General features: G+C 32.2%; 1 protein-coding gene across 1 annotated transcript; it reads left to right on the top strand.

The window, feature by feature from the left end:
* Positions 1 to 28,528: 28,528 nt before the first annotated feature.
* On the top strand, positions 28,529 to 54,897 carry LOC149561551 (homeobox protein rough sheath 1-like). Its single transcript, XM_089825182.1, has 5 exons — positions 28,529 to 30,352; positions 31,461 to 31,577; positions 31,690 to 31,813; positions 54,156 to 54,412; positions 54,574 to 54,897. Exons 1-5 carry the CDS (start codon positions 29,645 to 29,647, stop codon positions 54,751 to 54,753), a joined length of 1,386 nt encoding a protein of 461 aa, XP_089681308.1. The 5' UTR covers positions 28,529 to 29,644; the 3' UTR covers positions 54,754 to 54,897.
* Positions 54,898 to 72,089: the final 17,192 nt, after the last annotated feature.

A 72,089-nucleotide genomic window follows, 5' to 3' on the forward strand; every position in this document is an offset into this window, starting at 1 on the left:
AATAAGGAAAATTACATGACATCTCTTTTGAGTATGTTGTACGAAAAAAATTATATTGCATGTTGAACGCTAGCATATTTGGCATGTATGTAAACTACATAACTGATAACAACATTCAAATTTAGTTCATACATAGTTGAAGAGATGGTTGAAGCACGTGAATCCCTTTTTTTTTTAGATTAATGCAAAAATAGGTTTTGAGGGGACCTAAAACCCCTTACAAAAATATAAGATATATGAGAAGTATCACTAGTTTTTACAAGGACTTGAAACCTGAAGTTCACAACAAAGCATCAAACACCCAGGTTTTACAGGGACTTGAAATTAGAATTTAAACAAAGTACTAAACTAGGTTTTACAAGGACCTAGAACCTAGAGTTAAAACTGTGAAAAGCTAGAACAACAAAAAACTAGGAACCAGAACCAACAAATCGACCAGAGACCATACACCTACAAACCAGACCAACAACTAAATTAGCTCTTTAATGACCTTTACTAATTCCTTGCCAACTTCCATTGTACTATGAAGGATTTCTTTCGCAGCAAAACTAAGAGCCTCAACAGCCACCTTCTTAGTACTTTGTCTTGTTCTTTTGCTTAGCCCACCAGGAACCTTTGCCACCATAGCCTCAAGGGACAAAATCTCCTCATTGCTCTTTTTCCCTAAACTAGCAGCCGCGGTACATAAGCTGCAAGTCACCATCTCCATTTTTTTCCCACTGTATTTGACTAGCTGTCGAAGTTCCATTTCATATTCTTTCAGTTTCTTAGGTATATTTCCAACTTGATTTTCTAGTTGGGTTCTCTTAGTTCTTTCTTCTTCCAGATCTTTATGCATGTTGCCCATTTTCTTCTTTAGTAAAATTATTTCATTATAGAGCTAGGAATCTACTTGGATGGAAGCATACGCTTTCAACTTAGCTTTATGAAGGAAAGATAGGTTGACCAAGTTAGTTTCATCACTGATCTCATCACTAGACTTTTTACCGAAATCATTGGTAATTTCTTGGTTTTCCTTGAGATGGATTTGATTCTTAGAATTTTTTCCCTTTTGTTCCATTATCTCCTTATGATTCTCTTTATTCAAGCATTGGTCTTTAATGACAAGGTCTTTGCCTTCATCATTTTTCTTAGTTTTTATATCCTTCAGATTTTTAACATCAGAAACATCCTTTTTTGTGTGTGTAGGCTAATCACTCTAGTTCCCCTCATTTTGCTAACAAGCTATAAAGATAGATTTTGACTCTGCATTCCTATCTTTACTACTCTCACCCTCATACTTAACTGCAAAAACACCCCTACTTCCAGAGTGACCATCCTAATTAGAGCTCAAGTCCCACATTTCTGTATTATCCTCTTCATCTCCAGTTTGCTCATACTCTGTATTTTCCTCAATAATTTTCTTCTTTTTCTTCCTCTTTATCTCCTTCTTAGAACCCTTGCTATCACTAAACCCTCCTCATTTTCAACCTTAATTTTCTTAGCACTCATTTTTTGATGAGGCTCACTACCAAGAGATTTATGCTTCTTCTCTGTAATAGGAGAGGGTTTAACTGCATTATTTTTACAATAATTTTTAATTAATAAAATAAGCCCCTCATGGAGAACTGGTTTAGATTCCTTCTTCCTATGGGCCTGAATACTATGAAGCAAAGAGAACTTCAAATAAAAAGGGAAAGACATCCTATCTTTATACCGGAAATGGTTTAAAAATAAGAAACTAAATTTATGTATCATAATGCAAGACAAGACATCTTGCCATATAGCCTTGAGTTGGTCCAAGTCACAGAAATCTCCATTCTTCACTAGCCTTTTATCCTCATCATCAGTTTTCACGAAACCCATTTGTTATTATTGAAATGACATTTCTATTTGAGATGAAGCTTCACGTAGCATGAATAATATAGGGGAGAGCAAGAAAATAATTATCACATCCAAATAAATGTATTTGCATTCAAAATGTAGTAGAATGGGTGACACATATAGTAATTCTACATAATTCCTAAATGGAATATGCAACTTTGGGCTCTAGTATACAAACATTATTTATAGGACAACAAGATTAACAATGTTAGTAACTCTAGTTTTATAGACTTGTTTTTTGAAAGCTATTGATTTTTTTAGTCATAAACTATTTGTGGAAGATACAAAAATATTTTTATAACTAGAAATAAACACCAGGTAAAGGGCTAACAACATTTGGACAAAAATACCATTTTTCAAGGAGCATATCTCCCATAAATAGTTGATTGACTAACCAATAATTAACTAAATTATGTTTAAAATAAATAAATAATTATTATTATTATTATTATTTATCGGTAAATGGCCAAGGCCTTGAGTATATTTATTGATTTAAACGAGTAAGCTATAATAGCAATTCTCTATTCAAACGGGCATTGGTAGGAAAGAACAGAGAAGAAAACCTCCAATCTAGCCTGGGACAAATGTCCTATATATTACATTATAAAAGGGGCATACCCCAATCAAAATTACATCATATTTTATTGTAATAATTGAAAGATTATAGAATTGGTCAATACACTTGTCAGCGATATGTGCCTGAATTAATTGGAGCCAATCTTGCCATAGTGCTATACATTCCTTTCGAACTAAGCAAGGCACTTATCCCTTCTTCTTAGCTTAGAAATCAATCAAGGTTAGAAGAAAACTACAAACATTTGAATAAGTTAAAGAGAGCCTTGGATATACATCACATTCTGATCTATCTGCATTAGATAAAATAGTTCCTCTAGCATAAAGGATAACAATGAACTTTAATAACTTGTTCAAAAACCAACACCCTAGTAATTGACCGATAGTCTAAATTTAATAAATAAATTTAGAAACCTTCTTCCAAAGTTGTTACTTATGCAAACATAACCCTGAGGGGCTACCAAACAAAACAAAATTAAGATGAAAATTCACAAACAATCAATATACAACGAGTTCCAACTCAACATCTCCTAGGAACTAAGCTGAAATGTGATAGCTTAGAAACCTTACTCCAATTCCTTAATATAGGAAAGAATCCTGAGAAACTAACATACTCCTCAAGATAAGAATGGAAGTACACACACAAGCAAGAGGCAAAGAGCCCTAAACCTAAAACTTATGATAGAACAACATGAGTACATAATATTAATTGAAATACATTAGCAATCTATTCAAAGCTCAACTAAATGCTACCTCATTAGACAAAGGGAAAATAGAAAAATAACTCCTAAGTATAAAAAATATATCAAATCAAAATATCTAGTAAAGTCGTGATCTCTAGATGGGAGTTTAATATCAACCTAACTGAACGATTTACATGAACACAAACATCATCTGACAAAAAATGAGAGCGCCATCACATATAAATTGATATAATTTTCTAACTCAGCAAAACTTGAATAAGGCTAAGCATCTTTATCAACTTTAAGCAACATACACCAGAAAAATATATTTAAGGCTACTGCTCTAAATCTGCAAATAATGCCAAACAAGAACCATTGTCTAATTCACTTCAAAGCAACATAGAAATAAATGCTAAGAAGACATCTTAGCTAAACAATGCTCCAAATAATTGACAATTAAGCCTTAGACATTAATCCTCCTCATCCAATAACCCCACTACACTATGGGCATAAACATAAAAGGAAGCAGGAAGATTATTCATCGAACCTAACCTAAAAATTATACAGACTCAAATCTAACTGAAAATAATACGAGCTAACCATGCAAATAAAAGGAATCATTACTACATAATAGTCGAAACCAAACATAATCTTATAATTTGAAACAAACCATATTAGGTATTATGCTACTTTAACCGATATGCATAAAAGATTTACAGTAATTTATCCTTATCCAGAGTATTCAAAACCTCCTCATCTTAGCATAAATACACCCAAATGTACATGACACTAAAAAATAAGCCAATATATAACATAGATAATTCAAACCAAATAGATATAGACTCTAACTTCATTACAAGATTTGAAATAAAAACAACCCTAACTTTAAAAAACCTAACTTGGCCTAAAATACTTAAAAGCAAGGACAATTGCTGAGACATAATGACATGAAAACAAAATACATCTAGCCCAAGAGCTCTGATTCTGAAGCAAGTGCTACATGTACTAGTTGCCAAAAGCAAACCTAAGCAAGATCCCCTCCTTACCGCACCAACCCTTACTTTTTCCAGTAAATCATAATGACTTCCACCACATCATTAGGATTTTTAGCCTTGAAGAAAGGAGGAAACTCGAAAGTGGATTTCTCCCTACTAGTTTTTTCAATATTGGGAGTGCAAAAATCCAATTGTTCTAGGTAATCAAAAACCACACCAGGGTGGATGTAAGCCTTGTGCAGATTAAGATAATTTACTATCCACCCATGACCCACCGTAGTTGTGATTTTCCTCCAGCCCATAAGAAAATGAAAAAAAGATTTCATCTTGGGCCATTGCATGTTGAAGGCAACCCTATCCCTGATAATTAGGGCTGGGCATCTAGGAATGTTAACAATAATAAGGCTCCCCAAGGGATGATCCATGTACATATCTAGGAGAGGTAAACACATTTCTTCATCCAAACCCATAATTGCTTCCTCAATGCCTCTGCACCAGGTTGAGTCAAAGATATTAAGACATAACTGTATCATAACCCATTTTTTAAAACAAACCTTCACCATGCATCCTATAAAAATGCCTATAACATCATATTTAGTCCTCCACAAAAAATCATATTTAAAGTTACCTTCTCCAATTGCCCTACTAACTACAATTCTAGTCATACCATTCACTGCCCTGAGGACTCTATTCCACCTTTTTGGTTTAACGTTTCCACGAAATACCATAGTGCGAACTTCAAAAGTGTGAAAAACACATATGTTAGTATCCATTTTCAAATTCTACAAACCCTTCCTAATAGTGACCGAGAGTTGTAATAAAAGGCCTCTTACCAATATCTGACTAATCACGAAACTTCTAGATAGCCTAGACTAACAGGTGAGTTGTCTGTCACCAAGCCATAATTAATGGACAAGCTTTCAACCATGGGCTTAGTTAATAATCACTCAGCCCCAAACTTAGGCATTTAAATTATCAAGCACAAAGTGTTGTCCACCTTAAAGATTAATGACGTCATTCCATAATCCCTAAAACCAATCTAGAATATCCCATGCCAATAATATATCGCTCAATATCTGACATACTTCTTTTATAATTTGGTGTGTAGTATAAAATATAAGGAATAATATCCCTTGGTCTAACTAACCATATGATTAATTTGATATAATACCTAATACAAACCTAATATGTAAGACCAAGAATAGTTAAAAGAAATAAATGATTTATCAAAATAAAATCAAAGAAATGATAATACATTAAATCCCTTTACAAAATTCTAGGAAATTAGTGCCACATGCCCCTACATTGGCTAAGGAATCTGCCTTATTATTACCTTCTCTGTAAATATGGCATATCCTAGTTTCCTCAAACTTATCAAGCATATGAATGACTTCTTCTAATTTCGAATTGAGAATCCAATTAGGGGTTGATATGTTCCTAATAGCATTTAAAACAATTTGAGAATCACCCTCAATTATGAGTTTAGATATACCTAATTGATGACATATTCTTAGTCCTTCTTCCAAAGTTGCGAACTCAACCATATTGTTAGTAGTTAGGGTAATGGACAAAGCTCTTTTGGCCAACCACCTTCCTGAATCATTATTGATGATACATATGATGCCTGCAACCCCTAGATTGCCTCTAGCTACTTCGTTGAAATTAAGCTTCACCCAGCCCTTCATGGGGGGAGACCATTTACAATTTCTCCTTGCCTCCTTATTGCTCTTAGTGTAAACAAGCAAAGGATTGATCATATTGGGCCATGTTTTTTTGACTAAACCATCGCAAAATGAAAAGGAGCCTTCTTCCTTACTAGATTTCCTAATATGGAAATTAATGTTTTCCATTATGCTTGCTTCGATTTTCAAAATAAGCACATCTACTTTCATTTCACTATCACAAAAAATCCTTTTGTTCCATTCTTTCCATATTTCCCACATGAGTATAGAGGGACAAATATTCCAAAGCTTACTATAGACACCCTTACAAAGATGAGAGGGTCATCCAATAAGAAAATTTGTAAGATTTTCATAAAAAGGAGAATGCCAACCTAATTTTTGAATGAGCCATTCCTAACATTCTCAAGAATAAGGGCATTTATAGAGGAGATGGTCAAAATCTTTGCCGTTATGCTTACAAAGAACACATCTTGACGGTCTTGCAGGACCAATTTTATTGAGCTTGTCTACCGTCAAAATCCTATTTTGAAAAGTTAACCATAAGAAAATGCTAGCTTTTGGTAGACATGCTAGATCCTAACATAGATTAAGAGGGATTTCCACTCCTTCCCATCTTTTAGAATTTATCAGAGCTTTATATCCATTTTTAACGCTACATTTGCCATCATTTGATGCTACCCAAATCAATTTATCCTTCCTCTCCATTTATTTGACTTTCCTTATAGAGATAATATTTTTATAAGCCTTAATCTCCACAAGATCTAGATCTACATCTTCTAGGGATTTCCAGATGCATGACGATTGATCTCCCATGTTAGACTTCATTTTGTATTTACTAACTTTCCTCCCCCAATTATTGATAAGTTTTTCTTTGAGATTGATTGGAACAAGATTGTTGTCTATTGGAGGATGTCCATCCCATGAATCTTCCCAAAAGAGAGCATCATCACCCTTTCTGACATCCCAAGTAAGATATTTGTTGACAAGATGACAACACTTAATCATGAAATTCCAGCTTTCAGATCCCTTCGGAAGAGTCTTCATCCTAAAAATTGAACAAGGATCTTTTGTAATAAGATACTTATTATGCAAAACCTTGGCCCATTTTTTCTCTCTTTCCAAATATAAATGCCAAATCAATTGGCCCCTAACACTTCATTTTGCCAAGGAAGGTTATTGATGCCTAACCCATCAAACTCCTTGGGTTTACAAATATTATCCCATTTAATGAGTGCCAATTTTTTGGTTTCCTCATAGTCGTTCCATAGGAAATTTCTAATTTTGACCTCGAGCTTTTGAAGGAGATGTTTAGGAAGAGGAAGACAAGAGAATGAATTAGTCAAAAGGGCAGATAGGACTGATCTTATCTTAGTGCTCTTACCAGCTTTCGTGAGTCATTTATCTTTCTAGCTTCCGATCCTAGCATCCATTTTTTCCAATGTGTTATGCCAAACCTTACCTAATTTAACACTCTTTTATAACTCTATACCAAGATACTTACATGGGAACAAACCTTTTTTGTATCCCATTATTTGACAAATTTGATTTTCCACCTTAGTATCTGTGTTGATGAAAAATATTTCCGATTTGGCATAATTTACTTTTTGTCTAGAGGCTTTCATATATCGCTCAATGATTACCTTTAAATTAATTGCCTCCTTTTGAGAGCTCTCTCCTGGCAAGATCATGTCATGTGCATATTGTTGGTGAGTAATGTTAAGAATATTTCTAGTAACAATGACACCTTTAGTTTCTTTATTGTTATATGCTTTCGTTATAGCTCTCCCAAAGGCTTCTACCACAATGATATATAAAAATGGGGATAACGGATCTCCTTGTCTTATTCCCCTAGAAATCTCAAAAAAACCTTCAAGTGACCCATTAATAAGTACCAAAATCTTGGTGGTCGAGATGCATTTAAAAATAAGATTGATCTCTATTGGCAGGAGAAACCAAAAGCTTCTAAGATTTTGCAAAGAAAATGCCAATCTACCATATTAGAGGCTTTCTGAATATCTAATTTCATAAACATACATGCCTCTTTATTTTTAATGGCCAAATGAATTGCCTCCTGAATGATTATGATGCCATCCAAGATGGATCTACCCAAGACAAAACCTTTTTATTCCTTAGAGATAATTTTTGGTAGAATTAATTTAAGTCTATTAGGTAAAATTTTAGAGAAGATTTTATAAATAGTATTACATAATGCGATAGACCTAAAATCTTCTGGATTCTCAGGCTCTGGCTTCTTGGGAATCAAGGTCAGAAAGGAATGATTAATTTCTGATAGTAGAGAACCACCTCACCTAGAAGCTTTAATCGCCTCCCAGAGATCTTTACCAATAATATCCCAACATTTTTGATAAAAAAAGGCCTGAAATCCATCTAGACTAGGAGATTTCTCAGGATTCATGTTAAATACAACCTTCCATACTTCTTCTAATGAGATTAGATTGTTTAAAACTTTATTATCTTCTAGGGTGACCAATTTAGGGATATCTTTAAGCAATTCGTCTTGTTCTATTCTATTCGACCCATCAAGATTATTTAATATTTTTTGAAAATGATCCAAGAAAATATCTGCAATTTTGCTAGGTTTATCAGCCGTTATACCCTTATGGTTTCTGATACTAGTTATAGTGCTTTTAGCTCTATTATAGAGAGTTGAATTATGGAAGTATTTAGTGTTTCGATCTCCTTCCTCTAACCACCTTTCTCGAGATTTTTGTCTCCAAAAAAATTCTTCCTTGGTCAAAATTTCTTCTTGTAGTCAACAATTCTTTTTCTAACTTATAACTATCATTATTCATGTCATATTTGATAACTTCTAAATTTAATTCTTTTAATTTATCTTTGACTTCTAATTTTTCTTTGAAAATATTGTTAAAATGATCTTTATTCCATCTTAGAATTTTTTCTTTGAGCATCTTTATCTTAGATACGAAAATTTAAAAAATTGATCCTTCAAAATCACCTTGTGACCACCATTCTTTAATGTTACTTAGAAAGCTCAAGTTCAAAAACCACATTTTTTCACATTTAAAAGAATTTCTAGTGGGTTTATTGGGTTCATTAAGTTCCAATCTTACTAGGAAATGATCAGAACCAACAATAGAAAGTATTGAGGACTAAATACTAAGATTATTAACTTCTAAATCTCCTTTGATAAAAAAATCTATCTAATTTTTTTGCAATATATGCAAAATCCTTCCATTTATTGTTCCATGTATGCATCCCATTGCTACATGGAATATCAATTAAGTTATGACATTCACACCATTCTTTAAAATCCTTCATGGATTAGAAAATCTGTTGAACACCCCCAATTTTTTCATTCAAATTTAATATGGTGTTAAAGTCTCCTCCTAGAATTATTGGAATGTTTTTTAAATTTTCCTTGTAATGGTTGATTTCTTTCCAAACCAATTTTTTCTCTATGTTGATAACTGGTTTGTAAATATTAAACAACATAAACTTGATATTTGATTTAACACTGTTATCTAGACCACTAATCCAATTTTTTTTTGATGTTAATATGTCTAACGACATTTTCCTATTATTCCATATGAACCCTAAGCCCCTTGATGCTCCTATGGATTCATGCATAAAACAACTCCAGTTACCTAGCTTTTTACGTAAACTAATTCCTTCTTTCTTATTCAACTTAGTTTCTTGTAAAAGTATGATATTTGATTCAAACTTATTTAAATTTTGTTTTAAAATTCTTTTCTTGTTAAGGGCATTTAGGCCCCTAACATTCCAAGTAGTAATCTTCATGGATCCGTGGGAAGGCTCTTCCCCTTCCCTTTGTTGAAAAGTTGACTAATTTTTTGCTATTCCCAAGCTTTACCATTTGCTTCTTTGAGTTCCTTGAGTGATTTTCTGCCTCTTTTTGCTGTCATCTTGCCATAATTAGGGAATTTAACTCCTTCAAGATTCTTTACTATACCTAGCTAGTCCAAGTTTTCCTGTGCACTCTTAACAATTTCAGCTTTATTACTCTCCTCAATCTCCTTTTCATCTATTTCCAACTCTTGAAGTAATTGCTCTACTAAGCATTGATGTACCTTAGTTGTTTCATCTTCATCTTCATAACTTCTATTATCTTTCAGTGAATTCTTGGATATCTTGTCTTCTTCTTCAAATGTAGATAAGTCCCTTTTGAGATATGAAAAGGTGTAATTGTCCCCTCCTAGCTGTAAAACTTTCTGCAAAAGTTCTTCTTTTTGAGCCATGTTATCACTATCTTCATTGTCAACATCAAATACCCAACTTAGTTCTTCAGATAGTTTCTCTATGTAATATTTCTCCTCCTTTTTAAGAAAATCTGTTTCTAATTCTTCTTTCTTATCCACTTTCTAGTTTGAGAAATCTTGAAAGTCTTGGATAGGAATATCTTTTGACTTGCATGCTTTTGACACAATTGTTCTAACCCTGTTTTCTGAATATTCTCTTTTTGGAGAAGGAATCTGCCAAAATTTGGTCAGCCACTTTGGGGACTCTTTGTTTGGAATTGCCTTTGCCTAAGATGGTTCAACTCATTGTTGCTTAGAATATCAGTCATCTGTTCCACTTCCTTTCTTTGCTGAAACATCAAATAAGAGTGCTTGTTCCAAGTCATCCAAACTCCTTAGTGAATTAACTATTGTCTTATTACCTTCCAAATTGGGTACTAGTTGCTTCTTTGATTCCTTATCTACCCTAATGACTTCTTTCTTTTTCTTAGCTCTCCTTTCTTTCTTTCTATGTTTTCTATTATCAACAATTATACTCTGTAACTTTGGTCTGCAATTAGCTTTAGGTGACTCTTCCATGAATCCAAAGTTGTCCTGTTTGAGCAATTTCAAAGGGGAAAAAATCTTGCTCATGTCTTTTGAATTGATCATGTCTAGCTGATTACTCCCATTTTTATACTTAAGAAAAGTGTTAAATATGTCCTATTGTCCTCCATTCTTTTGGCATGAGTGGTTGTTACCCTTTCTTACTTCTATTTTTGAAATATCTGATAAATCTTTTATTTTTATTAATGTATTTTCCTCATATTCATGCTCTTCCTGCAACATTCTTAGGTGCCTCATTCTGATCATGGAAATAGAAATATTCAGATTTGAAGTTCTAGACAACATTTTGAAGGATAACTTCCTCTCATCATCAAGCCTGATTATCTCTGTGATCTTGCCCTCATATTTCTAAAAATTTAAATTGTATGTTGATCTATTTGTGATTAACTTTATTGGTTTAAGATTTGTACCATTAGCTTTGCATTTGATAAGAATTTTAACATTATTGCGCCTTTCGAAAGATGCATCCAAACCAAACAGCTCACCTAATGATCTATCAATTCTTTTAATAATTCCTATTTGATTTAGCTCTGGAGGGATTGAATCAATAACAAATAATGTTGGAATATTTAAATATAAAGAATCCTCTCTACAATTAGGAATCCAATCAAAGAACTTCATCACATGACCGTTAAACATACAATTAGAAACCTTGATAAATTCATTTTTCACATCCTCATCACATCAATGAATAAAGATTAATTTATTAGAGTAATACGAAATACTTACCTGGAAGCCACAAAAGTCCTCCAACCAGTCAATCAAATTGTGTAACTCTACTTTAGGGTTGTTCCAAAAGGCAGAGAAACCAACCTCTTGACATTCTTGCTAGCATTCTTCACTTTCTTGATTGTTGATAATGAGAACCTTGTCTTCATGATCTGTTGGGGATGGATGAGTATCCTGAAGAAGCTCAAAAAATGAAAAATGAATGGAGGGCTCCCTACAATGTGGAGGGATGTAAATGGAGGGAGAATGTAGAGGAGGGGAGACCTACAAAAAAATTGGGGGATCTACAGATGGGAAGAAAACGAAACCCTTTTGCCTCAAATAAATATGATTAAGATTTTGTCATGCATATTTCATGGAATTGAAAACAAAAATTTTCTTATCTAAACTAGATGTGGAATAAATCACAGACGATGCTTTGTTTCGAGGTTCAACAAGGTAATAAAAGGAATCCCACTTAGGGCAATGATTCGAATAATTGCCGCCCTTCTCATTCTACAAATCTGCAAGAGGGACAAAAATGTTAGAAGTTTTGACCTTTGATTTGCTCGCATATTTGTAGTCATTCACTCGTTTATGCACATTAGAGCTTCTTAGACACGAAAGCCCTTGTTTATTTGTTTTTGAAAATTTGTGTGGATGGTGTTTAACATAATTCACACAAATCTCACTTTTTGCATTTTTTGTTTTATTAGCTCTACTCACCATTTTTTGAGCTTTCATTAATAAATAATATTATATTAAACTAAATCTTATGTATTAATTTAATACACAATAAATTATATTAAGTTATAATTTTTAGTTAAATAATTTTTGAAGTTGTTTTGTATAAACATTTATTTTATATGAAGTTATTGTTATGTGCCTATGACTAGTCGGCCTTCCTAGTTAGGTGTTAAGTATCCTTGTTGTGTTAGAGGTCACCAAAAGCTACTAGGATCATCATAAGGACTCTATTTGTTTTATCATGCAAGATTACTTTTTATGTTGTATTTTTTTTACCTTCTTGATGTGTTTTAGTAACCTTAATGGCAACATTAGGGTTTAGGTCCATCCTAGGGGTATAGGTTTGAGGAAGTTTCCTAAACCTATGTTAGGGGTGCCTTGATGTTCATTTTGTAGCCAATAATCATAAATGGTAGTCTAAGTATGGTAAATTAAGTGCTCTATGTGAGTAGATCACTATGGACCTGCTAGAACCCAAAGTGGTTGCTAGGTAACCCCTTGTGGTAGGGGACCAAGGCTCATATGGATCACTAGGCTAGATCCTACAAGTGAGTTTGTAAGTAAGTGGAAACAATAATAAAAATAACTTAAAAATGGAGGTTTGGGAATAAAATATATCAAACAAGACAAAAAGGATGCTCTTAAGGTTGTGAATGTCTTGATGGAGTACTAAAGTCATGTGCAATCCTCTAGAGAAGGCCTAAATGTGTCATGGTGGCCATGATTGTTAGGTTGGATCCTAACACAAAGGCCTATGTGATGACACTCACTTATTTAGTACTCTAGATTCTTACTCTTTGATAGAATATTGCCTATGGTAGTTTTTTTGTATTTTATAATATCTCTTCCATCCTTATGTGTGTTGTGAAGGGTACCTTCATGGCCTTAGATTTTCTTAGAGCTTGTTTGAGTCTTGGTTCTATCTCCTAACATAGGGGAGTGGACCAATTATGGTTACACGTGGTTGGGTGGTGAAAAATTATCAAGGTATTATTTGTGGTTCATGGATGCCTTGTTTATAAGTAGTTGAAGATCTTTTCCATCATATCTTTCATCATGTTGAACACATATGTATCAAATCTTTGTAAGCCAAAAAGGCAGTGATTATGTAAATATATTTGATGAAAAAAAATGTAAATTGGGAAGGGTAGTTTTAGGAATATATTTGAAAAGGAATACATTTATTATGTAAATGCAAGATGTATAGAAATTCATGGATGTATTCTCTCTACCCCTTCCCTGTAATAATATGAGCAATGTAAATGCAAAAGTATAATTATGTTTTAAAATGACAAGAAGATGTTATTGTGAATTTGTAAGTACAATTGAGATGTAAAGTAGTATCTATTTAAGTTTTAGATATGTTTTAACTAAGGAAAATGTTGTTGAAATCTCTTATACCCTACCCTCTTATGAAATGTTAAGTAGATATTGAAAATAATTAGCACATAGATATTGGAAAGAGATTCTTATGTTAATGGAGTTTGGTTTAATAGCTTAACTTGTACATTTCAATAATGGTAATGTTAAATAAGTAGTAATTAAGAAGACTAGATTAACATCAAGGAACATGAAGGGACTTAATGTAAACCTAGAATTAAGAAAACAATGGGAATTAAATCAATTCAAAAAAAAATAGTCACGTTATTTGGCAATTATTGACCTAGTCCTTCTAGCTTCCCTAGCAAGGTGTGGCATTGGGTTTTTCCATTATGAGGGTTTTACCAAGGTATATCTTATCATATCTTGTGGCTTGTCTATTTGATCTTCACATATTGGGAATTTTATAAGCTTATAATTCCTAATAAATATAATGAGCAATCATATAGAAAATAACTATGATAATTATTAACCAATGCCTATATATAGATAGGGAACTAATATTATCACTGGACTCAATCAATTAGTTTATACCAGTTGAAAAATCTAAATTTCTAAAGTTTGTAAAAGTTTAATATTTATATTTATTTTATTTTCACTAATTTATTTTTTCTCATTGGTTAGTACTCATTTTGCTAGGGTTTAAAATATTTTTTCAGCTCAAAAATAAAAATAAAAATAAAAGATATAGATAAATACCATGACAAGTATTAATGAGCATTAAATGTCATGACATGCACAACACCACAAGCAATTTTTTAAAAAACCACGATAGGTAACATCCCAAATTGTCATACACTTGCATATTGTACAATCACCCTAAAACATAATGCAATGTCCTTTTCCTAAGATAATCTAAAACTATTATTATTTTGAACTTTGTTTTATTTCTAATTGTATTATATTTTAATTTCAAACTTTTTTATATTCCATTTTTACATAGGAATGAAAATATTATGTTAGAGATTATTTTTTAATTTTAAAAGAATTTATTTTTTCTAAATTTTTATTTAGTATTTTTTTAACTATGAGTAACTATTATTAACTTTTTACTAATATTATATATTTAATTTTTTTTTAAATTCATTATAATAATCATTATAACATTTAAAATATAATTTATTAAGTTTAGAATTATATTAGCAAAATGTTACTTTATAACTTTAAAATAAGTAATAAATTTAAAGTTATATTTTTAACAATAGATATATATCTATTTTCTAGAAATAAATTTTAAATGTATCAAAAAATTTTATATGATGATATATTTGTGATATGAATTTTATCAAAACTTAAAAAAATTAAATTAATAAATGATATTATTAAAATTTAATTTTATTGATAGATATATTATTTTATTATTTCATTTGTAAAATATATTATGTAAATTATATGAACATTTGATTAAGATTAAAATGAATTCAAAATAAACAAAAGCATATAAGATACATAAATTTCCATCATTATTCAATAGTCATATAAAATTAACAATCTGATATTTAAAAATATACTTTAATTTTTATTTCTTATTGTTGTCAAGTATTATTAATTTTTTGCAATAGGAAACTAGAGCTCTTGTTTTGCCTATATTTAATATTACATTTATTAAAAAAATATAAAATATTTTATCCATTTATGTATTTACCTACTTCGGTTATATTTGGTATATGCATCTAATAGTTTATTTTTGTGCACTCAAAGAATTATTTAAAAAACTTAGAACCTAATGTAAACACTTCAAAAAAATAAAAACATAGATACTGTTGGTTTCACTCCTACACTTTGATGTGCCCTATAACTATCTAGGCATAGTACATGAGTTATGAGAAGATAAACTTCTCACTTTTACCTTTCCCATATTCTCTTAAATAAACTTATATATAGGGAACGACCATGTAGGAAATAACTATGTATTAATCATGGATCTAATATCAACAATTATATTAATGTTAGAATTGCCCAATATAAGTCTACAATTCAAATCTAAATCTTTATTAATTGTGGTAGATCATTGAATGAGATCAAAAGAGAAATGTTGACATGTTATTTCAAAATTCTTGCCTATGATAAAGTGGATTGGAGATTCTTATGTAAAACACTTGAAGCTTTTGGGTTCTCTCGACAATGGGTCAACTTAATTTATAATTGCATTTCGACACCAAAAGTTTCTCTTCTCATAAATATCCCACCCTTGAAGGCTTTTTACAATATCTAGAGATATCAGACAAGGGGATCCTATATCACCTTTTCTCTTCATTATTATGATAGAATCTTTTGGAAGAGCTATAACAGAAACTCAAACTAAAAGAAAAATTAGAGGAATCACAGTAACTGAGGAGGTCCCTAAAATAACACATCAACAATTTGCAAATGATACAATTCTACCAGGAGAAAGCACTTTGGAAGAAGCTCAAAATTTCAAGCAAATAATAAATAATTATATGGAAGCATCAGGTCAAAAAGTAAATGCTAACAAATTAGAGATTTTCTTTATTAATACCAAAGAGGAAGTGGAGAGAGAAATTTGTACAATAATAGAATTCAGAAAAAGGAACCTTTCCATGCAAATACCTTGGTATTCAACTTCAAAAAGGCAATAGAGAAAGTAAAACTTGGAATACAATTTTTTAAAAAATGGATTGAAAAATGAGAAATTGGAAAGGGAAATGGTTAACTAAAGCTAGTAGAATGACTATGATCAAAGCAGTACTATTTGCCATCCCCATATATCATATGTCATATCTTCCCTTACCCAAAAGTGTAAAAAAGAAATTAGACTCTAAACTTTAAACTTTTTCTAGCAAGGAACTAGAGATAAGAAAAAACAAGCTTCGATAAAATAGAAAAAAAAAATACACCTAAAGAATTTGGAGGTCCAAGCATAATTAATTTAAATTGGCAAAATGAGACGCTAGGGGCAAAACTTGTTTGGAGAATACTTAAAGAACATAAAAGTAAATAGGCCGAATTCTATATCATAAATATTTAAACAATAATAATCCTTTGTCTTTGTTCAAAGCTAAAAATCGTCCAAAAGGTTCAAGAATTTGGAACTTTATGTTGAATTGTCACACATTAATAGTTAATAACTTAACTTGGGATCGGTTTAGGGAAGGATGCTTTATTTTGGGAAGATTCATGGGATGGGCTCCCATCTCCAGATAGTGTAAATCTACGTGCATATATTAAAAACACTCTTTAGCTTTGTGGGGTAAGAATATAAGTGATTATAAAATTAAAATTAATAGTAATCAGTATGGAGGATGGCAATGGAAATCCCTACATGACACTCCACTTTCATCACAAGAAAAGTACATGTTTAATCAATTTTTAAAAAGTAGGTAGAAAAATCATAAATATATGAAAAATAAATTAATTTGGGGAGCCTCAAAAGACAAAAATTATAAAGTCAAACTAGGGTATGAAAAGATAATCAATTCTGAACAATGGGATAAGATTGGTAACCCTCTAAACCTATGTTAGGATTTGACATGTCTTATGAAAGCAGGTATCTTCCTTTGGGTGAATCTACAAAAGAAAATTCTAACAATAGATAGGTTCACCAAGATGGGTTCTGAAGGATCATCTAGATGTCCACTTTGCAAAAAAGAATTTGAAACATCTGAACACTTGCTTATGGTTGTCCCTTTGCTAAGAATTGCTGGTATTGGTTATGTGAGAAATTAAATTGGCAAACTGCGATCCTTGATAACCTATTGAATTTTTGAAGAGTTGGTTGAAACATGGTTATTCTTTAAAGGTTTATAGTAATTTATGGAAAACATCCCCTTTCATACTCTTATGAGAATTATGGAAAGAAAATAATAGAAGAGTTTTTTGTAATGAAAAGATGGATCTAACATCCTTTTTTAATAAATTGGAGGCTTGTATTATTGATGTGGCTAACAATAATCTTAGAAACTCATATAAGGAGGAAGGTTCCTTTACAAATTGAGATGCAGATATGCCTATACATTGGCTTAAACTAATTAACCCACCAATGATATACACAAAATCCAACAAGATTGCTAGGAAAGAATGTACATGGGAACCTCCTCTTACAGGATGGTCAAAGTTAAATTTTGATGGGGCCTCTAGAGGTAATTCAGGTCCAACGAGCTTATGCTATATTATTTGTTCAAATAACTGATCATGCCTAACTAAAGATGCCAAACTTTTACGAGTATTGTCTAACAACTTAGTCAAATTAGAGGCCTTGATAGAAGGCTTAACTCTAAGAAGAGAAATGTAGTAACAAATTAGTTATCGAAGAAGACTCACAAATGATCCTAAATGTGTTAAGAAAAAGAAATACGCTAAACTGGATCCTTAATTCTAAACTTGAATATGCTCTAGCCATCGTTGATCAATTCAAAGAAACAATCATAAAACATATTTATAGGGAAGGCAATAGAGAAGCGGATAGTCTTGCTAAAAAATAAGTAGATGGAGAAGAGGATTTAATAAGATAAGCTAATCTAACAAGTATAAGATAAACATTTGTTCTTGAAGCAAAATTGGTTTATAACTTTTACTATCAAAATAAATATGTTAAATTTAGCTTATATTATGGATGTTTAATGTTAATAAGTGACATGTTTTTGGTTATTCAAAACTTTTCTTTATATACTGTTTGATTTTTAAATTAAAGTTAATAAGAGATAAGTTTAATTTTTTCTTCTGAAGCTTACTTCTTATCGTTCTAACAACTTGATCGTAGCCAACTTTAATTTTTAGGTTATATCCACAAGTAAGTATCAATGGCAATGTTATAAATTCATAAATTAAAAACATGTGCTAAAATTGGATAAATTACTCTAAGATATTTATGTTAGGGCTACACCAAAGATACCTATCCATCTCTAATCTTTGGTGCCCAATTGAGATGGTTTTCTAAATCGAAACACAATCTTGGATCTCATGGCCTTTTACTTATCAAAAAAATAAATATTGTGTTAGAAATTATTTTTTAATTTTAAAAGAATTTATCTCTTCTAAATTTTTATTTTATATCTTTTTTACTAATGATTAACTATTATTAACTTTTATTAATGTTATATATTTAAGTTTTAAAAAAAAATTTAAATAATCGAGAGAACAAAAAAAAAAGGTACAGTATCAAAAGAGGTGGGGAGGGGGGAGGCGAGCCTCAACAACCAAGTTCAAAGTCCAACTGTCAACCAAAATCAGCCAACTAACACATTAAGTAGCAGTTCTAACGAGATTACAAAAAGAGGAGACAGATAAGCTATTCCAAAACATCATCATGATCATCGAACCAAGCTGTCCATCCTAGCTCTCCTTCCATCCACATGACTTTCTTCTGCTCGAGAAGGTGAGCAAAGAAGTCAAGTCTATTAGAAAAGGGGCCTCTGTTCTCACGTATTTCCTTGAGCAGCTTCTTAAGAGCTTTTCCAAAAGCAGTCTGGTTATCAAGAATGTTGGCCAATTCCAGCTCATGCTTCATCTCATAAATGAACATCGTAGTGAGCCCATCATGGAGGAATCTTTTTAGCTTGTCCATCTCAAGCTTCATAATGCAGCAAATATGTGAGACAATCTTAAAACGAATGAGTTTCAAATGATACAAAGTAAGGGATCTACCAAGATCTTGAAATTTGTCCTCATTTCTACATTTCCAAATAAACCAAAGAATATGAGAGGATAGAATGTTCCAAAAAAACTTAGCATCTTTTTTAAGACTAGATATGTTGCCAAGAATGGTATCTAAAACAGGAACATGATCAACTATAGAAATTCCAAAAAACTTCCATATAATCCTAGCAAATTGACAAGTAAAAAATATATGCCTTAAATTTTTAGGAACCCGGCAAATAGTACAAAGTTCAGTATCACCAACATGATTTTTAAAAGGAAGTCTATCAAGAAGAAGCTGCCATTTAAAATGTAAGATTTTGGGGGGAATATGTGATTTCCAAAAATCTGTCAAAATTTTTTGCCATTCAAGAGAGTTCAAGTTCATATACCAAGTGGTATTAAGGTGAGAAATAACAGAGTTGTCTTTATTGAGCACCTTATATATATCTTTAGCTTTAATTTTATGTAGGAGAGATCCATCATCCCAACAAAATTCAGAAATCTATGAGAGTCCACATCACACCTGCAGGGAAGATTAAGATTGCGACAGGCATTGGCAACCATATTATACGTACGTTTATGGGAGATAGGAAGATCAAACTTGATTCTAATATCCTACCAACTAACAAGGTTATCATTCTCCAAAATGTTAATAAAACTCTGGATACCAAGGCTATTCCAAAATTTCGCAGAGCAACCTTGAGTCATGGCAAGAGGCTTACCATTATGTTGCAGATTCCACCATATAGAACGCTCACCATGAATAGAGTTATTGCTAGCAAAGTTGGAATTATAGATGAAACCCCTCACAAGCTCCCAAGCTTTCTAGATAGACTTGAAAACTAGGGAACCTTGGACAGAGACAGGGAAGGACCCAGCAACCAGAGACAGGGAAGGAAGATTTTTCCAATGTTTGGCCTGCTTAGGATAACCAGACTAAATGTTGTTTCTAAGAAGAATCTTCTAGGGTTCTTGACCATCAAGAGCCTGAAAAATCCACTTAGCAGCAAGGGAAATTCCTTGGATCCTAAGGTCTATTAGGCCTAATCCACCAGAGTTCTTGGAAACATGATACCAACTCCATTTAACATTATGTTTCTTCCTATGACCTTTGCCATCAAACCATAAGAATCTCCTAATGGCTTTTTGAATATCAAACACTTGGTAGTTGCTAAACATCTAGACAAAGGAGTAGTATATACTATAGGATAACAAGATTTTCTGACACACTTGCACTCTACAAGCAAGCAACAACACCCTATTATCCCACTTGTAGAGCTTCTTAACAATTTTATCCTTAATCCAAATCCACATGTCTTTGAGAGATGGGGAGATAGAAAAAGGAACCCCCAAATATCTGACAATCTTATTAGGTCCACCCCATGAGTATCCAAACTGGAGAAACCAATCAGGAGGCTCCTCTTTCCAACCAAGCATAATAGATTTGGATTTGGAAATGCGAGCTCCATAAATGGTCTCAAAAAAATCAAGTTTAAGATTAAGATGTTGAACTTTACTACAAGATAGTTCAAGGAAAGGTGAAGTATCATCTGCAAATTAGATATTAAGAAGCTCAGAATTATCAGGGAGAGAAATCCCATTAACTTTGGGAGAAATAGTGTTATTTATGAGGATATAGTACAAGGCATCATAAGCGATGACAAAAAGAGCAGGAGCAAGGGGACATCCCTGTCGAATGGACCAGGATAGAGGTATAGGATTAGATAGGAAACCATTGATTTCAATTCGAGAAGATGAATCCTTAAGCAAGACTTGAATATACTGAACAAATTCATCAGGGAATCCAAATGCCTGAAGAATAGAAAAGATAAATTCCCATTCAACATGGTCATAGGCTTTCTCAAAATTAAAAAGAAACATAGTAGAGTTCTGATGCGAAGTCTTAGCCCAATCCATTGACTCCCAACTGGTGACAAGATTCTCCAAAATATAGCGACCCTTAATAAATCCTATTTGATAGGACATATGAACTTAGGAAGAACATTAACAAGCCAAGAAGCCAAGGCTTTGGCCAAAATTTTATATGAAACATTAAGCAAAGTAATTGGGCGCCAATTCTTGATAAGGGACTTATCTCCATCCTTAGGGATAAGTTTGATAATCCCCATATTGATAGAATTTCCAAGTGTGCCACAATCATAGGCTTCTAAATATAAGTCAAATAAGTCCTTGACAATCCAATCAATATTTGATTTGTAAAATTCAGCAAGGAGAGCATTAGGCCCAGGTGCTTTATCTTTTTTTAGAGCAGATATAGCATTAGAGATCTCTTGAACCGAGATCCTAGCCCTAAGGATGGAGGCAACATCCTCAAAAATTTTCTTGGGAATAAGCTTCTAACATCTACTTCCAAGCTCTTTGGCATTACTGCTATCCTCAGAATTGAATAAGGCTTTGTAGAACTTCTTGAATGCAACAACAATGTCATTAATATCACTGAGCTCCTTCTTATCAACCACAATTCTATCAATTTTCTCCTCACTCTGCTTTTGTTTAAGGTAATTAAAGAAGAATTTAGAACCCTTATCCCCATATTTCAACCATTGTTGACAGCTTCTAACAGAGGCTCCAATGGTTTTACTATGTTGATGTTTCCTCAGTGTATCTCTGGTAGCCAAGACACGTTCAACATGAGGAATGGAAGTGAGATTAGCTTGCATATCTATTTTAGCAAGATGAAGGCATTCATTTAATACATTTTCCACTCTTCTATAGTTTTTTGCCTTCCTTTGGCCAAGGGTTTGGAAAATTTTCCTCCACGAGTAGACATTTCTATTCCACCTATCAACCTGAGAGGAGAAATTATTAGCAAGATTAAAAAACCTAACCATCTTAACAACAACACAAGAGTCCTGGTCATTAAGCAATGAAGTATTAAGGATAATTTTTTCATTATGATGAATGCAAGGACCAAGAGAGTTTCTAATGTTAATGAGAGCATTTATAGGGAGATGATCCAAAAGAGTACAGGAAGAGGCAAAAATAGGGGAATACTGTTGGTTAGGAGAGAATGAAAAAAAGTTAGAGTTCACATAAAATCTATCAAGCCTAGAGTAAATCCTCTTAAACCCTTGTTGAAAATTACACCATGTGTACCAAAGGCCAGAGGTATCCCTTTTATGCCCTTCCATAGGATCAAACAAATTAAATTTATGTTTACAATGATCCCAATGTAACTTCTCTTGATGTTTCCAGGCAAAAGGAAGACCAGCAAACTTATCATCTTGATTCTTGACCATGTTAAAGTCTCTGGCAAGGATCCAGGGAATGTCAGGAAGATTATACAACCAATTCCATAAAGTGATCCTATCCTTAACCTCATTAGGGGCGTAAATAGAACAGACACCAAAGGATGAACCTTTAAAATCAATAACAACCCAAGTTGCTCGATTACACGGGGAGTAGCCAGCTGAGTTAATATTTTTTTCCCAGTAGAGATTGATGAATAAAGCAGCACCACCTTTCCCTTTAGGATGATTGGTGAAAATTTTAATAGCATCCCTCTAGATAAAGTTCTGAGAGGAACTAAGAAGAAAGTTAATAGCTTTAAGCTCTTGCATCATAAAAAAATCTATGTTTTTATGCCCCAAAAGAAATCTCTTAATGATAGATTTCCTATCAAGAGACTCAAGGCCTCTTATATTCCAAGATATGCACTTCATGATGAAGAATGCAATGAAGGGTCAGTAAGAGGAGCCGATATCTCCCCACTCTTCTTTTTATTTTTAGAGCCTAAGGGCCTACCTTTTTTCTTAGAGCCAGTAGATCCTGTGAGGGAATCATCCTCTTTCTCACCATTCAATGGCTGGGTAAAGTTAGGCTGGGGGCCAATTAAGTCAAAATCCCCAATAGCATGAGATCCATCCAGGGTCTGGATCATTATGCAATCAGAATGTCCAAGGTTCCCATTAAACTTAGCACCAACCTAATTCGAAGACTTAGTATTATCAGGACCTTTGTTAGCAAGTATGACTTCAATGAAGCAACCATCATCCAATTCGTTAAGGGTAGAGATGGGAGGGCTGATGTTGTTATCACAAGAAGGGGGGACTACATTCAGGTTAGGACAACTACCCAAGTCTGTAGTGACCTTGCTCGTGATAGCATCACCAGACCTACCATGAATTAAGCTCTAGCCTTCTGAAATATTCTTACTGGAGATCATACTATCAACAGGGGGTCCATCTTCAATCAACAAAGTAGGAGAAGCCAAAGCAGCAAAGGGGTTAGTTTTAAGGGTAGCATAGAACTGATCAATGGCCAATTGTTGAGCATTCTTTTTCTTAGGTTTCTTGTTTTTAATAGCTTGAAAACCCTCATTATACCTCAAAGTGTTTCTTTAGTAAGAGATGGCAGAGTATTGAATCTTACTGGGTTGATTAACTATAGAGTTATTAGTGCTGGGTTTATCATCACCTTTTCCAATGAGAGGACCAGAAAGTTTATCAACATTACCATTAGGATTCGAGGTAGAGGGAATAATAGTCAGTTCTTTGTTATTATGGATGCTACTCTCAATGTCCCCTTGAGTTGATTTTGTCTTCTTCTTATTAATAATTGGGTTGTTCTTTCGAATATGTCCTTTTTTACATAAATAGCAGGCATTAAGACCCCCGAGGATTTCAATAAGGAAGGTAATAGTTTCTCCATGAATTTTCAAGGTGAGTTTATGAGGGATATCAATTCTTGGTTCTAGAGAGACTAAAAACCTAGCATCCAGATTAGACACAAGCCTAGAGGTTTCATCAATTCTGATAATGGATCCAAATGGTGCAAGCAATTGAGCAAGAAATTTCCATAAGAAAGGAGGAAACTCCATATAATAATCCATCTAGGTGAAGACAATGCCAAAACTTCTTCACAAACCGCATCGTGTGACCAAGCCAAAGCCCTAAAGGAGGTTTTACCAACATTCCAATACTGTCGCTTTAGGGCTTCAGTCTGAGCCTCATGATTGCCAAAGAAAATAATAAAAGCCCTTTCTGGACCTATCTATAGAAAGAGATTTTAAGCCCTAATTTCAAATTCCACAAATTATGAAACCAATCATCAAGAAACTTCCTAGGAGGGCATTTTTCAACGTCTACGCAAGCAAAAAAAAATTGCAGTGTCACAGAGCTAAGACTTCTCCATTGCAATTTCTTTAAGTATAGTGTCATTAGGAGAGACAACAAATTCAGTCAAGATGTTGGGAGAGTCCTTATCTTCATCGAACAATCTCTTGCCTCCAACCACCTACACAAATCTCAGATCAATGGAGACCCCATGATTGCTGGGTGCCACTGTTTCAGCAAAGGACTTCTTTGGAGGTAAGGTTGAAGGGTTAGGGTTAGGTTTAGCAGTCGAAGGTGTTGTGATAGAACCAGAGGGCAAGGTAGAAGCATTAGAGGCCAAGGGCAAAGTATAAGATAGAGGCGATACATATTTAAGTTTTTTAAAGTTTATAATAATAATAATAATACTTAAAATTTAATATGTAATTTATTGATTTTAGAATTATATTATCAAAATGCTATTATTTAACTTTAAAAATACATAATAAATTTGAAATTATATATTTTTAATATTTTTAACAATAGATATATACCTAATTTTTTAATATATAATTTTAAAATGTATCAATCAATATTATATGATGATATATAGTCTAATTAAATGATTTGTGATATGTATTTTATGAAAATTTTAAAAATTTAAATTAACAAATCATATTATTAAAATTTAATTTCATTAATAAATATACTATTTCATTATTTCATTTGTAAAATGTATTATGTAAATTATTTGAACATTTGATTAAGATTGAAAAATGAAATCAAAATAAAGGAAAGCTTATAACATATATAAATTTTCATCATTATTCATTAGTCATATAAAATTAACAATATGATATTTAAAAATATACTTTAATTTTTGTTTCTTGTTGTTGTCAAGTATTATTAATTTTTTGCAATAGGCAAGTATAGCTCTTGTTTTACATACATTTAATATTGCATTTATTAAAAAAATATTAAATATTTTGTCCATTTATGTATTTACCTATTTCGATTATATTTGGTATATGCATCTAATAGTTTGCTTTTGTGCACTCAAAGAATTATTAAAAAAACTAAACATAATGTAAACACTTCAAAGAAATAAAAACATAGACAGGGTTGGTTTCACTCCTACATTTTGATGTGCCCTATAACTATCTAAACATAACACGAGTTATGAGAAGATAAACTTCTCATTTTTACCTTTCCCATATTCTCTTAAATGAACTTACATATAGGGAGCAACCTTGTAGGAAATAAGTACGTATTAATTATGGATCTAATATCAATGATTATATTAATGTCACAACTGCACAATATAAGCCTACTATTTGAATCTAGATATTTTTTTAATTGTGGTAGATCACTGAATTGAGATAAACACTAACACATTATTTCAAAATCCTTGCACTTCTACTTCTATACAATTCATCAATCAAAGTAATCTCATTAAAATATGCCTCCAATGGTAATATGAGGTATTAGAATGAAGTGAGCAAGTGTGGAAAAATCCTTAACAAAAAGTTGACAACCATTGACAAGTTTTTGCATGAAGAATATAAAATGTGCTACTATATGTACTCAAATATATCCACTTAAAAGACATTAATATATAAAATGTCCATCTAACCTAAAAAGATAAAATGCTTATTAATCTATTACCACATTTTTTATTTTAAATAATAATAAATAAATATCCTTAAGATATAAAAAGATAACATGATATCTACCCTGTAGATCACAAAGTTAACATTAATATCATAAAACACATTTTCTTAAGACATTAAAAAACAAGATGCCTATCTAACCAATATATCATAAAGTTAACGTAAATGTCTTAAAATAAACAATCTTAACACATTATAAGATAAAATGCCTATCTAACCTATAGATCACAAAGTTAGGTTAAACACCTTAAAACAAACATTCTTAATATATTAAAAGATAAGATGCAGATCTAACCTATAGAACACAAAGTAAATACTAACAACTTATAATAAACATTGTAAAGCCATTAAAAAATATGATGCCTATCTAATTTATATATCACAAAGTTAACATAAGCACCTTAAAACAAACATTCTTAAAACATGAAAACATAGGATACCTCTTTAATTTGTATACAACAAAATTAATATAAACACCTTAAACTAAATATTATTAAGATATTAAAAACTTCATATGGCAAAGTTACCAATAGAAAAAACCCTTAAAACAAACACTTTTAACACATTAAAATGTAAGATACCTGTCTAACTTATATATATATATATATAAAAGAAAGAGTTAACATAAACACCTTAAAACAAACATTCTTCAACATTTTCTATATAAATATGTTTATGGTATCTTATACTAGTTTAATACAATTAAACATATCACTTAATTATAATAGAAAATTGACAAGACATATTTTTTTCCTAGGGTTAGGTAGTATTGAATTGTTCCCCTATAACCATCATATGGCCCATACACATAAAGTGGAGTGATTATAAAATTTGAAAAGGGATTCTTGTCAAATTTGTTTAGAGATGAATGGTGGCCCTAGAGGCCCGTCCTTGGTCTCCCCTTTGATCATCAAGAATCTTTTGCATTTCATATTCCAATCCATATCTCTATTGGTACTAAAGTTGTTGGAATACAAGGCAATCAATTGCTCATGTTTGTGTCTTGCTTCATCCCCAAAAATGAGAAACAACAAAAATAAAAGTAAATTTGATTTCACCATCCAATGTAACAATTGCTATAATAATAATTAATGGCCATTTATGTTACCTCCGAAAAGGAACTAAGGGGGGCATCTCGCGCAAGTAAAAAAGGAGCGTGTGGAACAAGGAAGTATAATAAAAGGGCAAAAAACTCACATTGTAGTTAGTTGGAAAAAGAGAAAAACATTTATCCTAGGAGGCATGTTATGAAATATATTTACAAAATAGAAGGGTCATCCATAGGGAGGCAACCATAGATTCTCCTAAAGAAACGTGCTTGATATGGAGTAGTGCGGGGCCCTCTTGTTGGGTAGTCATATGACTGACCATTTCCTCAACCAATTGTTTACATAATACTATCCACCCTCCCACACATTAAACCATTCCTTAATTTTTCCACTAAACCTTTTCTATTGATTGTACAATGTTGCTTAGTACATCAATAGTGGACTTTTCTTTCTATTTTAGTTGTAAAATATTACGGATATGATTTAGGCTTCATTCTAATTTTGTGAGGTTTCACATGCATTTTGGGAAATGAAGAGATTGTGTTTCATTTGTTGTTGTGTAACATCTTTTTTATGTGTCTCTTTTAGTGATTTGTTTATTTTAAACTTTACATATAAATAATATAAAAGATAAAAGAGAAATTTAAAATAATTTTACAAAAGGTAATCTCAGTCCTTATAAAAAGAGTTAAAAGAGTGTAAATATCAATGTAAAGCCTTAAAAACAATCTTAACCCTTATTTCAAAATAGAATGTGAAAATATTAACATCAATCATTACAATTTGATTTCTAATAATTTTTTATAAAATATTTCCAAATAAAAATTATTTTATTAGACATGATTCAAATTTAATAAAGTCTATAAATATTAATAATAACAAATAGAAGTTCAAAGAATGTAGACATCTTATTGGAAACTAAAACCGTTTGAATATAACACTCAATTTTAAATCCATAGCTTGAACACAAAACTATATGTATGACCATTACACTAGAGCCCCATTATTGGGATTTTTGTCCTCTTATAATGAACTTTGACATCACTTTTACTTTACACATTAAATATTGTAAATAATCAACATAAAAAATAGAGGAGAATAATTTTATAATGAGTAAAATAATACCCAAAAATGACATGCAATAGAAATCTGAGAACCCTCTACAAATTCTTAAGCACGATAAGAACAACTTTAGTAAACCTGATTTAACATGATAAAAAAGCATCCCCAAATAAAAAAATTAACATGCAAGAAAAAAGCGTTGTCAACAACAAATCAAAATTAACATGCAAGAAAAGCGTCGACAAATTTCATTGGAGAGGTTTGCCGGTGACACGCTTGAAGGAAACCGGTTGGGCCTTTCCGTCGGCAGCTTGGCCCGGCAGTCAGTACTGCCTAGGGCCGGTTTCCCTGCCATCTCTGTCAGCTGCACGTGACCACACCCCTTGTAGGAAATATTTTGTTGACCACGGTTCGTTTACCATACGATCTTTTTCCCTCTTGTTTTTTTGGTTTCTAGGCGTTTCTTTTAACCTAATCCACATACCTAGGGCATTAGGGGGGGAGCCTAAAACAAAAACAAAAACAAATGGTTTAACTCTATACACATCCCTTAGGTGTCTAGTGTTATCTATCTATGGCCCTAGGACTGCCATGCATACGTGGGCAGAAATGAATGAAGCGTATTGTATGATCTGACCACTTTTAATGAGAGCATGTTGGAATGGATATAGAGCTTTTAATGAATGCCTCCCTGCCTCACCTATTCTATGTCCTAGGCAAGGAAGGAGAAAATTTGAGCAACATTCCACAGGCTCATCTTGTACTTTGGATTGGAACCAGGATCTACCAAGGCTCCTTAGATCTCCTCCCTCATACTCCATACGCAACACCGTACTAGACTACTTATTGATGGTACTTTGCATGCAAGATCTAGACAAGTATTTTGCTTTCACAGGGGAAAACGTTTGGAGAATTTTAGCAGCATGAGGAAATGGAATGAGCTCACATGCTGTGATTGAAGAATGGGTGTACGTTTTTGGGGCGGAGGATGGAAGTGAATAGTGGGTTTTGGGGATTGGGAAGGCAAGTGAGGTTGAGGAGGGAAGAATTGCTGGCAAGGCAGTGGAAACTTATTGGTATTGAATGAAGTGGGTCTTTGGAATTCAGAATGGATGTGAAATGGGAATGGAAGATTCATTTCTAGAGCATTGGAAAACTATCATTGAGAGAGAAAGAACTGAAGTGGGTTTTTGAAGAATTAGGAAGCGAAGGATCATTGAAAACCTATTGGTATTGAGTAAGAGAAAACTGAAGTGGGTCTTTAGAATTGGGAAGGGAATAATCATTAGTAAACTGCTAGTATTGAACAAGAAAGAGAGAGAACTGAAGTGGGTATTTGGAATTGGAGTTGAAAGTGAAACGGGGAGGGGAGAATCATTGGTAGAACATTGATTAACTATTAGGATTGAGTAAGCAAGAAGAACTGAAGTGGGTTCTTGGAATTGGGAGTGGAAGTGGCATGCGGAGAGAAGGATCTTTGGTAGAACAATGAAAAGCTATTGGGATTGAGTAGAGAACAACTGAAGTGGGTTTTTTTGGAGTTGAGAATGTAAGTGAAATGAGGAGGGAAGAATTATTGGTAGAAGATTGATAAACTATTAGGATTGAGTAATAAAGAACTATATGGACTCTTGGGAATTGGTTTTAGGCTGGTTTTGCTTATGGATTGTTGTGAATTGTGTTCAATGGCTGTGGTGTGGTGATGTGTGAGGATCAGGATTGGGGTTTTGGCAGCTATGGAGGAGATGAATATGAACATTAATCAAAGTGGTGGTTTTTATGGCATGGAGTATGGAGATTTGAGAGTGGGTGGTTCTATGATGGCCCTAATGACTGAGCAAGAACAAGATCAGCAGAATGGGGAAAGTATTATGAGTGTGCCACTTCCTCTCCATCCTAGCTCGGCCTTTTCATCCTATAACAACAACAATGGGCATGGTGGTCATGTTGAAGCTCTACTTTCAGCCGGAGCCATATTTAATGGTGCAGTGGATCATCATCATCATCATTCCAAGCATCTTGTCGGTGGTCACTTCCAAACTGAACAGTTGGTGATGAGTGAACAGCCCACGGTCTTTTCAGATTCGTCCTTGTCCTCCGTCAAAATGGAGATGCACTCAAACAACTTGGAATTGCATAGAAAAACTAGAGCCACCGCTTCCTCCGCCGCCGCCGCCGGAGGTGGTGGAGGGGGGAGAAGACTGTGCTGGCCGGAGCCTTCATTAGTTGTCAGAGCTCTCTCTCATTATCATCACCAACAACATCAACATCAACAACAACATCAGCAGAGCAAAGAATCCATTGTGAGTTCCATGGAGGAAGAGAGTGAATCTCCTACTTATGATAATAGTAACCCTAAGGAATCCATGGATGCAATCAAGGCCACAATAGCTGCCCATCCTCACTATCCTCGCTTGTTGGCAGCTTACATGGAGTGTCACAAGGTAAAGAAAGGGAAGAAACTAATAGTTGGTTTGGTTATATCTATCAGATTCTGCACAAATGAAAAGGAAACTTTAGCTGGTCTGATCTTTTCTATATCTCTTGGTGTCTTTTATATTAGACTTTTGAAAATAGATGTACTAGTTATGTCCATCGATCTGATACATGGAGTATCACAAGGTGAAGTAAGGGAAGAAACTAATAGTTGGTTTTGTTCTATCTATTGGGTTGTGCACAAAAGAAACGAAGAAACTTAAGCTGGTTTGATTATATCCATCTGATTATGATATCTCTTGGTGTCTTTTATATAGCTTTTTGAAGAATAGATATACTAGTTATGTCCATTTATCTGATACATGGATTGTCACAAGGTAAAGTAAGGGAAGACACTAATAGTTGGTTTGGGTATATATTAGATTCTGCACAAACGAAAAGGAAGAAACTCATTGTGGTTTGGTTATATCTATGTGATTATGATATCTTTAGAATATATAGTTGTATCCATCTGATTTTGCCCAAGAGAAAAGAGGAGGGAACTTCATAGTTTGGTATAATATGCATCTGATTATGCACTAGCGAGAGTTCTCTAACAATGAGATTGATTCTTAGAGGCTCTATACTGTTGTAAATCATACAATCTTCACACTACATGAGGACATACAGTAGATTATGCTGCTGAGCTTCATACGGAACCTTATAAATTTGTTAAGGTGAATGAACTAGATCATCACCATCACATATTGCAACATATAGAAGATGCAAACACATGAATTACTATTATCCTCAGTCCATTACTATTCACTTGGTTCATCCCATTGCTTGATAAAAAATAGTTTTACACCCATCTTTCTGATTCTGCCAAAAAGGAAAATCGGAACTTCATAGTTTGGTTCTATGAATCTGATATTGCACTATGAGTGTTCTCGACAATGGGACAGATTTTTGAGAGAGTTTATACTGTTGTTAGTCATCTAATTTCGCCAATCCACGAGAACATATAGTAGATTACACTGTTGAGCTTCATGCTGAGACTTATAAGTTGCCCCCTTTCAATTCTTGTTTAGTGTCACCATGATTGCAATGTCTTGAGCTTTGTGTTTTTTATTTCAGAGTGGAGCTTCTCCTGAATTGGTGGCACTGCTGGATGAGATGATTGAGGGAAACTTGCAAGGGAAAAGGTCTACAACTATGAGTATAGGAGCAGATCCCGAGCTAGATCAATTCATGGTGATTTTTAAAGAGTTTTTTTTGAGTAGTTGTATTGCCGAAGCAAGTGGAAATGAAATTGAAGAAATAGAGAACCCCATTTTCTTAGCCTCCAACTTTTCTTGTTTAACAGGAAGCCTACTGCAAAACGTTGGGGATACACCGGGTAGAACTCTCAAAGACTTGCAAAGAAGCCATGGTGTTTATAAACAATATGGAAAGTCAACTCAATTCATTAGGCATTACTTTTCCTCCAGGTATGCCTTCCTCTTCCTTCCTTTGCTTAAATGAATGAACAAGTGCAAGTATTTTAATGCCTCAGGTCAGGTCAAGCAGTCTGCAATCTTAATGCATCTCATAGTTCTTTTGGATGTCAGATTTTCTACCATGAAGTAATCAACAACTTCGTTTTGTGCACCCAAATAATTCATTTAGACTGCACACCTGCAGGTTATTTTAAAATAGTTCAATACAGAATGCAGAATCTCTTCTATTATTCTTACAACTACCACATTTTGATCAATCCGTGACAAAATCATACGAAAACAATATTTTAACACAAACATTATTGCACAATCCACTTTCAAATGGATTCATTACTAGGCATGGCCATTAACCCATCATGCAAAAGGACGAACTTCTACAGGAAATATTAAAATGAAAAAGTAAAGCAATAGGATAGCCACTAGCCATGCTGCTACTGTATAAAAAAGCTTTCCCAAATCCCTGTTGCCTGTAGAAACTTGTGATACCAGCAGCATTTACTAATTTATTTTAATATACCTTGAATCCGTCTTTCACTATAGTCTTTTAGGTTCCTTCTCTGAACTGTGTAGATTTTGCCATCATACCAAAAGCACGTACTGATGATAGAGAGGGGTCTCTTCTGAAATTGTGTAGATTTTGCCATCACACTAAAAGCACGTACTGATGATAGAGAGGGGTCTCTTCTGAAATTGTGTAGATTTTGCCATCACACTAAAAGCACGTACTGATGATAGAGAGGGGTCTCTTCTGAAATTGTGTAGATTTTGCCATCACACCAAAAGTACCTACTGATGATAGAGAGGGGTCTAATCCAAAATCGTGTAGATTTTGCCATCACACCAAAAGCACGTACTGATGATAGAGGGGGTCTCATTTGAAATAATATAGGCACTATGCCAACAAACTGTAAACCCCATAAGAATATGTCAGAAATTATTTATCCATTATACTAATATGAGAATCCTCTCCAACTACCAATTTCGTTTGAGCTGCTTGTGGAGCCCAAAGATATCTTTGGCTAAGGTATTACAAAATTTTGTTGTTGCCATGATGTACAACAGGCTGAAAATGATTTTTTCTAGTGAACAAGAACAAGATGCGTTGGTTAACAGATTTTCTGTGGGTTCATTTGAACATAAGATCAAAATCTACATTAGTAATAAAATCGAAGTGGGATTTGAAAGGTGGAGACCACAGTGATTATCTTAAGCTACAAGTAAAAGAATAAATAGACTATCAAATTAGTCATCAATTACCATATTTACTCACTGTTGCATGAACCTAAAGTATTGTTTCCACTTCCTAGTCATGAAATCCCTAATGCTAGATGGGTTTGAGCTGAATCAGATCTTATGATCGAAACAATGACCAACAAGTCATTCTGCAGAAACGGTTATCCAGTGCATATATATATATATTATGTATGTACATATATATATATATGTATATATATATATGCATACCAACAAGTCGAACTGAAACAGATCCTATGATCGAAACAATGACCAACAAGTCATTCTGCAGAAATGGTTATCCAATGCATATATATATATATATATAAAGATAGTCACTTCCATTCGGCAAATTAGATAAAGAAAGATCTAACTGCTGTGGCATTGCTTTTTATTATGAATATTCCCAGCGTTTGTTAGAAGATGCTGTTTCAGTAGCTCTCTTCCTGAGGATGAGGCTTTGAAACTCTTTTAACAGAAAATCTTTGCATCCCTTTGTCAAATAGAGTAAGTTCAAAGTAAAGCTATTGAAGACTCCAATTTCTCAAAATGTAGCTATTGAAAAATTGCTAATGTTTGTAAAGTATATTGTACGTGACAATGGCAATTCTAGGCTGTCCAGACTGTATTAGAAGTTTTTAATTCACATTTATGTCTGTAGTTACGTTTATTTTTGTTGTCTTCTTTCAGTGCCTACTACTTATCTAGAAGCTAGTTTTACTAGGGTCCTGTAACGATCTTTTTCCTTTAACTATCCCCTCTTAACCTTTTTATATGTATTGGTTTAAAATTCAAAAAACAATAATATGATATTGAGAATTTATAAGGTTTAAACCAAGACACTTCGTGTAATGGTCTCTATCTGAATAATATTGACGAGAAAAATGTCATTACGTAATTATTATATCAAAATAATTAAGAATAGAATGAAGTGTATTTTTAATTCTCCGTTTAAAATTAAGAATTAGTGGTACAACATTGTTATATGAGGCTTACAAAGGCATCTATTTTAATATATTAAATTTATGATTATTTTGTGTTTTAATGATTGAATTGAAGTGTAAAACAAATATGGCATTGATTTGTTTTTGGGTCGATCTTTATTCAAATGTGCATCTTCACGGGGATTTATGAATCCTAGTTTAGAGGTGCTCATCTTTTTGAATAATGTGCATGTCAAAATTAACTTCAGAATGAAGGATTATAATCTTAACTAGTTAATGATACTATGTATGTTATGCTAATATGATTATGTTTGAAAATTTTGTGTTTCTTATTAAATATTAATAGATAATCTTTCAAATTTGAATGTAGCAATTACAAGAGAAGTATTACATGTAGTACTTCTCTATTGCTAATCTAATTATATACACAATATTTACACATATTACAATGGACATGTAAACATAATATGTCAAAACTAAAATTGATATGGAAAGATATACAACAAAGGATTATGAAATTAGAAGCAATAAGGTTAAAAAGTCAAATGAATCAAAATCAAATAAGCTTTATGATGTGTGTTTGTTTGGTTCAATTTTTTGTTAAAATGTTTCAAGATCTCAAAGAAGATGGAGTTTTAAGTTTGAAAGGCTATATGACATATTCACGTCTCTAAGGGGCTGTTTGGTTGCTGGAAATAGGAATAGGAAATTAGGAATATGTTTTCTATTTTCAGTTTGGTGCATCAATTGGAATAGGGAATAGGAAATTAGGAATATGTTTTCTATTTTCAGTTGGGTGCATCAATTGGAATAGGGAATAGGAATACATATTCCCATTTTGCCCCTAAAATGAGCTTATTTCCATTCCAAATAATAGTTGTTATTGGAATAGCCATTCCTATTACCAATTCCTATGCTTGCAACAAAAAGGGCCCCAAGTTATTAGATTTTATGTTAAAGTAAGGGCATTTTTTAAGGAGTTCATGTTAAAATAAACCAATCAATAAAGCCTTCCTTACATCCACCTAATAAGCTATCCAAACCTATTGATATGCTAAAGTCAATGCTAAAATGATTATATCTATTTGTGCTATAGTTACAAATGCTTTAGTATCCATCGCATTTATACTTAGTTTCAAGTTTATTTGTCTTGTACTTGCAACTTCCTCCCCAAAAGCAATTTTGAAAAATCCAAGGTGTATAATCATTTCTATTTTGCTAGTTATTGTTTCAACCAGTTTTATTTACCTTGATCTTGCTTAAAGGTCTATGATTTTTTGTTTTCCATGATTTGAGTCATAAAATCATAGTTCACTTTTTTGTGTACCCTTGTTTTTTATAAAAGAATGTGAGTTGAATATAAGACCTGATAGATGATTCTTTTTAAATCTCCTTTTCTATTTATGATGTTTTTTAATTTCCTCACTAGAGGACATTGTCATCAACTACATTATTCTCGAAACTTTAACCTTTTCCTTAGTGTGTTGTATCGCTTCGGTAAATCACATTATCACTTGTTACTAGTTTCTCGCTTATCTGATTATATGTACTATATGATTTTTTTAATTCATACTCAATGAAATTGTATGTTTAGCCCTTATAATTTGTTGACATGTTTTCATAAGAAATGGTCCATTCTCAGATGATCAATGCTTTATTATTGGTTGTGCTTATTGAAGAGCTATTCCTTTGATTTCTTTCTGAGACTCTTATATAGAGGAAATATTCTCATAGAGTTCTCTAATTTTGTGGCCAAGGATTTTTTTCTCATGTAACCATAAATAAACTTTAAAAATTATTGTCTTGTTCAAAGGATATGTTTATTTGGGAATACATAAATTCATATGATTCATTTCAAGAAATTGTGTAGCTCTTTCAAAACTATCAATTGAAAGGAAGCTTTGTGTTGTAAAGAATACGTTCTTTACATATTAATATATCTTGAATCTAAAATATTTTTCAAGTTAACGAATTCCTCTGTCAATGCCCAAATTGTGATTTTGCTGCAATCTTGGTTTCAATTCTTGCTTGGATCCTGTTGAAGTTTTGAATGGGAATCCAAATTCTCTAAGGATTTTGTGGTGTACAACCCTTAGAGAATTTGTACTCCTATCCAAAATCTTGCAAGACTTTCAAAGGAGTTTGCAGAAATCAAAGGTTGCGGGTCCTTAAAATTGAGCCCCACATGCCAATACTTTACTTATTTTTAAAACTAAAAGATATCTAAAACCTAGTTTATGGATTTATCATTTTATGAGAGTCATGCTTCTAACTTCTTATCATCGCATATTTGAAGTTTTGAATCAATGATAAATGAACCTTGACATGTTATATATACATATCTTTGAATACACACAAACACGCATTAATATGGAGACACACACACACACACATATTGATGATACAAGAATCCACCCTTTTTATGAAATCCAAAAATCCAAATTTAAACTAAGATTGACTACTTAGAATAATTTTTTGGATTTTCTATTATTGTTGAAGAAATACAAAACCCCCCAAAAAGAATGATCACATCTTTGCTACTAGATTCCACTTTTAGCCACCTAACAATTACCCAATCCTATTTCATTGAAAACACCGTGTTTATTGAAATCTACTTCAACATTTGCTTTGATTAATTATTTCAATCTCAATGCACTTGAGTAACCATCTTTACCAAAAACTACTTGATAATTACGTCGTAATATTTTCCCAACAAATGCATATTAAAATATTATGAAATTGGAAACAATAAGTCAAGAGTCAAATAGAGTTGGAACCAAGAAGGCAATGAATGCAATAGAATAAAGAACATATCAACAATTGATTTATTTTTTATCATTGAGTTAACCCTACAATTTGAATGCTAGTTAAGTGCTTGGGGTATTCTATTGGTAGCTCTCTTCAACATACTTTAGAGTGCAGTTCACATTTATACTACGAAAAAATTTGAACATTTGTTATCAAAACCTAATATACATGTGTGGAGGTGTTGAAAGAATTCGAGGTTGCATTTAAAAGTTATTTTCGAGAAGTAACATTGGTATAAATTCATTGATTGTTCCAATCAATATTGAGACTATGGATTAGTAATTTCAAGAATCATACTGATTAGTAACTCCCATACACACACACACACATAATTTTCTTCAATTTTAAAATATTCTCAATATTTTATGTCATTTTAAAATAGTTCTCAACTCCCATCTTAGATTTGATATAATGAACTAAGATCGACGATTATGAATTATATAGTTCCCATGATCAAAGAATTTTCAATGGCATTTGATCTTTGTTATCAACATGGAAAATTTATATGTATAGCCAAGTATACTAATGTAACAAGTATTAAAAACCTTTTGACTTAAACATTGTTTTATAGTGATGACAATTTAGTTTCTTTTGAAATAGAAGCCGGGTTAAAAAAAAAATTCAAACCTAAAGAAAATAGAGAAAGGGAATCAAACAACTATTAATATCTACCAAGTGATCAAAATGACAGGCCAAACCTAGAGGTAATTGACCCTTATCTACATTGTTGTAATTTCACATGTGATTAGTAGACCATTTACGCACATAATCTGCTATATCATTCCACTCCCTAGGGATATGAGTGAATGCAACTAATTTTAAGAAACAACCAAAGCTATTTGCCACCAAAAATTATTCTCATAATGTTGTCAAGTCAACATGTGCACCACCATATGTGAATTAGTCTCACAAATGATCATGTGCAATCCAAGAACACAAGAATTCAACACAACATACAAAATAACAGTAGCTCCTCCATCAAGATTTTTAGTACGAGGACCTTTATAAACAAAAAACATAAACAACAATCTCCATACTATCTTCTACTAAATCCACCAATGCCAACACGACCCGAGTTTCCTTGGGAAGACCCATTTGTGTTGATTTTAAAAATTCGCTACAGCGTTGAATTTCATCTCCCCTTGTTAATTTTATGGAAAGGGTGTATGCATCTATTCCTCAAGAGCAAGTCCTATGGAGGAGGAATATTAAGACAATTATTAAAAATAGTGTCACTAGGAACCACTGCTTCAAACAAATCAATTTAGTCAAAATCGTTTCTCTCAAAGAATGTATAATTATCACCATAGGTGGTAAGCCTCGAGCAACACTTTTTGAAATAGCCGATGATTCTTTTCCACCCAGATATGCCAGACGATAAAAGAAGTGCCAAGAGTCCAAACAACTTGAAGAAAATAAGTCTTAACAAGAGCCTTACCCCATTGATCAAAGAATTCATGCAAAGAAGACACATGCAAACAAACTTGATTCCATGCCTTCTACCAACAATGCCAGATATGTCTAGTGAAGGAGCATTGGAAAAAGAGACGAGAAACAATTTCATCATAGTTATAACACAACACATACATCGAGGGGCCTTGAAATCTATGCTTACAAATATTATCCCTAGTAAGACATAAATTCTAGACCACCAACCATGTGAAAAGGTTGCACTTGGGTTGCAAGAACTTATACCAAATATGTTTCCACCAAGGAACTTGAATGTCCTTAAAAGTTCACTACACTAACTCAGCATAGCTTGTAACAACCAAAAACTTGCTAGACAAATCGTTGCTAGCCCAAGCTAGAACATCATTCCCACCCAAGGTAGTTCACTCCCTAGACGCTTGAATTTGAGCCAACTCATGTTTGTCAATCTCACATCCTTTTGGAGGCCATGCATAAAGAAGATTCCAACGAAAACCACAAAATTTAGGCAAACCTACAATGTTAAACAATATCCCTACCAACGATCATAAATCTATAAAGGGCCTAAAGGTGGGGACGAGTAGAAAGAATAGGAGGCTGACCATTCGAGGTATATGTCAAATAATGAGCTTAAGACCCAAAATGACAAATCCAAAAGAGTCTTTGCTAAACCAAATGAGACCTAATTTTTTGATTATTCCAAATCACTCAACCTCGACCCAACAAAGGAGAGTGAGGAACATCAAACTCATTAACCCTCGAAAGATACTTAGAGGTGAGAATAAAAGCCCACAATTGATGTTGGCTAGTACAACTACTTCAATATAACTTGAAAAAAAGAATTCTCTCATTTAAAATAGCAGATTGCAAATCAAGGCCACCCAATTTAGTTTCTTTTCACAATTATGATGTAGCTGACATTTTAAAGTTGATTGCTCCTATAAAATTGCTGATTAAGTTGTGTAGCAATTATGAATATAAAAATAAAAAGTTTTCATTTTTAATTGATATATGACCTCATCTACAAGTGTCTAGTAGTTGTTGAAATGAGTTAGGCTAGAAAGAGAGCAATTGAAAAAGAGTCAAGCTCGACCCATGTCATATATCTGCATTAAAAGGCTTGATATTATGACACAATTAAATTTATCTTGAATTGGAGAACTAGAGGTGGTTTATTACAAGGTTGAGCAAGCTATGGCATAGATCATTTTCACAATTGTGTGGAAGAACTAATGTAAAGATGAAAATAAATATGCCTTGAATTTATACTTAGAGATGAGTTATTACAAGGTTGAGGAAGGACCTAATATAGTTATTGATATATGATAGTAATAAATTTGGTGAAACAAAAAGAGATTGCTTACATGAGTTTAGATACTTTAATAGATATATAATTAATATATTGGTAACATGGGCTCATTCAATTATGAACATATGCCCTCAACCATAAATCATATGTTTTAAATTCACTTATAATTACAATCTCCTCAATTTTGTTTTCATATTTCATATTTATTGTCATTTAAAAAAATTATAATTATATAATGAAATATATTCTCTCATTTTCAATTGCATTTAAACGATCGGTAATTAATAGTTAATTCTTCTTTATGGAAGATAATGATAACGAGAATGATTGTAATGTCTACAAATACCAATATTGACCCTTGAGGCTATACAAGTACAATATAATTTGGACGATTCTACTTTCAAAGTGAAGTTACATATTATAGAAGCTTTGTGAACTTTAAGGCTCTGTTTAGTTGGTGGAAGATGATGGGAATTGGCATTTTCATAATTTGGATTTGAAATTTTTTGCGTTTGTTTCAATATCGGCAAAATGGAATTAGAATACCAGACTTATAATTTTGTCTCAAAACTAGGTTTTCAAACTTCCACTAGTAACTAGGAATTGAAAATCAAAACCTGGTTGCGCTTTTTGAGTTGTGTAAAAACAATAGATTAGACTATTTTTTGGAGTCTCCCTGCAACTCTAAGCTTACGCATAAAAATGTGTCTTCACACTCATCTTTTGACTTAAACAAATGGTTCAAGTAAAATCCCAAAAATAGGAATGAAGATTTGCAAAACCTTGATTTGGCTAAATCAAGAATTGTAGAAATCTTGATTTCTATGATTCCATGAACCAAATAGACCCTAAGGTAAAGTGATTTTCAAGCTTTACCAAAATGGACTATAGATATGTCTCTAATATGTTTGTTTTATTTTCCTTATAGAAATATCTAATGCAATTGCTAGTTTGTTAATGGCAATACCCACTAAGAGCTAGTGAAGGAAAAGAATTTATGTTTGACAATCGAGAAAAATTTCATAGTGTTCTACTAAATAGATGATTTATATGTCTATTATGAGTATGATATGTTGTGAAAAGTTAAAATATGTTTGAAATAGTATTGATGTAACCATCATATTAGTGCAATCTCATTTATCTTTTCCAAGGCTTGTCCTCAAGTTTTATGACCATATAGAAGAGTAGGTTTATTAAGTTAGTTAAAAAGGAATATATTAGTTTGAATATTTTAAGTTGGAAGATGGAAGACAAAGGATCATTTTATAAGAGAGATGAAGGAAATCTAACCATTACTCAACCAAAACTCAATGTTGGGTGAGAAGCTAATGCGTGAGTTAAGGACATTTAGATAAATGTATTAAGTTGTCTTAGCCCTTAGAATTTTGCCCATAAAACTAGTTAAAAGTACTCTCAATTTTTTTGTAAACATACCTTTTATTTCCTTAAAGTTTATTTCAAGGACTTAAGCATCACTAGATGATGCTAAACAATGTTGTTTTATCTAGAGATAGGTTCCTAAGAATGCATGGCATAATCAATTTTTTTTGGCAAATATAATTATCGCCATAAGTAAACCAAGTAATTGGAAACAATTTACTAAAACTCGTCTATTTATAAAACAAAGAACAATTGAATTCTTTTTAAAGGTGTATAATATGTAGGGTAGAATAATTAATTAATTTTTTTAATTTAGTAAATGATTTTGATGGGAGTTCAGAATGAGAGAGATTATGAAAAGGAACACTTCTAGAAAGAGTAGGATCAACACATTGATACCAAACTATATTTTATTTTTGGCAAATGTTTTCAATAAAATAAAAGATTTTAAAAAGATCACTTATAACTATCATCATATAACATTTTTCTAAAATTATATGATTTATTATTATTATTTGTTAGAGAGTTTAGGATTTGTTAGAGAGTTTAGGATCTCTAGCTATTATTCATTGAAAAGAGGTGTGTGTCTCATTGATTACTTTTGAAATTAGCCTAGAGCTATGTAAAATGGAGTATTTGCATGACATGACTTGTGATGACATTTAGGTAATGTTGTACATGTCATATTTTTTATTGCATAGTAAGTATTTTTATGAATTTTGATATTGATACACTAATAAGAATATAGATAGGCATTAATGTAATTTGATATTTGATATTGATAAACTAATAAGAATAGAGATAGGTATTAGTGTAAATTTAGATTATCTAATTAAGGTGCAAAGGCAAATTTTCAAAAATTGGTGGAATTATTAAAAATCCTTTGATTGTGCATCTTTTGACACTTTTAGAGTACTCCTGTATTTTGGATCATAAGAAGCCGACTACAAGATTGGTGGAATTATTAAAAATCCTGTGATTGTGCATCTTTTGACACTTTTTGACACTTTTAGAGTACTCTTGTATTTTGGATCATAAGAAGTTGACTACAAGATTGGTTGAATATGAGATATTTTATATACATTTTGTCACATTTAATCTATATAATTGAAAGTTGTAGTGACTATAAGAAATGACACTGTATATATAGAATCATTTATGATTTATAGATATTTTTTGAGGGTTAATTAGTGCATAATTAGGGGAATTGGGAGTTATTTAAGTAGGTTGATATAGTGAAAATGATCAACCATTTTTAACGTTTAGTGAAAATATAAACAAAAAAATATGCAAGGTACATCAACTTAACTTTGAAAGGGGGTATTATTTGATGAGAAATATGGGAGGAAAGCAAGATAAAGAAATGAGAAATGCTTCAAATTAAGATGAATGTTTATCACAAAAAACATATATAGATAGAGAGAGATTTTAAAAACATTCTCACTAAAAAATAGGTAAAAATTTTATCATGGAAAAAAGGTGATAAACATTTATTTCCGACAAAATATATTACATAATTAAATAGAATTATGTAGTGCCAGACTTAAAGTTACTTTAAAAACCTTTGAGAAACAAAGTTTTGAAATTGTGTTAGAGAATCATAGATGTTCTGGAATATATATATATATATATATATATATATATATATATGATGAAAACTAGTGCAGGTTTATGTTAAGTGGACTATAACATATATAATAGTATAATAATACGTAGTGTTATTGTACTTAATATACATAGTGATGGAGGGTTTTATGGTTGATACAGAAGTATGAGCTATAAACTAGGTCTTTATGACTAAGAGCCAAAAACTGAGGGCTATCAGAGCCAAAAACTGAGGGGTATCCATTCTGCTAATTTTATTCATTAAGCTCATTTCTTACGATGTGGGCTTTTTGCACTCAATAAGACTTATTATTAGTGATCTCATGAAACAATTAATAATAAATAAATCTATTTATATTTAAAATTAGTAATAAATAAATCTATTTATATTAAAAAATAATAGTTATTTTAATTTTATTCTAATTTTATCCTGTCACTTACAAAGTTGTTGAGCCATTAAGTCTTTATGATTACTCCAGAAACTACTAAGTATAGGTCGACTTTTTATTAAGTTGTGAGTTGCAGGTCAGTGTTAATATGATGACCATCTTCATGAAAATTTGATTTACTTATGTAGGGAGTCTAGTTTTATCTACCTTGGATATTGATGAAATTTCTGCTATATAATTTTTAATCACAACTTCATATACACAGAAGGAAAAACTCTTTGTCTATCCCTACAAAAAGGGTTTTATCAGTATTCCTGACAGCAGAGATGGTTATTATAATTTATAACAAGCTTTTGATGATATCCAAACTCTTCAAAAGCATTACATATAAGATCTGGGTCACTCGTGGACTTTGAATGAGTACTGTCAACCTTCCTCCCTTTTCGAGAGAAATTTATTGCTAACATTTTAAGTTTTCAGTCATCAAAATGAGTTTGGAGGACAAAGATGTTTACCGTTGTGAAAAGAGTTGCTGTTTCTTGTTAACAGAGAATGTGGAAACCGAGAATGAGTACTTTTTATCAGGGGCCCATTAAATTTAAAAGAAATTTTGTAGTTCAATCTGACTACAATCTCCCTGAAAGGCGTTGTTCTTTAAGAACTGAAATTAAAATACTACCGAAGGGAGAAGCAAAAGAAGATTCTTTGTTTAACTTTTCCTTCGCAACTTCAAACTGACTTAGATATGCCGGACGATTCCTTTCAGCATTGCTGTCAATATATACTAACTTTAGTTCCAAGTGAATACTTTGCTACAGTTATTTTGATTTTCCAAGCTGCCAGTTTGCCTCGAAACATTCTTCCTGTACTTTTTCTTGTAATGAGCGTAGTGCAGACAGAGAAAACTTTAATGATATTCCTCTTCTTTTAATGGCAAATTTCAGCTTTCAAGAAATTTTCCAGTATTTCTATTGTATCACTGGGTATATCACCGTCCGCCATTAAACGAATCAGGTTAGCATTACGTAAAAAACGAAGAAATAAATTTTGTCAAAAACATTCCAAGAAAAAAAAATATCAATACGCGTTGGGAGGATTGTAGTTTTATCATTTATATCGTTAGGGTTGGGTTGGCTGTTAAGTAATTTTACGGTGTATTCAAAACTTCTGTTTTGCGAGTCTATATATTTACATCTAGTTTATCTATTTACGTACAAGTTTATTTATATTCAAAAATAGGCTTTCCAGAGTCTATGTAGTATTGATAAGATTCTTTTTAATTTAGTTCGTGTATCTTTTTATACTTTGACATCTCAGATCACACGGTTCATTTAGTGTCTGACAAGATTGTTTCTAAATTCTAACGTATATCTTTTCTACAATTAATATTCCACTGAATCTATTATCAGGAAGATCTAATGATCTATTATCACTTCTCAGGAAGATCTGAAAATGTGATCGATGTTTCTTTTTACTAATGACATTTCAAATCATCAAAAACATTAAAATACGTACTTCATTATATCTGGGCCGAAATTGAATGTACTTCTCACGAAGTTTTTCAGTTACAGAAATAATATAATTGAAAAGTCTCAATAAATTGCCACTGATGTTTTTGTATGGCACCTCATAATATACTGATAAATTGATAGATCTGTCAACCATTTTTCATGGATGAATTAGGGTTCGTCTATCTTAATCCGTGGCTATGCATCCAACTAAATCGGATAATATATAAGAAAAGTTTGAAACAAAAACCTGAGTGTCGCTTGTTAAGACATGCTCTACTATTATAAAATTGTATTTGTCATCAGTGTTCTTAAAGAGCAAATAATATGTAGACAATTATCTATACACGAGGCCAGTTCATATTTCAACAATATGGGAAGTTGTAGATCATTACTTACCACAGCTATATGCTTACAATATTTATCTCCACAACCACTCATCCTCGTCGTCTACATTGATCTAATTTATTTTTTCTTTTCTAATTAAAACCAAAATTTTCTTACCGTTTTAATCTAAAAATATGAGTTCGAGACCTCTCGACTCGGACTCAACAAGGCTGACTCCACCCACCCATGACACAGAAATTAAAAAAAACTTGAAATTATAAACTTAATAATCTCTCACATATATATATATATAAAAGTAAAACTCTTTCCCCAAAATCTATTTGGCTCAACCATCCTGACTGCCCCCATTACTAACACCCAATCACGGAACTTTGCTAATTTTTTAAGAAAACAATATAGGGGAGATGATAGAGTAGGCCGCTGATGTCATCTAGATCCCTTCCAATTACTACTAATAAAAAGCCCCAAACAATCCAGTAGCTGCCCAGGCTAACTTTACGCACCTATAGTTCCTAATCCGTATATCGAAATTTGCTATTTTTTGGGTGAATCTTCATAGGTGAGTGAAGAGCTTAAAGCTAACCTTCCGCTTTCCCGCATTTACAAAGCTCTTTGTAGAACTCGTAGAGTGCGAGGTAGTTTAAAAGTGTCATTTCAAAATGGTCGCTCGCCACTTACACCCCCCAATAGCTGCTATAGTACTTTTTGCACAAGTGGATCAGTCAGTGACCAAGAAAACTAAAAAATGATCAGCTATTAGTACCTTGTTATGGTGGTAATTGGGGAGAGTTTGGACCTGGCGGCAATGCATACATGGGCGGTAACTGTTTCGTTTCCCTAGTTGATCATTTTTTGGCTCTCTGGTTACTGATTGGTTCATTTGTGCAAAAAGTACTATTTTTGTTGGTGAGCAGCTATTAGGGAGTGAACATAACTAGTTCCAGTTCTAGAGAGCTCTTTAAATGCGCCAAAAGATTAGCTTTAAGTTATTCACTCGCTTACGTCTACTGAGATTCAAGATCGACAAATTTTGATGTACAAATTAGTTCTAAGTACTAAAAATTAACCTAGACAGATGCTAGGTCAAACCCCCTAATGCCAACGGCCCTTAAAAAACCGTTGTTTTGTCCAAGGAGAAAATACCTTGATAACTATTGTACAAACCCTACATTACAATCTTTTCAATGAAAACACATACATGTACTTAAGACCATCAGCTTTAACCCCCCCGAATAGCCCGATGGTCTGAGGCCCGGACAAAATGCCCACCATAGAAGGGGGGGGGAGCAAAGGCTGACAAACAAAATGGGTTCCTTCAAAGAAAGAAATGTTTGGTGCAGTCAAAATGCCCCACAGCGCACGCGGGTGTGGCAGAGAGAGATGAGTTACGCTTAATTCAGGAAATGCCCTCCTCTTTTCCTTCCTCCTCCCCCCAAAAGACCAAATTTTCCACATGGGCTGGTCGGTGCAGTGACAGTGCAGTCTGCAAGGGAAGAAAGAAAGAAAGACATTGTAATTAATTATAACATGAACCCATCTGCCCTTTGTCTCGAGTGAAGGAAACAAGGTGGATGCGTTTGTGTACTCTAAAATGGATTTGGAAATCTGATAAGATGGAGTTCCTATCGATGCGAGGAGATGAATCCACGAGATGATTGACGTGTGGCAAAAGACTTGGGACATTCCCAAAACGGGTGGCGAGATCCATGCTGTGTGATGTACTCACCGCTGACGGTTGTCGTCATTCTCGTGGACGCCACTAACTCTTCTGCTTTTTCATGTCTCTTCTCTCTGACACTTGCTCTTAACCGTGACGGTGTCCTTTTGGGCGTCTAACTTTGAAGGGTTGTAAACAATTAGAATATCGTTTTTTCATTCGCATTCACTGTTTAGATGGTACTCTCACCAAACGTCTCTGTAGTCACCGATCACCTGGTTCTATTTTAAGCAAACAACTGATAAATTACTTGGACCGTCTTAAATAGTCATTGAACAGTCTCAGTGGTGAAAAAGGAACTGTGTATACTAGCAGGCTTGGATTTTGATGACCATATTGGTCGTTTTTCACATATTGGTGGGTTTCAAAATTTGTTGGACTATATAGATTGACATGTTAATTTTTTATAAAATCCTTAATATGATAGTTAAGTTTCGAGCAATATTTTTAAAATATATTATTTGTAAAATATGAAACTTTCTTAAGTTACTAATTTATAATTATTTTCTAAAATTTTATATTATTTTATAAAACATATGAAATTATAAACTTACAAATTTATAACTTTTGTAAATATTACCACTTTATATTTGTAATATATTGATTGAATATTAATTTTTTTAAAAATGACAACCAATATTTACCTTAGAACGTTGTTAACATTACCAATTCGTCATAAAAAATACAAATACTAGCCCTAGTTTGCTATAGCTATTATAATATTGTTTCGTATTTTACAACTATGGTTTCTATAAATCTATCTTTCATAATAATGACTAGAACATTTAGTAGTCATGGTGTCTAAGTGATGTAGGTGAAACAATGAGCCTTCTTGAAATAATAGGCTACTCCAACTGAAGCATGCTTAACCAATGAATGTATATTAGATTTGTTAGGCAAGAAATAGGTCAAATAGTGAGCATCTTAGGTTAACATCCCATACATTTAAGTAGCAAAAATTTCTTTACCATATGGTTATTAATCCCAAATAACTCTTTGAAGTGTAAGAAGCTTCATGATAAATAAACCAATGAATACAAATTTAACAATATATTATTAATCAAAGTCATTTTTGTAATAATTATCTATTTACAGTTATTATTTCAAATAAGGAAAATATATTATATTTAAAAATAGTATATACTAGTTGATGTTGACATGGTTGATAGTTAAGCTATAGTGTTGTTTTTGCCATGAAGATTCAAGCCTCATACAGAATTTTTTTTTTTTTTTTTTTTTCAATTTCAAGAATTGAGATTATTTTGATCATTGATGAAGGGTTTTTGCATAATTAGTAAATTCTTCCACTTGCACAACTTTAGTTTAGTTTAATATGGATGATTATTTACTCGGCTATCCCTACGTTTTTGACAAAGTGGTTAATTTGTGTATCTTGTATAATTGCCAAAATTCCATCATCGAGTGGCTCATTGCACAATTTCATATGTCCATGAAAAGGATAATCAGACATGAAGTTATTGTGGAGGCATAGACTAAAGTTAGGGATATGTCTCATATTGTCATTGATGCTTAGGTTTGAGAATCCACTGATTAACTTTCAATGAAATTAAAAAATTGGGATACAATTGCTTGAGTTGAGGGGAGCGAGTCTCTCTAAGGATGATAAATATATTGTTGCTTTTAGGCTAAGGGTTCAAACTACTCTTCAAAGAGGTCTTTTAAACATTAAATGTTATTTATGTATTTTACTGTCAAAATAGACATAAAAATATCATTTGGTTGCTATAACACTAGGTGATAAAAACAAACATGATGCTATCAATGCACTTGAAAATGCAACATGTCAAGATCTCCTAATTGGTCCATAAATATGAGCAAGAAGCATATCATTGGAAGACATGTTATTATTGCACTTTATCAGTGCATGTAACTTTATTTGTTGATGTATTCCATGGTTAGGCACCCAAAAGACTTAATGTAACATTAGAGAATCTCCTAGAGATCAAGGATTTACAACAAGCTCATTCAAATTTGTTGCATATTTAAATTATGGATAATCTAATTAAAGGGGGACAAGATTGACATCATACTTTGCTTCTTAATAAATTGATCAAAACTTGACTAATAAGAAGGCCTTAGCATAAGGTTATTTGGAGATGGAGAACTTTGAAGGTTTTGGATACTTGTATATGGTACAAATATTTCTTGAAAAATAGGAGAGGTACTTAGATGACAATTTGTTTAAAATATATTTTAATAATTTTCAATACATATCATAGATTCATTACATAATGCTTTGAAAACAAGAACTGTGGAAAGGTTTGAAGTATGAACATTGAACATTAAATCCAAAGTTATTTACTCATTTAATATTGTGTCATAAAGTCATTATTTTTCAAAAATAGGAAAGAGGGGTACTTAGATGACAATTTTTAAATATATATTTTAATAATTTTCAATACATATCATAGATTCATTACATAATGCTTCAAAAACAAGAACTGTGGAAAGGTTTGAAGTATGAACATTGAACATTAAATCCAAAGGCAAATACTAATGACTAATAGTAATATCATTTACTCACTTAATATTATTTGATTCTCAAATTGCATATTTGATTTCTGAGTATTGCATATGATCATATCATATTAACAATCACTAATTATCATTACATATTGAGATTAGAAACTCAAAAATATATAGTTTGATGCTAAATTGCTGATATACAACCGAACAACTTAGAACTAAAAATAAATAAGTAGTTATACATCTAGTATCACGTGTCATAAACTTTGTCTCTAGTTAGGGCTTCGTTACAATCCAAATGGGAAGTCCTTGAGCTTCCACATACCAAAAATGATGATTAAGATTAAATATTTTATTTATGATTTTACTTTTTCTCTACCTATGCATGTGAGACTTCTAATTTGTGGCCAAAGACTCAAACTTTTTGAGATTTCAACAATGTTAAGACATTTTTGAAGACTATAGAGACTCAAAAAGTCTCAAAGATATGTCTTTGTCTCTTGGAGGGGGGTGAAGACGCATCTCTTGATAACATTGCCCCGACAACAATAAAAAGCTACCTAAACAACAATAAAACACATAACAAATATTAAGGTAAATTTATAGAATATAATACATAATATTGTTCCCCACTTATAAAAGAATAGAAATAATACTATTTTAATCTTATATACTAATGAATGATCATTTTCAAATTCTTAATAAATTAGAGTATAGACTCTAAATAATAATAGAGCCAAGCTTTTTATTAAACGAAATTTTATATTATTATAATCAAATATATTTTATATGTTTAATATAATATTAATAATAGTATACTTTAAATGATAATTAATTTAATTTATTGTATATATCTACGAGTAATTGATATTATAAATTATTTATACAAAATAAATTATTGATAAATATTGTAAAAAAAATGAATACTTAAACTCAACAACCTTCTTTGCCCCAAAAGGTATTGGTTTCTCTTTGTATTCACAATTATTTTAAAAATATTAAATGTAAGGTCCTTTCAATTTGGTCCAGTCTTTATATAGAAAAAACTTTCTAAGATGTGCATCTAATAAAGAAAATTAGAAGAGGAAGGACCCTCCGAGGCATTCTATCTTACTCTTTTTAGATTCATCCAAGGCATTCTATATTAGTCTATTTATATAGATGACTCGTCCAAGACATTCTATATTAGTCTATTTATATAGATGAATGTGATGGTTGGATGAATCTTAACCATTCTGCTTTGATAAACGTCATAAAATAAATCACAGGCCATTGAAAACCTATCTATTTGTAAGGATATAAGAAAAGAAAACGACGTAGCAGTTGAAATTGTGTTAATTTACAAAGGACCGGATGAGCTTCACATGAAGGTAAAGAATCAAACAAACATTGAAGTTAACTGGTGTTGTACACATATCAGTCTTTGTGTGTACAGATTATAGTGTTCCGTATTGAGTGCTTAGTTATTGGCCAAATTGTGGTTAGACGTACGCCAACCACATGGGACTGCATTCTTTGTCCAAATCTAATTTTCATGGCATCATTCTAATAATTTACAAAAATAAAGCGAAAATTGTCATATAGTGTCAAAATATACAAATTTCAAGCTAGCAGAAGCTATCAGTTAATTATATGTCGAGCCTCCTTGAGACACAATTGACATTGCTAAAGCAAACCATCGTCTTATCGTTTTCGTAGGAATTTTTTAGAGAGCCCAAACATAGGTCAGGAAAATGAGGGAGGAAGGAGGGGGATGGGGGGTGAGGGGTTCGGTTATATGTTTTGATCATTTAGTATCTTTTTGTTTTTTTGAGTTGCTAGAGGAATTGTAATTTATAAATAGGAAACTAAAATCATCATCATAATGGAAACAATTTTGAATTATAATAGTTGTGATATATTAAAAATGGGTTGACGATCTTAGATCAAATAATTTTAAAAAAATATTATGGTTTGATTCAAGTTTTGAATGGTCAAAATTTTAGGTGGGGTGATGGATCAATATTCTTGTTATGCTACCTAAATAAGATCTTCCTTTGTAATAGTCAAGATTATTTCCATCAAGTTGTGTTTGAGTAGCCTTTCATGTGCGATGCCCAATTCTTATTTGTCTATAAGTAGTATTCTATTGTAAAATGAGGTTCTCATTGCTGTACTCCAATGGTTGGCTCTTAGCCTCACGGGTGATATGTTAGTCATTCTCTTGTGTTAACTAACAAGTAACTCCTAAGATTTGTCACTTGTATTATGTGACTTACATGACATAAGCTTCAACTTGAAAAATTGACAACCCAAATGACCACAAGAACCTACATTGAAGGTGTGTAGCGCAATAGCTTATTTGTTGAGTTTCAATTTCGCAAGCGAAGTATTACACTCTATGGAAAATATCATATATATGTTTAATATGTGTAGAAACACGTAGTCACAATAGAACATTTTAGGGAACATTTAGTAGTAATAATGTTTTATAGTAACGACACAAGGCAAACATAATGCCTAAGATACTTGTAACTACTTTTTTTAGTTTTCTCAATGTAACTTATAGAATAATAGGATTTAATGAATAATTATAATTATAAATAAGTCAAATTTATTTTCAATAATTGAATATCATAATCTTAAAGGTAGTGATTTTCCCTGCGTAGTTGATTAATGGTGTTAGATCAAGGTCTAGAGTACTAAAAGGAAGAACACATTGGCTTAGGATGGCCTTATGGGCGACAATTTATTGTTAGAGGTGGTGATAGTACATGTCATTCTAATGAATATTGTTTTTGTTTTTGATTCATAGGTTTTGTTAAATTTTATTACGAATTTGTACCTTTCATCTAATTAGAAAAATTAAGAGACTGAGGCAAATTGATTCAATTAGATGACTTTCATAAAGAGAAGTTTATTTATTTAGATTTTGATGTTAACGTCAAGCAATTACAATAGGGAATCTTTCAACAATGTAGAAAAATAAATGAAGCCTTTAATCAATAAGTGAGGATTCTTGTATGGCACTTAATCGTACAATTTGTGAGGATTTAAAGAGATACACAATCAAAATAGAGATTGTGTCATATTCAAGAGAAAGAAGTGGATGCAAAAAAAACAATTATATTTCTTAATATGAGACATAGGTCAAAATAGAGGTTATGTCATATTCAAAAGAAAAGGTGGATGCAAACAAGCTCACAATTAGATTTCCTAATATGAAATACAAAAATTGTGTCATATACAAGAATAATAGGGGATGCAAACATGTTCTAACAATTAGAATTTCTAACATGCGGTATATTTCTCACTTAAGTGAAATATAATGTTTTTGGTTTAGCACCCAAAGCCATAAGTGTTATTATCATACATTCAATTAAGTTCAAAAATCCATACCTAATTTGTGGTTTTAAAGAAATTGTATATTATAACTTTTAGAGTTACTAAATCAAGATTGTACTTAAATGTTAGTTTTATTCTACTCGAAAAAAGTTTCAATAACCTTAGAAAGTAAGAAGTGTACAAAATTATGTTGTCAAATTTTAGAGAGAATGTATAAAATCCACGAAAACTTAGTGGCGGGCAATCATTTTAGAATTACCTATTATAAAACAAGGAACCATAACATTATTATTGATTTCTATCTATTGTTATTTAGTTATTCTTCATATTTACATACATAGTTATGTCTAGTTGAAAACTAATATCAGTTGGAGAATAAAAAATAAATATGATAAATTAAATATATTACTAATAACGTCATTTTGCAAAATCTTACTCTTAGAGCTACGATCCTTTAAAATATGTTGTCATAATGATTGCATTTAAAGGTTTGAATCTTAAAGGAAGGAACTTCTAAAAACTATGTGAACTAAAAGAGGGGGACATCAATAAGATATTTGAATGGAAAGATCTTCACTCAAGATCCATCTCTACAAGAATTCTGAATGTGGATGATTTAATTCTCTTTTAAAATCCTCCTTAATTGATACGATTTAAGAAAAACATAGTGAAGAAACAATTTAAAGGGACATGAAAAATAAATGGATAGGACCAAGTACAACTTCTATTATAGTATTATGACTAAATAAAATAATATTTCCAAGTGTCTCATCAAGTTAGACATGAAATAATATTCCCATCAAGCTTGTTTAATTTTAAATATTTATTTGTCTAGAAAGTATGATTGTTTCAAATTCATTTTTTTGATTGATATTAATAGATTAGATTTTCCTTATAATTGTTCTTTAATCTATATAATTCAAAAATATAATATTTTTTTTACCTTTATATATGAGATCAACCTATTGTGAACTCACCCCTACTAAAAACAGTGTAGGCTACCGAAATGTAGGTCTCCATAGTTCATATTTAATTCTCCTTCAAAATCCTCCTTAATTAATGCAAGAAAATCAGTAAAGAAAAAACATGAACTCATGAAAATAAATAGACAAGACCAAGCATTTTATCTTATTATAACAATTTTAAAAATTAGATGACGTGAACGGGAAAATACATCTTTTAAGATTAAATGACTTCAAATAATTGTGATGTTCAAGTGTCTCATCACATTAGACATGAAATCATACTCATCAAGTTTGATTAAATTTTTAGAATTATTATATTGTTTAATAAATATCTGTTTGTTTGGAAGTATGATTGTTTTGAATTCATTTTTGGATTGATTTTACTGTATTAGATCTCTTATAATTATTTCTTAATCCATATGATTCCATCATACAATATATATTAATACACAAATATAAACAATCGTTATACCATATCTAATTTATTATTCTTTTCAATAAAAAAAAAAATTCATCTATATTAAAAATCTTTTCATATTTATATATTGAGCTCTCCTTGTTGTATTCCTTTCTGTCTTAATAAATTTTTACCCCTCTTTCTGGAAATTAAACCATAAAAATCAAATATATTTTAAAATTAAAACACTATCAAATGAAAGAAACGTGGTATATTAAATTTCTATTATAAGTTCATAATTACTTAGAAGCATTCTAACTTGATAGCTACTTATACTGTTTAACAATGGGAGTGTCAAATCACAATAAATTGAATACAAGTCAAAACAATAAATTCTAGATAGAAATTGTATGTGGAATAAAGGAGTTTTAGATAGTGCAAAAGCTTTATGATAAAATCTGATTGCATCATATCTTGAATTGAATTGACAGGGTACCTACAAGAAAGAGAAGGAGGAGGTGGATCATCAGAAGAAGAACTGAGCTGTGGGGAAATGGAGATGAATGAAGTTGACCCACGAGCAGAAGATAAAGAGTTGAAAGACCAACTGTTAAGAAAGTATAGTGGTTACTTCAGCTCACTCAAGAAAGAATTCCTCAAAAAGAGAAAGAAAGGAAAGCTGCCTAAAGAAGCCAGGCAAAAGTTGCTTGAGTGGTGGGAGCTGCATAATAAGTGGCCTTATCCATCGGTACTATACACAAAAATACCCATAATAATAATATTATTAATAATATCTTCTGCCCATTTGTTTATTTTTAATTATAATAATATATTTTGCAAATTTGTTTAGTTTCTTTATGTATGTGAAGATCTAAATGAAAAGAAAAATAATGTCCATACTTGGTGCAGGAGACAGACAAGGTTGTTCTGGCTGAGAACACTGGTTTAGATCAGAAGCAAATAAACAATTGGTTTATTAACCAGCGCAAACGCCATTGGAAAGCTCCAGAGGATATGGAACAGCTTATAGTAATGGACGGCCTTCATCCTCAAGCTGCCTCATTTTATATTGATGGGATAGATAGCTGAATATATATCCTATATTCTGTGCCTTCATTCCTTCCAAATTGTTTGCGTCTATTGTCTCACTGCTTGATCTCCATTTGTACATATAACAATGTAAATCAATGCCCCCCTCCCAATACTTGCTTAAATACATTATTCATTTCTTCATTTTTATCTCTAATTTTATAAGATGTGATAATAAATAATCTATTAGGTGGTGTTTGAATTACTAATTTATAAGATGTGATAATATATTATCTATTAGATGGTGTTTGAATTGTAGATATAATTTAAATAATTAGATAAAATATACATAGATATTTTTTATTTATATGTTCATATTTTAAATTAAATGTCTATTATAAGTATCTTATTAGTAGAAGCATCAATATCAGATTAATATGGGGTGGGGTTTATTATATAAGAAAACATATTTTAAATTGCCTATGAAAGAGAAAGTCAGTAAGAAAGAGCTACTTCTAATTAGAAATTGTCTGATGTGTAAAGATCAAGAGCCACAACATTTAGGTTGCAAACCAAAAAGGCTAAGTGGCTAAGAATTTATCCTATTTTTAATTAGAAACCATCTCCCACTTGAAAGATCAAGAATAACAATATTGAGTTCCAAGCTAATAAAAGACTAATAATAACTATATTAAATTCAATTTTATTTAGAAACCATGTTTAGTTAAAATTTTAGTATCAGAACATAAGATCTCACTTTAGATATTCTTACATAAAATTAATCCATTTAATGAAAATCTAACATTTAAACACAACTTATATATATATAAACTTCGATAATCATATATTGATTAATCAATTCATACAAAATGTAAGTAAACTTCCAGATCACAGTTAGTCTAGAGATACATTATTGTAAAGATGATTATATATTAATTTGTGAATATATTTATTTATATGTTTCAACTTTAACAAGGAATTCACACAAATTGTAAGTCAACATCCAGATCACAGCTATAGAGATACATTATTGTAAAGATGAACATATATGAATATGTGATAGACAATTAGTACAAACTATGCATTATGACACAAGATTCTATCATTTATTGTTATATTTCAAAATTCATAAGAATATTCATGAGTGATACAAATAATCAAGAAACCAAATTTTGAATTTCATAAAAGAGAAGTACATTCATAAGTGATACAAGCTCATCAACCATTCAAAATTATGACTTTAAACTCTCTCAAAATAATCATACAATATTTATATGCTTTTCCCCACATATCAGCAATAAAAACTGAGGACGGCATAAAAACAATGTTTTAATTGTAAAGAGATTGAAAAAAAAATACTATCACGTGTTACAGCTTAATATAATAATACTGTTGAAACCTTTAGCTATGAAGACTTCTGAACTGAGAAATATATAAATTTTGAGTGTCGCACCATGACGTTTGATGATTTTCCAGATACATACATATTCTCTCAGATCATTCAAATGCTACGTAGGAATAAATTGTATTGAAAAATGTAAAATGAACTGTATTGAAAAAAGTGAAAGGAGCGCTGCCAACAAATATTCTCGCGGCTGCCATAGTGTCCTGATTTTATAGATATATTTTAACCGATGTGGCGTTTTGTGCCCGTTGCAGCAAATTCACAGTCAACAATATTGAATTTGCTGAGATAGAAACTACGTGGGTATCTGGAATTTTTTAGAGGCATTAGAAATATTTATCTCTTAAAGAAATATAAAAGCAAATCATATAAATAATAGATGTTGGTATTGTGTGTACAGTCATATTAACTAAAATCAAGAATTCCCTTAAATTTAGTATAATATTCAGTTCAATATATTTGTGTCTCCTTTGGTTTATAGTACGATCTTTATTCTGTCCTTTGGCCCTTATTGTGTTTATGCTATTTTTCACATTTATCATTATAATTAAATATCTATTTATATAATTATATATTTAATCTTATATTTTGATATTACCATTTTAATTTAATTTATTTTAATAGATTGAAATTCATCAATTTATATATTTAAATTTGAATTCTAGCATAATTATTTTACATTTGATTTTATTAGAATAAATATAAATTTAGAAAGAGTCTTGATTTTTGTATAAAGAGTAAATAAGCATTAAGATGCTTGAGCGCAATATCAAATGTGAGTTACAAAATGATGACGACAAGTGACACAACAAAACTAAATAATAGCCTATAGTTAAAAAACCAACCTGAAATTAGGGTGGTTTAAAAGTGATCCAAAGATCTTTCATTTTTCTCACTACTTGGTTTTTCTTCTCCACCAATCTAAATATCTTAAGATAACGAGGATCCATAAAATCACAAGTACATCCTTCTATCGATTTAAGTGCATTATCCATTCTCAAGCAACCCAAGAGGATTTTTTTTTAATGTCATCTTTTTGGACATCCTAAAGACATGAATAGACTCCTTATCAATTGATAAATGATCCTTCTTCCAAATGAAGTGTTGTATTTTATTATTTAGGAAGTTGGTATGAGCATGGCCCACTTTGTCACACTAATGATAGATAATTAAAGAGTCTTCATACTCGATTCTCTACACTTAAATCACCAAATTCTATGGATAAGATAATTTGGGTGTGGAGAACCTAGTTTTTCTCACAAGTACACAAAATCTAGCAAATAAAAAATGCTTCATGAATTTCATAATCTTAGTAGAATATTGCCCAAATGAATTGACAACAATCATGAAAATATTTTCATTCTAGAACTCCAATGGAAGTCTAGCTAGAAAACCCAAATTGGAAAGAAGAATATTTCCTTCAAAAGGTTGAAACCAAGAGACTAGTTGTGAAGACTAAGACCATTCAAACCCATAAATTGGGGTCCATAAAGGTTGATACTACAACAATCATCCTATAAGTATACATACGTGTACTTTTTGAAGGAGACTAGATGTGAAGACCAAGACCATTCAAACCCATAAACATGGGTCTATAAAAGAGGATACTACAAAAATTGTCCTCTAAAGGAGGATACTACCACTAATGTTATTTTAGATATTACATATATATGTTAATTCTATATATTTCATAAACACCTGAACTATTTTCGTTTTAGAAATTTCATATATGTATGCTATATGTTCATGTTATTTCATAATTTAGACTTATTTATTCATGTTATGTACATGTTGGTGATATGATGCTCACTAGCTCCTTTGTCTTCCTTTTCATGTTATGTATGTTCATTGATGACCCTATAGGTCTCATTGGCATTACAAAGGACCATTGGTGTCGTAAATATTCTTCACACCAAAGTGTTGTCATTGAGTGCTAACTAGTTGAGTAAAGTATACAATATCATGATTATTGGTAGACATCTACACTAGTATGCATGGAGAGGAAGACAAAACAAGGTAGTTACGATCAACATGATGAGTCATCATTGTGACAAGCAAGAAGTATACAAGTTTTGCATTAGTATGAGATTAGCATTTTGATAAAACAACGAGAAGAGGAAAGGGCAAAGAAGTTGAGGTTAGACCTAACACACACTGGTAGGGCTACCAGTCTAGACCCTATGAGATAGGTGTCACTAGTTGTTCATGAACTACTTAGTGGCACAATTCAAATTTTGAATTCACTATTTTGGGCAGGATTTTGTTGTAGGGTTTTGACACCCAGTGAAGCAACATGATGTAAAGTCTAAAAACTTTATTGAGTGAAGTGTGGAGAATGCGTAAAAATTGAAGAAGTGAAACATGAAGAAAGAGATTGGACATTACAAGTTTTATTGTGCAATAGAAAAGGTGAACAACAAGCCATAGCAGTTTGGTGCACTGCAAATATGGGCAAGAAGAGAAAGGAGCAAGGCACGATATAAAACATTTTATAAAGTTAGCCTAAGTGGCAGAGAGAAGATCAAATCATCTTCTGGGTATACACTAGAGATCTATCAGGTAAGGTGTGTTATATATTGTAGATCATATAAGATTGCTTTCTAATAATTGTAATAATTTTGTAAGCTCTTAATTAGACATGCTTTAGTACCAAGCATATGTTAAATCCTCTAACAAGGTGCCTCTTAGAAGGAGTGCAAAAATCTTGTAACAAGGTAGTCTTAATGGGCTAATTGTAATCCTAATAGGTTGCACACATTTTTAATCAAATGTGTTCTCAGAAGGAACAAGTTATAACTCTCAACTGGGTAACCTTATATCTACAGTAAAAGGCTAGTGGGCATATTATCCCCACAATAGTTTTCATCCTCTCATTGAGGGGTTCCACATACAAATCTTTGTGCCTATTGATGAATTTTTGTCTGTGTGAGCTTACATCATTTTATTTTACTACATTTATTGAGTTGTTGGTTAAGTGGTTGTGTTAGCATGAATGCACATGATATTCCTTTGGGGGAGTATCCTAAGCATTGGAGAGAATTGACATATTGTATTCATGACTGTGTTTGTCATTGATGTCAACATAGCAGTAAGTTTGTGAAGACTGATAGAGCAACATACATAGATCTTAGTTGTACGAACAATGTTTTGATTGTCTGGTGATGCATGTTCATGGACATATTCTATATTGTGTCCTAATGTTAAGGTTTAATGCGTAGTATCTAAGTCGAAGATGTATGGAAGAATTGTCTGATTTTCAAAGAGTAGTACAGAGACAAAGTACCTAAGAAATAGTTTCTGATGTTTGTATTATATCTTCTAATAGAGATATAATCTGGAGATGCACAGTCAACCAATGACATAAGACAGTTTGATGATGACATTAGCGAATGCGCATGCCCTAATGTCACATGTGTGAGAATTTGTATAGACTGTGAGCCGACAATGCTATTATCCCAATGCTTCACCCCTGTGAGCATCACCTAGATCCAATGAGTATTAATTGTTCTATAGATTTTCATGAGAGATGGATTCATGTTGAATCACTACTCATGATACATGGGTCAATGAGTTTGACTCAAAATCACATGGTTAAATCCTAATATTAATATCACAAATTGACTTGCTGTGGAAATTATCTCCTACTTATCAATTGATGAGCTTAAGGGGCTTTCTAATGAATGGTTCATAAGGCGTAACACTTGGTGAAGGTTTTGCAAATAGGGTTGCAAGCTTTGGGTTTAACCATGGAGGAAACTTTGTTGTTAAGCATGCTCAAGCTGGAGTAGTACTGGGATGGGTGACCTCTTGGGAAGTCCCAGTGCTTCACCCTTGTGAGCATCACCTGTATCCAATAAGTGTTAAGTGTTCCATTTATTCTCATGAGAGATGGATTCATGTTGAATCACTACTCATGAAACATGGGTCAATGAGTTTGACTCAAAATCACACAATTAGATCCTGACATTAATATCACAAATTGACTTGTTATGGAAATTATCTCCTACTTATCAATACTATTATAATTATGAGTTAATTAATTATCTTATTATAATTAATTGGGAAAGCCTCAAAACCAACTCAAACAATTATTTTGAAGATAGGGTATAAAGGAAAGATGTTTTCCTTGTTTGTATATGTGTTGTGTAATATATGTTCTATGCGAAGTGCAAAAAGGAGCATAGTGTTTGGTAAATGCAAGTACATGATCCAAGGGATTATTGGATGCTAGATTGGTGATCTGGTTACAAGATCAGAAGGAACATAAGTCCGGTTGACATAACAGAGATAGAGGAAGGAAGTACAATTCTATTCTATTATTTTGCAAGCAATGACTCAAAGATCATTTGGACAGTGGGTTCATTGGTCTTGCCCTTGAAGATGTTTGGACAGTGGGTCTATTTGCCTTCTACAACTCCTAACAGGGTTGGCACAACTCCTAACAAAGTTGGAATCTCCGAATAAGGACTGATATGTACTGAATGTTGTTATAGACTCCTAACAGGTCCATCCTCTAACAAGGAATATTTATCTTAATAGATCATCTTGTGGGTACAATCCCCACTGGGGCTTTCCCTCTAATCAAGAATTTCCCTCGTTAACATATCTGGTGTTATTGTGCATGAATATCTTGTTGTGGTTTTTGATTATATTGCTCACATGGTTAAGTTTATTTAAGGTTGATAATTGTGATAATAATTGGATAATTGATTCATCCCCCGTCTCAGTTATATTGGTGGACTATATATTCTAACAATTGGTATCAGAGTATTAGGTCCTTGAAGAGAAAGCTTAATAGCTTTGGGAGATCAATGGTGAATCTTTTCAGAAAAGTTAGTCCTAAGTCTAATGGAGGCAATTTTGACACCCAGAAGATGGAGCTTCTTGGTGAGACATTAGAAATGTGTAAAGAGCTAAACATTGAGTTCCCTGATCTAGAATCCTTTTGTTGCATACAAAAGAATAGAAGCACAAGTAAAGACAGATCCAGATCTGAAGAAGACATGAAGATCAAAGAAGGTATTGATTTGCTTATGAAAAAGGAGGTAGAAGGTATGAAAAATTTTGTTTGTTGGACATGTAAAGAGTTTGGTCATTTTTCATCTAGATGTCCTAAGAGAGTAAGAAAAACTAGAAAGAGTTACTTTTTAATGAAGATGTAGAATTTAAAGTAAGTATGGAAAGATTATTGAATGAATATGATGATATTGATAATGAGCTTGAATTGGTTAAGAAAGATTATGTAATAGAAGAGATAGCTTTGGTAACTATGGTTGATCCAAAGGGTAACCATTAAAATATGGGAGTTATCATCGAGACTAACAATGAATTGTAGAATGGGAATAAGACTGAAGAACAAAGATATGAGCCTAGAGAAGAAGAAAGAGTTGAGTTTACAACTCCTAGCAGAAGTATATCAAAGAAGATGAAAGAGCAAGGTGAAGTTGTGAGAAACAAGGCTATACTTGTGTGCAAAGGATATGCACAGAAAGAAGGAATAAACTATGAGGAGACATATGCCCCTATAGCCAAAATGGAAGTAGTAAGAATGTTCTTAGCTTATGCAGCGAACAAGAAATTCAAAGTGTATTAGATGAATGTAAAATCAACCTTCATGAATGGAGAACTTGAAGAAGCAGTATACATTGAGTAGCCTATAGGTTTCCCTTTGACAGAAGAAAAAAAATGGTATGTAGACTGGAGAAAAATCTATATGGTCTGAAACAAGCACCCACAACCTGATATGCAAGGTTGGACAATTATTTGGCAAAGCTTGGATTTGCTAAAGGTACATAAGATAGTAACTTGTATTTGAAAGAGCTAGAGAATAGTTTGTTGATAATAGTGATATTTGTTGGTGACATAATATTTGGATGTAATGATGAAGAAAGTGATAAGTTTGCTAAAGAAATGAAGAATGAGTTTGAGATGAGTATGATAGGAGAAATGAAGTTTTTCATAGGCTTGCAGATTGTGCAAAACAGTGATGGCATTTTTATTTCACAAGCTAAGTATTTGAAAGACTTGTTGAAGAGATTTGGCTTGGAAAGTTGTAAGCCTATTGGTACACCAATGATAACTGGTCAAAAGTTATCTAACAAAGATGAGACACGTACAATTGAGAAGAAGAAGTACAAATCAATGATTGAAGGTTTGCAGTATCTGACTCACAATAGACCAGATATAGAAAATGTAATTGGGATTGTAGCTAGAATTCAAGCTGATCCTAAGGAGTATCATTATGCAACAGTAAAGAGGATATTTAGATATTTGAAAGGAGCATCTGATTATGGAATATGGTATGATAGATCAAATGATTTCACTCTATGTGCATATATTAATGTAGATTGAGCAGGTAGTATGGATGATAGAAAGAGCGCCAGTGGAGGAGCATTTTTTCTTGGAGGAAGATTGGTTTCTTGGCTGAGCAAGAAAAAAGATTGTATTTCATAAAGTATAGCTGAGGCAAAGTATGTAGCAGCACCAAATAATTGTAATCAAGTCATGTGGATAAAACAAATGCTAAAAGATATTGGGACTGAGTTTGTAGAACCTGTTATCATATACTGTGATAACACAAGTACAATAAGTATGTCTAAGAATCCTATGTTGCATTCTAAGACTAAGCATATATCTATTAAGTATCATGTTCTAAGAGAGAAAGCAACAAAAAAAGAGATTAGATTGGAATATGTGGGTACTAAATATTAGATTGGAGATATCTTTATGAAGCCCTTACCTAAAGATACATTTGAGTACTTAAGAGGTATGCTTGGGTTATGCCCCTACCTACTTCTGAGTAGATGATGCAGAGAGTGTATTAGTCTAGTAGCACAGAGCACTATTGTTAGACTAGACTTGATGTTGATGCTTCCTATATGGGAGAGTATTTGTGATGAGAGGAGTCATTGAGGAATCTTGGTATTTGGTATTGAATATTATCTTTGGACACTCGAGCTGGTTATAAATTGAAGCAGTAAATTGGCATAATAAGGCCTTTTTCATTGATTTCAATGGGGGGGGGGGGGGGGGGGGGGGAGAGTACATGAGAAACATCCTCTAGTTGAATGGGGGGAGAGACAGTTGAACATATCTTTATTAGGGAGATTTATCTAAAGATTCATGAATATCTTTATGGGGGAGATATACAACATGAAGATGCATAATAGAGTAGTGTTCCATAGGTTTTTAAATTTGATTGATGAAGAGGATTTGAAAAGATGAGAACAATAGTAGACTACTCTTTGGTATTCTTGGAACTTAGATATTTCTCATGTATGTTGTCATCATTGCCAAAGGGAGAGATTGTTAGCATGAATAATGATGATATTTGTTTGGGGGAGTATCCTAAGAATTGGAGAGTATTGACATGTTGCATTCATGATTGTGTTTTTTATTGATGTCAACATAGAAACAAGTCCATGAAGACTAATAGAGAAGCAGATAGAGATGTTAATTGTATGAACAATGTCTTGATTGTCTAGTGATGCATGTTCATGGACACGTTCTATACTATGTCCTGATGTTAAGGTTCAATGCATAGTATCTAAGTTGAAAATGTAAGGAATATATGCCTGATTTATAGAGAGCAGTACAAAGACTGAATACCTGAGAAGCAGTTTTTGATGTTTGTATTATATTTTCTAACAAGGATATAATTTGGGGATGCGCAGTTAGCCAATGACATAAGATAGTCTAATGATGACAAAAGTGAATGCACACATCCTAGTGTCGCATGTGTGAGAATTTGTATAGACTGTGAGCCGACATTGCTATTATAATTATGAATTAATTAATTATCTTATTATAATTAACCAGAAAAGCCTTAAGACCGACTCAAGGAATTATTTTGAAGATAGGGTATAAAGGAAAAATGTTTTCCTTATTTGTATATGTGTTGTGTAATATATGTTCTATGCAAAGTGGAAAAAGGAGAAAAGTGTTTTGTAAATGCGAGTAAGCGATCCAAGGGATTATTGGATGCAAGATTGCTGATCTGGTTACAAGATCAGAAGGAGAAAAACTCCAGTTGATAGGATAGAGATAGAGGAAGGAAGTACAATTCAATTCTATTATTCTGCAAGGAATAATAAAAAGATCATTTGGACAGTGGGTTCATTGGTCTTGCCCTTGAAGTTATTTGGACAATGGGTCCATCCACCTTCTACAACTCCTAATAGGGATTCAAAGTCTCCTAATAGGGTCAATCCTCTAACAAGGAAGTGCATCATCTTGTGGGTACCATCCCCACTAGGGTTTCCCCTTTGACCAAGGGTTTCCCTAGTTAACATATATGGTGTTATTGTGCATGAGTATCTTGTTGTGGTTTCTGATTATACCGCTCACATCGTTAAGTTTATTTAAGGTTGATAATTGTGATAGTAATTGGATAACTAATTCACACCCCCCCCCTCTCAGTTATATTAGTGGACTATATATTATAATAGGTTGTTGTTTAATTTATCTGGAATGGTTAAAAGATTAACTAGTTTTGGAGTCAGTACTAATTCACCCCACACTTAGTATCGGTTGGGGCCAAAAATTGGTATTAGAGCCTAAGTCTTGTCGCCGATAAGCATAAAAACTTAAAGGAAGATCAAGAAGTAGTCATGAAGTACAAAAAATAATATAAGGAAGCCCTTGACACTACTGAAGATTTGAAGGACAAGTTGAGAGAATCATTGGAAAAGAGAAAGAAACTCAACAAGCACCATGAAATCATTGATAAAATGGAAGAACACAATGATACAAATGGATCTAAGGAAACAATCTCTGACCTCATGACTGACAATAAGAAGTTGAGAACGTCCATCTCATAGTTGTAGAAGGAATTGGAAGAAACATCTAAAAAGATAAATCAAGCACAAAATGAGAAAGGTATCACTGCACGGGCATTAGAGAAAGCTAAAAATTCACTTAGGGAAGCACTAAAAGCCAAGAGAATGACTGAAGAGAATGCCAGAAAAAAGGATGAGAAGATTCACAATTTGACCAAGGAACTAAGAAGCACTAGAGGAATGAGAAACTAATTTTTTTTAATGATAACTCTTAAAAGATAGATGAACAACTCAAGGCTTAGAGGAAGACCAAAAGTACAACTGGTCTTGGGTATGAAGGTGACAACAAGATTGAAAGAGGCGAGTCATCTGAAAGCAAGGACTAGACCCAAAAAAGACAAAGGAACAAATTGTCTAAAGGTAAGAGACCTAAGAAACCTACCTATCATTATTGTGGTAAGAGTGGGACCACACTTGTAATGTATGCTGGCATAGAAAGGTTGCACCCACAACACATAATACCTTTAATAGGTACTACAATACATGTCACCAGTAAGGTCAGTCTCCTCGAGAGTATAGATCTCATTTCAATGAGAAAAGACTTGATGGTTATTATTACTTTTTTAATAAGCACATACATAAGGACATAGACTATGGATCCATTGAAAGGCCAATCCACTAGTCTCAGAGAACCCCTAGTCTTAGCTAGAAGAACAAGTTCACTATACCAATATGTTCAACCTATGAGAACATAGGACATATTACATAGTACTGCAAATGGAGAACCGATTAGAGAAAGTATTCAGGAACCTGGAGGGGAACTGACATGTCCTATTATTATTGGGGCAAGATAAGCCATCTTACCAGAGATCGTTAATTAAGAAGAGGATTCCAAGTGGAGAATCTAGATAACAGAGGAAAGGGAAAGATCATGGACAAAGAAGAATTTAGAAAAGACTTAAATAAAGTATGGGCAAAGAAGGATGATGAGGGTGAAGTGTCCAAGTTTGAAGAAGCTAGAAGCTCACCAGTTGGAGGTGAGACTTCTAAGGAAAACTAAGCTAATCCAAGCTTAAAAGGGGATATATGTGAAAAGTGAGTAATCATACACCGTGTCCCCTATTCAAAATTGGTAAATGATACATTGATGACACAAAAAATATACTTGCAAAACAAAAGGAACTTGTGACAAGAGAAGAGTGTGTAAGGATTATGACCATTTTTGCATGGGTCATTGGCATTAATAGCAAAATAATTTCTAGGTAAGTGCTTTGTTTATTGTTGCATATTAATGTTTAACCTAACAATTTTTTACTAAAGGTTATAAATTGGTTAACAAGTTTCCATTAAGTACTTTTCAAACTCAAATTCTTGACTATGCAAACTCCACGATAAACCTATTTGAGAATTTGTATGCCATTCTACTCGGAAAGAAATTTATAATCTAAAGGTGTAGAGCTAAAAGTAAGAAGAGTAAATTAGTTTCAGATAGCTCACCATTCTAAAGGCATCATGGAACAAGGTATTCATGCAAGATTGAGTTGGTCACCAACAAGGAATTCAAGGAACCTGATTATAGAGTTACCTCACTAAGGAGAGACACATCGAACCAAATGGAAATATTGTCTTCTCTACCCATAGATGTGCTACTCATTGAGGATGTGGGTACATATTTAAAGAAAAAAAATGTAGAACCAGGAACATACAAAATCAATGATTTATTTTATATATTCCTCAATAATGAAAGACTGAAGAAGGAACATAGACATATGCAAAACACCACATTGCATCATGCAATAGAAATTATTGAATTCTTCTAAGAGGACTAGGTAAAACTTATACTGATCAGAGTACATGGTGAATACATGTGGCAAGACAATCCTTACAAAATAAAAAAGCAAGTCATACAGAGGGTAACATGATTCAACGAAACTGTAATGAAACTAACTATAGGAAAGGTTTCACTTGATGAAGCTACGAGAGTTATCAAAGCAAGGAAGGAAGAATGATCAATTTTTATTGATGACATACGAAACCCTTAAATGAGGTTTGTTTCCATGGTAATTGCATGCTAAATCTATTATTCTAGCAAGTAGAACAATGTACCCAATGGAGAACCATACACCACATACTAGATCATCCACAACCATGCCCTACTTGACCAAGCAGATGGTTGCATGAACAACTGATGATCAACCTGAAAAAGACAAAAGAAAAATACAAGGTATATCCATTCAAATATGAAGCCATTTTGGTATGTATATTTTTCTATTTCAGATGAGAATATCTTGGACAAGGATTAGTCAACTGGTTAAGGGATATACCCATCTCAGAACAAATTTGCAAAATGTATATGATACTAGGAGACAATAAAGATTATTTGTTCAAGAAATATTTTAATAGATTTAGAGAGGTAATGTAGACAAGGGAAATGATACCCTTTACTCTAGTAGAGGAGTACAAGAATGAGTTATATTTTCTAGCCTCGACAAACACTTGCATGATACAAGCTATTGAGCCCAAGACACATTGGCTTACAACATTCCAATATGAACTAATAGAGCAAGAGGCAAGACACTCTACCAAGTTACTTTTGTCAATGCCTATCGACCCCAAGATGCTAATGCATGAAACAAGCATAGTGAAGAGGAGTGTAGTCATTAGACTTGAAAAATACAAGGATCAAGCCAAAAAGGAGGCAATAAAAGTACACAAAAAGAAAGGTGGAAACTAATTGCAACCTAGTTCAAGCAAGAAGAAAAAATTCACTGGTGAAGAGACATCAAGTCCACAATGAGAGGAAGATGAAGAAACCAACATTGACGTAGGTTGAGAACCATCTTCACTTGAACTTGAAATAGAGAAGGAAGAATACAAGAAGAAAAATGAATCATGAATGCAAAAGAAACCCTCTCCAATACTTAAATGGTCAAATCCATCTATAGGAGAATCGTCGTCAAGAATAACCAAACCTATAAGAAGAGGTAGAAATTTAACTGCTCTACTTTTAATTGAGGATATAACAAATGATATATTTCACAATAGAAACTACAACACAATAAAGTATAGATATCCACTTATTAGTTTGAAAGATCATAACAACATATTGGTATTGTTCTTCTTAGTATGAAGACTAATACTAGGACACATCCAATGGTGAAACATAATTTACCAAAAGAATTAGTGCCTATCATTTGGAAATGGTGGCAAGATGAAGTTGCAAGACTCAAAGTAGTTGTGGATGATGCACTAACCAAAGTTAGGCTAAAATATGCCCCATCATAAAGGAAAATGTATGTGGACGCCTACTTTGAAGAATTTTGTACTTAAGAAAATGTTGCATTGATCACTATGGGGAGAGAGAAAGAGGAATTTGAATATATACAATAAAATTTTGGAAAACTATAGTAGGGAAAATGGAAATAATATGTGCCCACAATCAAGGTGAGCAAGCCAAGGTTCAAATCTTGAGAGATCCCAAAGGTAAGGGCATTTAGATATAGGAAAAGAACAAGAAAATCGAGCCCATTAGATCTAGCAAATCAATCAAAGAAGAGGGATACATTGAAAAAATTCAACAGATACTTCTTGATGTCAACCCTCTTACATTTCCAAGGAGAGAAAAATATGAAACTTCTTGTAGTGGAATTGTGTCAGAAAGGGAGAAATCACTTGAGCTAATTAATCCACAAACAACTTCAAAAATATTTGAGCAAACTGGGACTCCCAAGCAATTGAGCTACCACAAGTAGTTGATCTAGAAAAATCAAGTACAAGACTGTAAGAGGAAAGAAAGGATAAAGGGACTAAACAACTAGGTGCTCCAGAAAATAATCAGAAAGTGGAAATAGACCCGTAAACAAAAAATATAGGAGAAGCAAAGAAAGATGCAATAATGTGCTAACATCTAAAGGAGACAATAATATCAAAGATAAGAAGAGTCCAGAAAGGGACATAATAGAAGCATACCAATAGGAACCTGCACAAAAAATTATACAATAGGGATTTGACCAACCCGTCAAGCATGGTACTCTAGACAAGTAAAGAGTGATTGTTGGCACCACCCAAAGGTGTCAGAGTTCAATTAAACACAAACTCACAAAGAAGAAACTCCAAATGGACAAGGAAGGGATAGAACAAAAAAAGGAGCAAAAGAAAAGAAGGAGAAGATCATTATCCTCATCCTCATCATCTTTAAGCTCAGAAGATGAAGGAGCATTATTTGGGAAAGATGCTTAAGCAGAAGGAGATCTTCACAAAATGCAAGTAGAATTAGATATGGATGCTGGAAGACTGAAAGAATTGAGCAACAAAGAACTCGACCAAATTTTAATTGGTCAACCAATTCAAACAGATAAAGAAGTCCAATAAGAAACAAAAATGATCTCAAATGATAATCAACTCACATGAAGTAATCAAAGTATTGGTCATTGATGTTAATTAAATTAAATATAGAAATCTCATAAGTCAACTAGCACAACTCCTTGAGACTACAAATATGGACAAGACACACAACGTGATGCTCTAGAAGCAAATTCAACAACACATAGAAGAGCTTACAGTAGCAAAAAACACAATGGTAAAACTAGTAGAGGACATTTCACCTATTTTATAGATAGTATTTGATTCCCAAAAATATATGATAGATTTAGAATGTACATTGAATAAAGTCTGCAAACAACTATAGGATACACATTCAATATTGTTGCAAGTTTTGCAACTGAGTACACAGTTAGCTACATGAAAAGATGCACATGATTAATAGGATCCATACAGAGCAACATGAGAAGACCTATACCCTCTCTAAGATGAAATGCTTCCTATCCCTACTGATGAAAATCATCCAAGAACATGTAATGGAAGAAAATAAACTCATCTCCACCAACCACGGGGTAAAAGTACAAAGTTGTGTCACCTTTGAGGTTGACTTATCAAAACAACTAAATTTGAGTATTTCTATCTAAAACTCAATTTTATTCAAACATATGATCTTGATAAATTTATTCTAGCTAAGTTATATATGGTCTTACACTTTCTCAATTGGAAATGTCTAGTAAATGCATGTTTTATCCAATTACCAAAGAAATAAAATTATTTCAAAAAATTGATGTTTCAATAACTCTTACTGTTTTTTATGATGTTTTTTTAATAACATATAAACACCATTTTATAGAGCTCAAAGTTAAGAATATTCACATCTATATTTTATAGTGTTTTAATTAGATATATTATATTGTAATCAAAAAATTCTAGAAGTACGTATTTTAACAATCGAGAAGGTGTCAATTTTGAGAAAGCAAAAAATATAAAACTAGATAAAAAAATTTAAAAATTATATGATGTTCTAGAGGAGAGAGTCCTTTTTAAGAATCTATAAGTTTTATTTTGGTTGGAATAGATTTATATTGAAAAATGTGGTGGGAGTTGAAAACTATCAATTTGAATAAGTTGAAATTTGAATCGTTATAAAAGAGAAAATAGAGGTCTAAAGCCAATTTTTATTTTTGATTGTTCCAACTACATATGTTATCTATAACATAATATGAGATAAAAGGGAAATAAGTTTATTTCCATGTATTTTTATGGTGGGAATTAGACCCCTAATTTCTAGTGTTTTTCAGCAACTAAAAAGTTATCTTTTAAAAATAGGAAAATATATCATTTTTATTTTTTGATTGGTAAGAGGCCAAAGCCGTGATTAATTATTATGTGTTATGATTAAGTTATTATTATTTTTTAAGCACTTGAGTAGATTCGAACCCAAGACCTCTCAAATAAGAGGCTCACAATTTACCATTGTGTTGTAGGCTCTTGCCTTGGAAAATATATCAATTCTTATTCCAAATAATTTTAAAAAATTATAATCGTGGACTTCATCTAGTTGTACACATTTCATTAGTTTACTTCATTTTCAAATTCTAAATAATAATACTAACTTTATATCATTGAAGTTGAATAGTTATACTTTTATTAGCCTTTTCCTTTGTAAAGGGTGACATAGGTTTGTGCTTTTACCCCCCATGGATACCATAGAGGAAATGGAGAACAAGTTAACAGACATAATTTTTTTTATACTATCTCTCAAAAAACTTAAAAGCTCATCGAAGGTATACTTGGATGCTATGAAGATTAGGTATATGAACATTCTATTTCTCTCTATCATTGATGAAAACAAGGGGGGATATATAGGATACTCAATAAGGAAGAGTATATTAAGAAGAAAAGGGGAAATATCAAGATAAAAGGAGGAGCATACTCAATATGGGAGAAAACATTGATCATAAAGGTTAGATATAAAAAGGGGAGTATGAAAAACAAAGAGAAGATTAAAAAAGAATAATCATGTATAAGAAGAACACATGAAGATATGAATAAAGACAGGGGGAATCACAAGGACAATGGTGAAGAAAATTTAAATCTTTTTGGGTAAGTCCATTTACTAGTGAAGATTCTATTAGTATCAATGCAAGAAAGCTTAGACATGAAGGTGATCAAATTAAGATGAATCATAATTTTTTCCATCAATGCCAAAGCAGGAGATTATTGACCCTACTGGTCTCATTGGCATTATGAAGGGCAGTTGGTGTTGTAAATATTCTACACACCAAAGTTTTGTCATTAATTAGAAAATGAGCGAGTGAAGTATACCATTTCATGATTACTGGTAGACAGCTACATCAGTTTGCATGTATATGAAGACATGACAAGGCAGTTACAGTCAACATGATGAGTCATTATTGTGACAATGCAAAAGAAGACAAGGTTTGCATCTCTATGAGATTAACATTATGACGAAACAAAGAAAAAAGGAAATAGAAAAGGAGTTGAGGCTAGACCTGGCACAAAATCATAGGGATACTCTAGTCCAGACCCTATGACATAGATATCACAAGTTGTTCATGAATTACTCAATAGCACAATTCAAAATTTGAATTCACTATTTTGGGTGGGATTATGTTTTACGGTTTTGACACCCAGTGAAGCAAGATGATATACAGTCTATAAATTTCATTGTCTAAAGTGTGGAGAATATGTAAAAAGAGAAGTAAACAAGAAGAAAGAGGCTGAACATAAAAAGTGTTATTATGCAACATAAAAGGTGAACAACAAGCTAAATAAGTTTGGTGTACTACAAGTAGGGGCAAGAAGAGAAATCAGTAAGGTGATACATAATTTATCATAGAGTCAATCTAAATGAAAAAGAGAAGATCAAA

Source organism: Cupressus sempervirens, chromosome 4, assembly GCF_028749045.1.
Source record: "Cupressus sempervirens isolate cs-2001-9-10 chromosome 4, ASM2874904v1, whole genome shotgun sequence".
NCBI lineage: Eukaryota > Viridiplantae > Streptophyta > Pinopsida > Cupressales > Cupressaceae > Cupressus > Cupressus sempervirens.

Excerpts from the sequence above, each read along its gene's own strand:
- LOC149561551 (XM_089825182.1), top strand. The coding sequence starts at position 29,645 with ATGGAGGAGATGAATATGAACATTAATCAAAGTGGTGGTTTTTATGGC. Across the intron at positions 31,578-31,689 it reads CCGAGCTAGATCAATTCATG|GAAGCCTACTGCAAAACGTT; the intron begins GTGATTTTTAAA and ends CTTGTTTAACAG. Across the intron at positions 31,814-54,155 it reads AGGCATTACTTTTCCTCCAG|GGTACCTACAAGAAAGAGAA; the intron begins GTATGCCTTCCT and ends TTGAATTGACAG.